Source organism: Bubalus kerabau, chromosome X, assembly GCF_029407905.1.
Source record: "Bubalus kerabau isolate K-KA32 ecotype Philippines breed swamp buffalo chromosome X, PCC_UOA_SB_1v2, whole genome shotgun sequence".
Classification (NCBI taxonomy): domain Eukaryota; kingdom Metazoa; phylum Chordata; class Mammalia; order Artiodactyla; family Bovidae; genus Bubalus; species Bubalus kerabau.
Window position 1 is genome coordinate 138,820,382 of NC_073647.1, and position 72,089 is coordinate 138,892,470.

Genomic DNA, 72,089 nt, shown 5'->3' on the forward strand with positions numbered 1-72,089 from the left:
TGATGTATCTTGATGAGATTTCTGAATTCCAAAGATATTTTAAAAATCATATGAATTTTAGAAAATAAAGGAAACATATAAAAAAGAGAACCAGTGAAATAACATCTATCAACAGTGAAAGATTTATAACCTCCCAACTAAGGGACTGTGACCAAAAGTTTATACCTCCCAACTAACACATTAGTTGGGAAGGCAAAAGTAGATATATTGGGGTAGTCAAGGCCTCAGAAAGAATATAAGACACCCACACATCAGGCATGAGGGAATAAACATTTGGTATGCATCAATCAAACAACAATTTATTCAGCACAGAGATGTCAAATGGGGAGAGATAAAATGAATAAGAAACAACAGTAGAAATAAATCTTGCAATATATGCTTACATATAAATAGAGTATGATAACGTGACTGAGGATTTATAATACAAGCAATAAGAAAGGATTGTTGAAATAGAAAACACGTATCAGACAAAGCAGAATTCAAGATCACACACTAAAAAGGATAAAAACAGATGCTCTATACAATCATAAAGAAGATATGTCATACATCTATGTAACAGAAATGTACAAATGCCAAATACATAATGCAAAACTTGAAATACAAGGAAATTGAATAAAACACCAATATGATGGGAGATTTTAATATTTTTTCAAAAATTTAAAAATCAGATAGTTAAAACAGTATAATATATATTTGAAATTATAATGAAGTCCAACTTTATCTATAAATTTATATCAGAAATGGAAAAATATACATTGTACTAATTTTCCTGTACTGTATGTTCCCCCTAAAAAAACTTATTATGCCTTGCCCAAAAAGAAAACTATAAAATTCCAAAAAATATAGAGGATATTTGGGACACAGTATGAGCCCAAACCAATAAAACTAGTGATCAACACTAGAAAGGAGATATTACCAGAAATGCAAGAGAATAAAATAATTATAAGAGACTATTACATACATCTTTATGGTAATAAATAGAAAAATCTAGAAAAGTGGTCCTTAACCATGGCTACACATTGTCATCAATTGAGGAACTTGAAAATTACTGATGCCTAAGTCCCTCCGCCTACTCAAGGCTATGGTTTTTCCAGTGGTCATGTATGGATGTGAGAGTTGGACTGTGAAGAAAGCTGAGCGCCGAATTGATGCTTTTGAACCATGGTGTTGTAGAAGACTCTTGAGAGTCCCTTGGACTGCAAGGAGATCCAACCAGTCCATTCTAAAGATCAGTCCTGGGTGTTCTTTGGAAGGAAGATGCTAAAGCTGAAACTCCAGTACTTTAGCCACCTCATGCGAAGAGTTGACTCATTGGAAAAGACTCTGATGCTGGGAGGGATTGGGGGCAGGAGGAGAAGGGGACGACAGAGGATGAGATGGCTGGATGGTGTCACTGACTCGATGGACGTGAGTCTGAGTGAACTCTGGGAGTTGGTGATGGACAGGGAGGCCTGGCGTGCTGCAATTCATGGGGTTGCAAAGAGTCGGACACGACTGAGCAACTGAACTGAACTGAAGTCCCTCCCAGAGATTCCAATTTAATCGGTCTAGAGTGTTGCCTGGGCACTGGGTGGGACAAAGGCTGCCTCATGTGATTCTGATGTTTGACCAAAATTGAGAACCACTGAATTCATAGTGGGCTTGGACCATATGGTCCATGAACCAGCATCACTATCTCCACGGAGCATGCAAGAAATGCAGAATCTTGGACCCCACATCAGGCCCACAGAATTAGAATAAGCATTTTCACAACCTCCCTCAGGTGATATGAATGCACATTAATGTTTGCAGAGTACTGATTTAGAAGAAATGGATGATTTCCCATGGAAATACAGATATCAAAATTCATTTAAGAAGAAAAGTTGGTGGGCCAGTTAAAGTAGAAGAGATCATTAAAGTAAAAACCTACCATTTTACAAACAGGCAGCAGACCCAAATGCTTTCACAACTGACTTCTATCGAGATTATAGAAAAGTTTCCAAGTTTATCTTATGGACTTAGTTTTACATTAACATTTAAACCTGATGACAACAGTACAAAACAAGGAAACACCAAAATTATGAACACAGATACAAAAATTATTTTAAAAAATACTAGCCAATTTTAAGTAACAATATATTTAAAGAACAATAGAAATTTCATAAGTAGGGTACTTTTATCCTAGAAATGCAAATTTGGTTTAACTTTAGGAAACCTATCAATGTAATTCAGTATACTTCATAACATCAACAAATAAACAGAAAATCAAGTAACTATCAATATGTGGCTAAAAGACATTTGATAACATTAGTTATTCCTAATAAAGTCTCTAAGTAAAATAATAGTGGAAGGAAACTAACTTTGATAAACATGTTTTCCAAAACCAACATTATACTAAGTGGTTAAATGCTGGACTGTTGCCATTAAAAGCAGGAGTAACACAGAAATGTCTGCTGTAATATATATAGTATTCAGCATTGTTTTAGAGGTTCTAGCTCACATAAAATAGAAAATGGAAATAATTGACATCTTTTTGCAATATGACTGCAAACATAGAAATTCAAGACTACTAAAACAAATTAGAATTGAGACTGTCATGTGGTAAAGTAGCTAGGTCTATGAAAAATATATAAAGATCAATAGATGCTTTAATAGTATCTAAGTTGACTAAACTATGGTGGGTACAATCTCTGGCAAGTTTTTCAGCTGTTAAAGAAAATGAGATAGAGCTCAGTCTATTTTCCCAAAGGGACAGATATATTATGTGACTTATAGAGATGCACAGTCTTATTTTGGTCAAAAAAAAATTTACATTCCTCCAAACGTCCTCTTGCTCTGTTTACATATTTACCTTTGTACAGTTTTGTATGAGCATGAAGGGAAGGCATATAGTCTATTAACTATGATTACCTCAAGAAAATTGGCTTGAAGGAAGTGTAGAGATGACATCATTAAGCTGCCTTTATACTTATTTTGTACTGTATGGCATGTTACAGTAACATGCGTTTTATAACTTAAAAATGTAACAAAACTAAAACTCAATACAGATTTTCTTTTCTCTGTGCTCTGTCTTTCTCGTGGCGCACAGGCTCTAGAGTGCGCTGGCTCAGCAGTTGCGCTGCACCGGCCCTAGCGCACTTCCATGGTGGCTCAGAGTAAAGAATCTGCCTGCAATGCAGGAAACCTGGGTTCGATCCCTGGGTCAGGAAGATCCCCTGGAGGAGAGCATGGCAACCCACTCCATTATTCTTGCCTGGAGAACCCCCATGGACAGAGGAACCTGGTGGGCTACAGTCCATGGGGTCGCAAAGAGTCAGATACGACTGACGACATGGCCCTAGAGCACGCAGGCTCAGTTGCCCCCAGGACATGTGGATGTTAGTTCCCTGACCAGGGACTGAACCTTCACCTGCACTGAACATAGATTCTTAAACACTGGATCACCAGGGAAATCACACAGTAAAGATTCCTTTAAAGGATGTTCTGGGTGGGACTTCCCAGGTGGCTCAGTGTAAAGAATCTGCCTGCCAATGCAGGAGACTGCAGGTTCAATCCCTGTGTGGAGAAGATCCCCTGGAGAAGGAAATGGCAACCCACTCCAGCATTCTTGCCTGGGAAATCCCAAGGACAGAGCAGCCTGGCAGGCTACAGTCCACGGGGTCGCAAGAGTTGGACACAATTGAAGCAACTAAACCACCACCACCAATGTTCTGGGTAATAGGATAAGAGGGAAAGGCATTTTACTTTCTTCTCTGTACCATTCTGAATTTTCCATAGTCTCTCCAAAAAGAATGTGCATTAAAAAAAATCTTTTAAGTCAAACAAGTTACAGAAATACTTGATGTTTGAAAAGAAAATCGCTAAACATGCAACAGAATCAATGCTGTGGTTACAAAACCCAAGATTTATGCGTTATCAACTGAGACTGGAAGAAAACAAACAGCCCTTTAATAAAGCAAGTGTATTGTGCGTCACATACAATAAAAATAACTTGCAAGATATCCATCTTTGTATAGTTTAATACATGTTCCCTTTAAAAGCTATTGTTTTTTTCTGAAGAAAAATTGAAGCATACCGGCCTGGGAGAAATAGGAACTAAATGTTTGAAAGTCTGTCACAACTACCTCAAGAGAGGAAAAACCAACAGGAATATGCGAGGCCAAAAGCAAAGATCTCTGCTAGTGGGCTAATGCCAGAGGGCAACCCAGAATTGGAATAACCCTTACTTTATGAGAATGGCTTAAGGGAACTTTTCTTTGCTTCCCCTGAGGGTGGGGAAGATGGTTGTTCCATTTCTTTGGTAGAGGACTAAGCCGTCTCTCTATAGCTCAGAGGGTAAGGTGAATCCCACACTTTCAAGTGACTGGCTGCATTATTCAAGGCCTAGACTGGATGGAGGAAAAGATTCGGCCTCTGGGTCTCTCAATCCAGCTTTACGATATGAAGCCACATACCCAGTGTGGGTGGTTTCTTATGTCTATTTTCAATGTGATTAGAACCTCCCAAACTCCATCAGATAGCTTTGGAATACCTCCCCTCATTTCAGAGCTCAGGCAAAGGGAAATGGGTTCTGCATTTAAAGTCAAACACAAGCATGAAAGAAAAACAGAAATTGGCCTCTCTTGAAAAGTAAATTATAGGTCTAGCTAACTATTCCACTTGTGTCAATGGGTTTAGCTATTTCTGAGTAATTCACATCATCAGTGAACAAAGACCATCCCGAAGTACTATGTAGGTTTTCTGTGGTGAACTTCCCTTGTGGCTCTGTGGTATCAGCACATCACTACAACGCCAAATCCTTTGTGTTCACCAGTATCAGCAACACAAGTAACCTGAGACCAAGAGAATAGGAAAAATCAAGGAAAATAATTCTTGATTTTTTTCACTTTGACCTCAAACTTGGTTGACTGAGAATTTCCGTCAGAGGCCATGAAAAAGATTCTGAAGTCTGAGCAGGTGCAGATGCTATATCTAGGTATAACAGTGATACTTTCATCGGGCCTAGAAGTGATGAACTATTGAAGGAGTCACATTACTTCCATCTGGTACTGTGTTGGGAATTTATTAACTGTGTGATTTAAGCCTCGTGTCCAGGTATGTGTGTGTGTAGACCTTGTCTACAGGCAACACTCCACTAGAGTAACTTAAAAATAGGAATTTATTTACAATAGCAAAGGTGTCAAAAATAACAGGAACAATATATAACAAATCCAAGAGTTATTTTATGAAAAAGGCAAACAGTACATACACAAAAGATAAAACAAAATCCAAAAGGGCAAACTTAATGTGACCTTAACAGCTGCATATGTGGCAAAATGGTTTTTCAGATATGAATTACTTAAGTACTGCTGGGCCAATTCAACACACACTTTTTTCAGCCTTTTTTACTTGCTGAACCTTCCTCTGAATTCTATTTACTTTTGAGGAATGTAACTTTGGGGAGACCATACAAGATTTATGAAGTACATACAGGATATTTACATGTATACTAAAAGATAGACTTACTGACAGGCTCACATTTCAAAAGGGGTATAAAGTGGTATGAAAGTGAATGTATAAACTGAGTCCCATTTCACCATCACTGCTTCCTTCTAGGGCATGTGTGTGTGTTGTCTGCTACATAAAATTAATGCACCAGTAATCTTTATAAAGTTCCTCAAGTGCTCTAAAGCAGTGCTTCCCAAACTTGAGCATGCATCAAAGTCATATGTTAAGACATGTTAAAACACAGGTCACTGACTGGGTCCCACACCCAGTTTCTGATTCAATCTAAGGTGGGGCTGAGAATTTGCATCTTTTTAACAAAGTCCAGGTAATAATGCCACCACCGCTACCAGGCCACACTTTCAAAACCACTGCCCTGTACTATCACCCTTGTAAGATTTCAACTACTCATAAAGCTTTTCCTTACATGAATCCTAGAATTTGTGAGAAATAAAGGAAATTGTTAATACTGAGGTTCCCAGAGAAGAGAGCAATACATTGTCTGTGGTTGGGATCAGACAAGTAAGATGTTATCCATCAGGGGTTCTATTGTGATTGTTTTTCAGCATGGCGTGGTTTTGTCTTTTTTATGGCTCTAGACAGTGACATTCACCTATCTTCTTAATCATTTACCTCAAATTTTGATTAGTGTTTCAACTATTAGAGAAACACTTGTTCCAACAGTTACATAACTGTAAGATCTCATCTTTAAAAATCAAAGATGACTCAAATCTGTTTTATTTTCTTCTGACTCCTGATAACTTTTACCTGACTTCTGATTTTTATTATAACAATGACCGTTCTCTAGGATGTTAATGTCTACTAAAGCCTTCCAACTGTGTACAAAGGGGTAACTCTAGGGCAGGGATTCTGCTGTGGAGGTGCGGACAACCCCACTGACTAAATGTGCTATTGGACTGATGCTGAAGTAAACTGTAAGTGCTCTCAAAAACCATTTTGTGCATGGGGAAATTTATCTTGGGGGAATTAGAGATGCTAATAAAACAAATCCTTTATGAAGATAAAAGTAAATAAGAATTTCAAGGACATGCTCATCAAAGGACTTCCCAATCACCTCTTAACTTCTCTGAAATGTTACTTGCAAATTTGCAGAACTGAAATATTAGTAGTATTTAAATCCAAGTCACAAAATTCAAAGCGATCAAGCATTGTGCATTCTGCTGCGGCATGTAAGGAATTAAGAAATGGGGAAAGGAAAATAATCCACTGCTTTTGATGTTTATTGGGTTTACAAAAACTGTACATTTTTTTTTTTCCTTAAGAAAAAGCATTAACTTAGTACTGGTATCAAATAGACTAAACATTAACAGGAAAATATTCTGATTTTTATTTTTGCACGTTATTCTCAAGTACACAATTACAATAATGTCACACATCCCTATATGATTTTCTTTTTATGTATTTTACTTTTTTTACAAAGTGTACAGAGGGAGGGACATACAATATTTAATAGGATATTTCTACAGAACAATAACTTATATTATGTCCTTGTAAAAATCTGTACCTCTTTAAAACATTTAACTGAAACATCCTTTTAGCTTTGCTAATCAAAATCGTTTTAAGAATTAAAACTAGGTTGTAACTAATGTCAGTACATAACAGTGACTACGATTTCAGTTTCTCTTTATACAGACAAATACACTTTATCATATTCACTTGACCAAACCCTTAAATACCTTTTAAAGGTTTCAATATTGTGCTTTAAAAAGAAAAGAACGGTGTATGATTCCAGACCGTGTAAGAGAAATATAAAGTGTGTAAATTGTTGTGTTCTTTATCTTTCAGTTAGTTTAAAAAAATATAAATGACCAATTATATTTTCTGTATTAATTTTTACAGGATGTTTTAAAATTAACAAATTTCTACTTTAAGTGTTTTCTTTTACATTATTTGTGGGAAAAATAGAAATTAAGGGAGATTTTAAAGGTTCTCACAAAAAAACAGACAGAGCTTTCAACTGTACTGCAGGGCAATGAATCACGAAATTGTTAGTTACTTAAAAAAAAAAAGCACGTTACGGGGGGCAAAAGGGCACAGGCATTTCTATGCCTTGGCTTTCACTGGCATTCAAAGATGGTGTTTGTACCAGCCTAAAGCACTTGATTTAGAAATGGACCAATCAGTCTAGCACTTCAGAGGCTTGCCAAAACACTATTAGATTTCTAACCCTAAAAATATAACTCTTGCAAAGACGTATCAATGGCAAAGACAAAGATGAAAGCTAAAAACCTAATAGCACAAAGGGGATAGAGCACCATAATGAAGTGGCAAGGCAGCTAACAAGTGGGGAAAGAATTCCAAAATCTCCCACAATGTGCCAGATACTCATGTGTCAACAGCCAATGTACTAAGGATTCGCTCAGTCGTGTCCGACTCCTTGCGACCCTGTGGACTGTAGCCCACCAGGCTCCTCCGTCCATGGGATTCTCCAGGCAAGAGTACTGGAGTGGGTTGCCATTTCCTTCTCCAGGGGATCTTCCCGACCCAGGGATCTAACCCAGGTCTCCTGCATTGCAGGAAGACGCTTTAACCTCTGAGCCACCAGGGAAGTGAGACCCCAAAACCTATTTTCTGTTCTCCAAAATTCACCTTAACCAAATTCTAAGTAACCAAGTACATTCTATGTATTTATGACCTGAATCATATCTATTTGTTAAAAAAAAGTTAACTGCTAAAGAAAAACACAACTGTGAAAGACTTGGTGATATTCCAAATAAGGCCTCAAAATTTTCTCATGCACTGAGAATACACCTTTACCTTCTAATCAAAGCCAACGTGAGTGTTACGTTTTTGAAAGGCTGCTAGCTGTAACGGAGAAGTAATGAGCAGTCTCAACTTGCCAAGTGGAAGTCGTAATTAGCACCCATTCTGTGGTACATGGAACCGCTGCTTCCTTAGTCCCCTCACTTGGTGACACAGAGTCCCCTCACGGGCTTCTCAGAGAGAACTGAGGGAGTATATATCTGGATACTCATTAGCTTTTCAGAAAAATATAAAGGCATGAAGCTGAAGTTATATGAAAACATTCTATGTAGAAACATCTTAAGTTCTATTTTTCAGTTACCAAAGATATTTAAAAGAAAATACCTTTACTCTTTAAAAATACTAGTGTCCTTATTTTCCTTCTAATTCTTCACCTGAGTAGTCTCTCCAAAGAGCATGATTTACAAAATGCTCTCTCATGCATCCCTGCATCTTTCATGTTATTGTAAATTTAATACTTTTCATTATTATAGATTTTAAACAACTACTAATTGGGATTGTGTGTATAAATATGTAAAATAAGCAATACACACGATACACATGATACATGTCATATATATGTGCATATACATAAGTCAGGGTACATTTACATATATAAAGTTGCAAAAGATCCTATGAGCCACGAATTACCTCTAGGAGATTCCAAATGCAGTCCTCAGTAAGTCTCATTTGTAGCACACAATCATTCCAACACAAAGCAGCACAGACAAAATACAACAGGATCAGGCAAAAATTTTCAGTAAAGTTTTCTAAAAGTTTGCTATGCTGACAAAAGGTGTAAATACTCCAAAGAAAGCACCCCCCTGAAAGGATATTTTGTCTGCTGAACAAAACGAAAGGTAAACCCGAACCCAGCCACTGCTCTTCACTCAGCAATGCCAGGGACGCAAAAGCTCGAATGAAAACTTTCATTGTCACGTGGTCTGAAAATATTAAACAAGAAGAGTAAATGACTTCCATGTTAGGATAATTAGACCTGACCGTAAAATCTCCCGTTTATGTTAGTAGATGTCTCTGACAATTTTATTGTGAGAAATTTATGGGAAAAAATAAGTCAACATGAGTACTTTCAGAGTTACCAATCTAAAATTACGTCAACTTTAAGTTAAATGGTCTTAGAAGAGTACCATCAAGGTAAGCAAGGTAAATATTTAAATAAATATAAAACTTCTAAGATAGAAAAATTCAGTATAGAATCAGGGATTACTTTATTAAAAGCAACTTGCTTGTTGCTGCTTTTCCCCATTTATTAAACAAACTGAATAGAATTCAGAACACACTATTGAACAAAATGTAAAAAAAAAAAGTCAACTAAAAGCAATAAATCTGTTTGTACACAGCATAAATCAATATACAGTATTGTATGTGAACGAGACTGACTGGCTTTTAAAATGATTTTTCTGCTTCAAAGCCAACATCTCTACAAAAGTCTGCCGAAGTATTATTAGGGCAGGCCAACTTCTTTATGATGTCGCATTATGTGCTGGTTCTTTTCGGAAGGTCTTCGGAACCCTTTCTTGCAGTACTCACAACGGTGAGGGTAGTCTTTTGTATGAATGGAAATAACGTGCCGTTTAAAGCCTGAGGCATCTGTAGTGCTATACTCACAGTACTCACACTGATACACTTTCCTGCCACTGTGTGTCTTCATATGCTTTTTAAGCTCATTCTGTTGCCTAAATCCCTTTCTACATCTCTTACACCTAAACGGAAGATCTTTTGTGTGAACTGAGAGAATATGGCGACTTAGAACAAACGGATCTGCAATCTTAAAGTCACAATGTCTACACTGGTGCATTTTTTTACCCTTGTGGGCAGCCACATGTTTCTTGAGTTCTGAAGGCCTATGAAAGCCTTTATCACACATGTCACACTTATGGGGATAGTCCTTTGTGTGAACTGAAATTATGTGTCGTTTCAAATCGCTTGAGTTCGAACTCTTGTGGTCACAATGCAAACACTGGTGTGTTTTGCTTTCTTGGTGGATAAGAGCATGTTGCTGGACCTCTTTGGTATCTGAGAAAGTCAGAAGACAAATGTCACACTTGAATGGCATCTCTTTACTATGCTTAGTTTTTACATGCGTTTTCAAGTTAGAAGAGTCTGCAGACCTATATTCGCAGTACTGGCATTGGTACGGCTTCTCGCCAGTATGGATTCGCATGTGCTTTTTGAGCTCTGATGGATGACGAAAACCTTTACCACACTCCACGCATATATGAGGAAAGTTCTTGCTATGGACCGCCAAAAGGTGGCGATTCAGTAACCCTTGTTCAGCTGTCTCGTATTCACAGAATTTACATTTATGCATTTTGTTAGCTCCTTTTTCCTTATGCACCATTTTATGAGTAAACAAAGCCCCAGCATGAGAGAAATGCTTTCCGCACTCATCGCATTCAATGGCCTTCTCCGCCTTGCTGGTAAGCTTGTGGCTCTCCAGGTGGTTGTGTAAACTTATCTTCTTGTTGGTAGTGTAATCACAGTCAGTACAGCGGTACTTCTTCTTGGTAAGGTGTTCAGGATGGTTTTTCATGTGCCTTTTCAAAAAACCTCTCGACTTAAACTTTTTCCCACAAATCATGCAAGGATAGACAGTCAAGGGATGTCCATCAGGGCCAATAATTATTGCTAAGAAAGGAAAAGAAAGCAGCATGAGTGATCAAACCAAGTTCTGTTTTGGTTTCTTCAAGAATTTAAAGTGTGTGTTCTGAACATTATTGGGCAAGTACTCCTATGTTAGGCTACTTGCTGCTTAACATTCCTTTTACAATTTTTCAACGTAAGAGATTAGCAGCCTCATCATGAAGGGAACCTGGTCTGGAAACTTCACTCAGTATGACTGTACCAATCTCCCTCCCTTCAGCTTGGAAAAAATACATGAAATAAATATGTAACTTTTACCAACTAGCAACTGAAGCTATACCAATTAAGAAACCGGTGGAAAATTATTGACAAAAAATTTTCATCATCACAATTGCTGTTGTGGTTATTCTTAACAACATAACTTATGTCAATTTACAGTACAGCTTAAAGATGTCTAAAAAATTTTAGTATGCAAATCAGCATGTAAGAATAGACAGGAATATGCCCTATGAACTGAAGTACTTGTCCTGCTGCTCTGTAAATTATTCCTGCTTTATGCTGACATAATCAGATTCTTTAAATACGTTCATTTTTTTTAAAAAGTTAATGCTTATAACATATCTCAGGGATTTCTTTGCATAGCCACATAAAAATCACCCAAGTTTTGAATTTTTTAAATCTACATTTGATCCACTCACTGTTGCTTTTAATCCAAGGAAATCATTCATGAATATCACTGAATTCTTAAAATTATATTTTTAAATTCAATACACAAAAACTCTATGTGGTCTAGCAGCTAAAATGCCATCACAACACCTTTAAGGATACATACTAGAGTTTCATCTGAGAGCTCGCAAAGCACGCTGCGCTGTGGAACTCGTATGCCCTCACCTGTTTGGTACTGCCTGGAATCAGGTCTTCTCCTTTTCTTTGGTTTTTGTTTAGCCAGTCTGCCAAGCCCAGCAGACTCATCTATGTGCAAGAGGGCACTTGCAGTGCCATTCCGGTTTTCAATTCCATCAGAATTATTACCTAACAATGTGCATTAAAAAACAAAATTATAAAGTATTATAAATTATAAAGAATTAGGGACTCTATTAACTATAACAACGAAAATAAGCCATGATACTCATGAATGACGGAAATTCCCCATTCTAGGTAATGGGTTTTATGACCACATCTATTATAGCAAGACTGTAAGAAATGCCTAGCTTCCATATCTAAAAAATATATGTCAGCATTTTGCCCCATGGACTCCCTTGTTGTCTCCCCAAACTGTAAAGTCATGGGCCACATATAATCAAGATGAAAAGTTTCAGCTTGAAAGCTTGTGTACTTCTTGCACTACTTCCTTCTACGTGATATACACATGAAGGAAATTCCTCTTAAAAATAAGGACAAAAAGTAGACTTTATAATCTTCCTCTATACTTATTCAAATCAAATAACCCTTACAGGATGCTGGTATTTCAGATTTGTGAAACCTAAGACCACAGAAACTGTTTTCAATCAAGAATTCACGTTAAAGAACCAACTCAATCCCAAGAGCTGCAACAGGACTTACCGTAAGCTGCTGCCCATGCTATTGGCATGAAGGTTTTGATTTCGTTGTCATCCATCTGCTGCTCATGGGCGGCAGCGGCTGCTGCAGCGGCAGCAGCATCCTCCTCTCCTACAATCACTTCCATATAAACTTCATCTGCAATTTCAGCAACATCTAAGTAGAAAATTTTAGAAACTTCTGTGACCACATTTACAGAGATCACAGGAAAGATATTTTCACGTGAATTTGGTTAACAGACAAGTAGAAAGAAGGTTCACATGTTATATACCTAGAACACAGCTTTCACATAGTAAGCACTCAATATTTGTTGAATGAATCATATATTTCTTGGCTTTTAACATAATTTGCTTTCTTTAAATTTTTTCTTTCCATATTCTTTTCCATTATGGTTTATTATACGATTTTGAATACAGTTCCATAATTTGTTTTTAAAGCCATATTCTAAGCACACATAGCAAGTCACTGATGTTTCTCTTGGAATACAGCTGAATCATAGTCTCTATAATACTGCTACTTGTTTCCTCCAGTTACTGGCCATATTTAAAAAAAAAAAAAAAGCTACAAGAACATAAAATTCTCTCCCACAAAAAGGCCACCTACTTACTTAAATCTTCATCTTCTTGCTGAGAGTCGTTGACAGTCATATAAACCATCTTTTCTCTTGGCACACGAATACTGTTATTCTGATCAAGTAGTTCAACTCCATGATCATTCTCAGGCTCACTCTCCACAATGTCTACAGTCCCACCTATCAGGGAAGATGACAGCTCAAGAATCTATGTGAAAACTTCATTTCCACTTGTTTTACTTATTACATTTGCATACTTTTCTACTGCTATATTGGTTATTTTCAGAAAAGATGACAAATATTCACTGCCTAAACCACCAAACAGTAATTAGGGTGAAGTGTTTGATCAGGATGGATACTATGCTGAAGGTCTTCTCTTACCTAAGTCATCCTCTCCAGGGTCAGCTTTAAAAATGTACACCTTGATAACTTCAGGGCAAGTGCCATCTACTTTACAAGGATCGATCTCTGACTCTGCATCCATGGTCATTCCAGAGGAACCATCGTGTTCTATTTTGCCAGCATCATCCACTAAAAAGGGCAGGAAATATATAATAACAGCAGATATTTAAATAAAATGTTACCATTTTCAAACACCCTTTTTACAAATATAATCTCTTAACTTGATTCACATAAAACTGGATGATTTTTACCTCAACAAGTAGACATGCAAAACTGATTGTAACAGGTACTGGAAATGTGGCTAACTGCTAAGATAGAGCAGGGTCACAGAAGGCTTTGTACAACCAGGCAGAGGGGTTCAGACTTGACTCTGATAGACAGGTGGTTTCACAGTCTGGTCAGGTATGACAATCTCTCAGGAAACTTAAAAACACGGGCACCGCCAAGCAGTTCTACAGAATCAGAAACTGCAGGGGTGGGGCCTGACAGATTTAGAGGTGCCCTGCCCCAGGGATTCTGATCAGCAGTTCAAGAACTTCTGCTGTAGATGGTGCATGAGTCTCACAGAGCTGGCCTTGAGAAAGGTAGCTTCAAAGGAATCAAGACACAAAGCAGAGATACCACTTTTGAGTCTACTGCAATAATGCAAGAAGGCCTCAAAAATCAGGACAGAGATAGGATACATGGGGAAGAGGGCTATCCTTGAGTTGTATCTAGGACTAAAATTGCAGAACCTGAAGCCCAAATAAAAACTGAACAAATGGATCTCTTCCATTGATAAAGCAGAATCTATTTTCATTATTCAGTCTTTTACAAAAGTAGAATTCACCTTCAGATTTTCACCTTGAAAATGTGTCTACTAACTACGAAATTATTCTGAATATGAAATATTACAGAAGTGATTTACTAAAGTAAATGTGGTCCTATTAAGTACTAAAAATTTCACTGTGATTTTAAAGATTCCATTAAAAATGAATTTCTAAAAACAGACAAAGAAGGCTTTCATAACATTGAGTCATCACACATATGATTTCTGCATAAGTGCCTCCTTCTAATGTTGTAATGAAGAACTAAAGTTTCAGAATAAGGCCTCTCCAAAACAGAAGAGCATAATTTCTGGAAATTAAGACCACTTCTAATAATAACTATCATTTGCATAGCATTTTGCAATTTCCTTAGCATTTCTATATAGTTTTATTCCATTTGATTCTTACCTTTTCCAGAAAAAGAAAGGAAAGCTCTGAAATGATATGATTAGCCCCATCAGTTAATAAGGGGTGGGAGAGAAAGTGGGGAGGTGCCTGTCTTTAGAACTTAGACTTCTGTCCTCATCCTCAGATTTTTAAAGAAATGTATGTTCACTATATAAAATTTGGTATTAAAAAAAATTACCAATAGTCTCACTAACCAGAGATCGCATCATTAGTAAATTTTCTTCCTAGTTTTTTCTTTTTAAAATTAATTTATTTTAATTGGAGGCTAATTACTTTACAATATTGTCAAGTCTTATGTAATAATCATCATTACATCCCATTTAGTATCTTAAAAGCTAAAGAAAAATTTGACTTATCAACAATCTCATTTGCAAAAGCAAAACTACAGCAAAATACAGGCGCACTTTATCCTTAGGTTACATTTTCTCAGAACTTTGTAGATACTGTTCCACTGTCTTCTAGCACTGAGTATTTCTGTGTGGATGTCCCTATAATACTTTATCCTCAAAGTTCCCTAAACATCACTGTGATTATGACTTAGTAGTTTTATCATTTGGTCAACTTGAAAGAAAGATTTAATCTTTATTTCAAGAAAGTTCCTTGAAGATTCTAATCTTTATTTCAGAAAAATTTTTTCCATTATTAAGTATTTTTCTAGTTCAGTTAGTCCCTTCTGGAATTTCACTTATGTGCACTTGTCTCCTTTATCTGTCTCCCATATCTATCCATCTTTCCCATAATCATTTATATCTTTTTATTTTTAACCATTTCATTTTTGTGATTTTCTTAAGCCAGGTATCCCTCTGCCCCTCCCTGGTTATATACTGAGGCATATTTATTCTTGTAGTTACTTCTATGGTGGCTTTTATCTTGATCATATTCTTACTTTTCAACTTCTGTCAGTTTACTATTTACCTCTATTGTCTTATAATACATTTTTGAACCTCTGTATCTCTTCTCTGAGTTTTAAGAGATCACATTGTTTGCGGTTTCATTGAGCCTGCAGGTCAGTGCTAACCAATAGAATTTTGTCATGACAAAAATGTTCTATATATCTGCACTAGCCACATTTGACTACTAAGCACTTGAAATGTGGTTGGTGCAATTTAGAAACTATGTACTTAAGTTCATCTTGCAAAATATTAAATAAAATATTTCAGAGAGCTGAAGAACATGAATCTTCAAAAGGCTCACCATGCATGATAACACAACACATGAAAAAAGATTCACACCTAACTAAATACAACCTATGATCATATTTCAGACCAATGGGGATGAAAAGATGATCTGTAAAACTTTCAGATGAAAAAGAAATATCTACAAAGAAACGAGAATCAAAATGGCATTAGGCTCTTAAACCAAACGTTAGATGACAATGAAACTTGCCATTACAAATTCTCAGGGAAAATTCATTTCAACCTAACTTCCATACCTAACCAAGTTTATCAGTTAACTTAGAAGTTCACTTTTAGACTTCCCTCTCTTATCTTCCTCAAGAATCCTGAGGTTAAAATTTCAACTTAATTCTATTATATAGCCTATAAAATATTTCAAAGAATTGGTTATAATCTGATCTCCTTTAATTCTTGAAACTTTCCTAAAGAGGTTCAAAGGCTTACTTAGTCTCTGTAGACAGAGACTTAAAGGATCAGAGCCATTCCAATGCCTACCCTAAGTTACAGTGATCTCCAACTTGGCATCAGAGATATAATTAGTGAAAAATATAAGCCAAATTACACTGAATTGGTCTAAAACACACAGTTAATTAAACCTTGTTAACCAAGAACTGCTTTCTTCACAAATTCAGAGGGAAGAGGAATGATTGCTACAATTCCACCCTGCTGCTGCTGCTACTAAGTGGCTTCAGTCGTATCTGACTCTTTGCAACCCCAGAGACGGCAGCCCACCAGGCTGCCCCATCCCTGGGATTCTCCAGGCAAGAACACTGGAGTGGGTTGCCATTTCCTTCTCCAATGCATGAAAGTGAAAAGTGAAAGTGAAGTCGCTCAGTTATGTCCGACTCTAGGTAGCGACTGCAGCCTACCAGGCTCCTCCGTCCATGGGATTTTCCAGGCAAAAGTACTGCAGTGGGGTGCCATTGCCTTCTCCGAATTCTACCCTATGCCTGCCTTTACCCAAAAATGCCCTGATGGGACAACAGGAAGGTTTTAAATGAAGCCAGTCCAGGGTTAGTTAGTCTTGCTAGCCCAATGGATGTCACCAACAGAGAGACTCTGTGTGGATGATTACTATGGCCAGTAGTTCTTGACAGGCATGCTTTGTGCTGGAAGCCTGGTGTGCATGACCTCTAATTCTCACAACCACACTGCTGGTCAGGTAGTATTACTGCCTTTTCACAAATAAGACTTCAAAAAAGTGAAATTAGTAATTTGCTCAAATTCATACAGCTTATAGGTAGCACGCATGGCATCCAAGTTGAAGGCTGGCTGACTCTAAGCTACATGTGCTATTTCCATACACCATGCTGCTTCTCTATCATCCCTATGAAAGGACAGGTATGTTCTCTCTCCCTCTCTCCTGTCTCTCCACTAACCAACTCCTATTATCCCATCAAGTAAGCAGAGATCTGTCCCAAGAGCAAGCTATCAGACAATTTTTGTCTAGGGCTCAAGCAGATAAACAGTAAATATGAATCACAAGCCCAATCTGAAGCTCCAATTGTATCTAAGACTTTCAAGATGTACAACTTTTAACCCAATCTTTTTTGTGGTGGGGAGAAGGAACTACAACATCTTTATCTTATTTGAGCACTTTATCCCCTGGTGGCTCAGATGGTAAAGAATCCACCTGCAATGGAGAAGACCCAGATTCGATCCCTGGATCAGGGAGATCTCCTGGAGAAAGGAATGGTAACCCACTCCAGTATTCTTGCCTGGGAAATCCCATGGACAGAGGAGCTTGGCAGACTACAGTCCATGGGGTCGCAAAGAGTCAGATATGACTGAGTGACTAACACTTTTCATAGATAGTACAAATCTATCTGATATCCAGACTGGACATTAAACTGAAAGCTCTTAATTCACTGTAATTTTAGTGTTGTGATTTCTAAGTAAATTTCAGAATGCCTACAGTAAAGACAATAATTTTCTATGGATTAACACAAACCTTTCTGAATTTTATCAAAACAAGCATCTTTTCTATAATAGTTCAATAATAAGACTTTTCTCACATTTCAGAAATACTCCCATGTGGATATGTATTTTTTAAATTCTGAAATTTTGCTGTGGTTTATCAAATGGTTTAAGGAAGAAAACTGATAGAGCACATATATTTTAAAAAATGGTAAGATACATACACATTCAAGAATCAGCCCGTAGAACAAAGAAATAAATATTTTATCATGTCTCCTGTGCTAGTAACTCCTAGAATCAATAAACAAGTTCTTTGACTGTATTGATCCTCAGAGTTTATGCATCAAACATAAAGGGGTTTGGATTTGTTTATTTAACCATTCCCCAAACAACTTTTAGTTGGATGTCTTCACTATGAAGTTGTTCTTAATTAGGAGCTAACCCGAGACCAACTGGTCAAAACACCTAAACCAGAAGGCCAAGGCCACCACACTCCGCATCCTCAGGGGTGCGGTTGACACTGTGGCTGGACAGTGAACAGTGGCAGGCAGCAACCCTGTAGACAGACCCTCAGCTTGTCTACATGCTCCACCTCCAGCAATGGCTTTGCCATTTGCCCAGTTGCACAGAAAGCTCCCTGAGAGGGAGCTTCAAACCCTCCCTCTTCCTCAACCCTAAATTTAATCCAAATCCTACTTTCTACATACGTCACAAAGCTGCTTCTGCCAAACTCAGTTACTGAGAGAACCTTATTTCAAACCATCATCAGCTGTTCCTCACCTGGACTTCTACAACCTCCTCCTATAGTGTATTTTTTTTTGTTTCTGATTTTACTCTGACCTTGTCTGCTCTCAACATTACCATTAAGGTTACTTTTCTACACTGTAAATCTAGGTATGTTATTATTAATCTACTTACAACCTTCTAACAACTCCCGTCTTAGTACAAGATATTTAAGAGCCTGTATGATTTGTGCCCTTCCCTATTTTACCACTCATTTCTCACCATTTCCTTCATTTGCCCCAGCAAACGCATTATTTGTACCCCAAGCAAAAGTCTCTGAACTAATCTTTTCCAGCTCCTTCCATTTAAGCATGCTCCATTCCTCCCCTCTCGGCTGCCCACTGAACATTTCATTCCCCTTTCAAATTAAGTTCACTGTACACTGTTTTTTAAAGATGTGATAATGGTATTACTGTTTCGTTTTTTTAAAAATCCTTGTCTTTGAGAACTATATACTCAAAAACTTACGAATGAAATGATAGGTAGAATTTGCTTCAAAACAACTTAAGGAAGGAAGGAAATGCATAGGAGTAGAGATGAAATAAATTAAGATATGTCTTCAAGCAAGCTTCCACAGAACTTGGGCTTATAACACTTCTGTGGCATTTAGCTCAATCAAGTGTACCCCAAATTTCCTAACACCTTTTCACTTAGTGCTTCCAAAATACTTGGTATGTCCAGTTATATACACACTCAACTGTAGTTACCTGTTTCTGTTTGTCTTCTCTCCATGACTGTGAACTTTAAAAAGTCAGAGACCTTCATTGTTTATTTCTAACAGCTAGCATGGTTCTTGGCTTATCATGGTTTATCAATAATGTTTGTGAATAAATATATACAAAAAAAGTAAACATGGGCAAGAGTAAAACAATAATAGTTCACATACAATTCACTTATCTCATGTAAACATATTTTGAAAAAATAACATTTTTGTAGTAGAAAAACAATGGAATAGGGCATCAGCGCTGTCTGGGTAGATTCTGCTATAATGGGTTAATAATTAAGAAAGCATTTGGGCCCCCTCTAAATTATTTCCTAATGTAGATATTGGCAGCAATATGGTAAGTTTTAGTAAATCACTGCAACTCTTATTTGCCTCCACTATCCACCAATAAACACTACTTATCCCAAACTCTACTGCTTTGTAGTATTAACTGTACACACACACACACACACACACACACACACACACACGAAGAAACGCAATATTAGAGTAGGGACTAGAAACTGTGGAATAAAACACACTTGATTTCAAATGTTCACCCTAATGCTAGCTGTATATGTAACTTTGGACAATTTACTTCCACTGAGTCTCAGTTACCCAATCTGTAAAACGGTGATAACACCAACATTATAAGGTTGCCGAAACTAACAAAGTATAAGCTCAGGCACAAAGATATTATTTAGTGAAGATTTACTATTACCTATTTTTGTTATTACCAACCTGTTACAAATCTCCAACTAAATAATCTCTCTTAGGACAAGAGGATAAATCTCTCTTAGAATCATCTCTCTTAGAATAAGTTTTAAAAATTGTTCATATTGACCCGATAACAATCAAACCACATTTAGATAAAAACCAGAGAGATAAATGTTGAAAACATTATGCTAGGTAAAAGAAGCCAGACACAAAAGACCACATATTATAGGATACCATCTATATGAAATGTCCAGAATGAGCAAATAAAGAAAGTAGAATGGTTGCTTAGAGTTGGAGAGGATGGAGAGGGATGATGAGTGATACTTGAAAGAACACGGGGTTTCTCCTTGGGGAAATGAAAAAAATTTCTAAAACTAATTTTGAGGATAGCTGCACAAGCTTATGAATATACTAAAAACTGTTGAATCGCACACTTTAAATAGGTGAATGGTACAGTATGTGTACAAAGCTGTTACTATAAAAAAAAAAAGTTTATTTCAAAACTTAAACTGAATCTAGGATTAGAAAGGAGTATCTAACTTCTATTCATCTCCGATCTAACTGTTCTAATTAAAAGACATGAAAGATGTCAACAAGACCTAAAGTGACATCTCACTGATCAATCAGAGGCACCCAGAGAATATTTTGTTTCCTGCAGCTGTTGCAAGGTAGTGCCTAACTCATCATCACCAGATCTTCTCTAACTTTCCCTATTGTACAAACTGATGTTTCACCAAGTAGCATCTTGACCATGCAGCTGCAAAGTGAAACTATAGGAGGGTGAAGATCACTGCAAAGAAATTAAGGATGTCTGGAAGCTGTCTCAAATTAATGGAGAACTTAAGGAACAATTTGAGTAACAAGTGGATGACTCAAACACTCCACTTTCAGAGAGACAAAAAACTCCTAAGTGCCATAAAGCAAAGCTACCAAATCCAGCCTGACCAGAACCAAGAGCCACAGCTCCTGGAAGGGAAGAAATGCGTCATTAATACCTTAGATGAGGCATAATGTCCACAGATTTTCAGCTATAGCATTCATATATTCAACAAATATTTCACATCTAATATGCCAAAGGGTTATGATGGGGAAGATATGTAAGTAGCTAAGATGCAACAGATAGTTCTTGTCCTCAAGAAACACTTTAGAAGCAATCACAACATCTAGACAGCAAAGATAGAGATCATTCTGACTTCAAAGGCAGCTTATACTGTGAAAAAGAGTGTGCCAATGTACACTACCCACAACACTACCACTTGCTATGTCATCATCTTTTTAAATGAGACCTTCAGAGGGAAGATATCTGCCAAGATGGACACTAAAGACTCTAAAAGCTATTTAGCAGTCTCTTCGATTCAATTCCTTTGGAGAAGGAAATGGCAATCCACTCCAGTATTCTTGCCTGGAGAATCCCATGGACATAGGAAACTGACAGCCTACAGTTGATGGGATCGCAATAGTCAGACACGACTTAGCGCTATCTTTCTTTCTTTCGATTCAATGATTTCCTGAAATTTTTAATGAGAAGAATATTTGAACATCTGTTCATATTCTTCTTTAACCTATCAAGTAATGAATAAACATCACGGGAATTCAGAGATACCATATCTCTCATGTTATTGAAGAGCATTAAAGCTGACTGCTAATAATAGCATCTCGGCATTCTCTATCACAGATAAAATCAGGCCATTCCTGTATATGTTTGGCACAAAGCCCTCTCAATCCTAAACTTCTGAAATCAATATAGGTTTTAAGTTAAAATGCAGCATAAAAGAAGTGTCTTTACTGGGAGGCAGAAACAAGAGAAAAGCTAATTAATTACAAGGCATTCAACTGGTTTGATTCCAAAGCCAACAGTTTAACATGATTAATTACTTTGAAGGAAAAAGGGATGACAGTGTGGAGTAGAGGAAAACAGTGAAGAAGTGTCTGTGTAATAGAGAAGACAAAAGAAACTACCAAAAGCCACCATCCCTAAACCCAATTTAAAAACAATCCAACCATTTCATTAGAGTAAAATAGAGGGATAAGAACTTGTACTAATATATATGTGTTTTTATATTCTTTGAGCTTGGGTGTGATATTCTATTTTAAAAGTAAAGAAAGAAACAAAAAAAAAAAAGTAAAACTGCATGTTATTATTAAAATACGTATTTTTATGTACATATATAAAATATACCAAAATACAGTATAATAGCAGTTTGTGTCCATTTGTATTTACTTTTTCAGGAAACATTAAATCTATATAAATTAGCAGAAACCCCAAGCCTACAAAAAAGATGATTATAAAGATTTTTTAATAAAAATTTTGCAAGTCTGAGCTCTAATATAAGAATCTAGTACACTGTGTCAACCATTACTAAAGAAACTTCTGGCTTTTTGGATAACCTTGAAGAGTTGACTTCTTAAAAGGGTAATAAAGTGAGATGCTATGCAACTAAAGGTCGAACCAATGCCATGCATTTTACTCTCAGAAACCAGGTTTAAGACAGGGCAGAAAATGGAAAGACAAGTCAAGAATGTACAGTGCTTTCTCTCCATTGATGGAGACAAAGATCCTTGTTCCCTCGAAAAGCACAATGAACCCAACTCCCTCCTTTCTCCAGCCTTGCCCTTGGGTTGCCTAGTAGTGGGATACAAAATCTGGCAGTTATATTTAAAAATAGCATTTTCATACTAAATAATGCATCTTACAAATAAACTTAAGTCTCCCAAGCTCACCTGGCCCCTGCAGTTCAGCAATCTATATTATAGGCTCTTAGCTTCCTATCCTGGCCCATCCCCATAAGATAAAGGTCTTTGCTACTACCCTTCAGCTCCCACCCAACCTCTGCAGGTCCTTCTATATTAGCAGGTGAATTTGCTACATAGAGAAAATAGCTCCCAACATTCAAACATTCCTTTTAAACTCACTGTCTCAGGCTCTCCAAATTTCCTGAACCTTAACCTCTCTCTCACTCTTCCTTTCTAGGACTCACCTATCAGCTTTCCACCACTGCCCTGGACCCTACTCCATTCCTCTTCTCTGGAACCTGCTCCACCTGTTAGTTCTTCCTTTATCTTCAGTCCCTGTTCAACAGTTTGTGTTCTGCACCTATAAACCTATAAACGCTCAACACACTTCCACCATCCAGCCAACCATCAAAACCTGTACTCATGCTTTTTCTGTCCCTTCAGTGACCAAAATGGCAATTTATACAAACTGCTTCACCTACCCCACCACATCCACCAACTTCTCAACCCATTATAGCTTATCTCCTCTACGTCCTCTCCACTGGCCCATGCTTTATTGAAACTATTCTAATTAAGATACCAATAACTTTTTATTATAACTTTTAAGTTCCTTTCCACTTACAGTTATTACAAAACATTGGCTATATTCCTCATGTTGTACTATACATCCTTGAGCCTGTATTACACCCAATAGTTAAAATAAAAATTTTTTTACATATGGTAATATACATGAGGGATGGGATGGGGAGGGAGGTGGGGGGTCCAGGATATGGGGACACATGTATATCTGTGGCTGATTCATGTTGATGTATGGAGAAAACCATCACAACATTGTAAAGTAATTATCCTCCAATTAAAATAAATTAATTAATTTAAAAAAATTAAAAAAAAAAGAAAAAACATTTTAATTAAAAAATAAAGTTGCCTTTCCACAAAAATAAAAACAAAGGCTCACTGAAAAAGATACCAATGACCTCCTAACTGCCTAAAGAAAAAGGCCACTCCCTCCTCAGTGACTGACACTCTTAGAAATTCTTATCTTTGACAGTGTTAAAGATTTTTCTCTTCCTCTTTTTCCTAAACCTTTCTGATTTTCATGGGCTCTTCTCTGCCTACTTCTTAAATTCCCAAAGGATCAATACTTGACATTCTTATTTGATAAGCACTTTCTGGGGCCCACCATCCATTTCCAGATAGGGTAGGATACCAGCTATATAACCTCTTGTCCCAAATTTCTTCCTCTCTAGTCACAAACTCTCTCAAAAGCACCAAATTCATATTTTTAACTTCCAAAGAAACATCCACCAGATTGTTCCCAGCAAACAACCCAAATTTTAAACAGGTCCTAAATCACTTTCTTTCCACTGAATTTATTTCTCCTCCCAGGTAACAGCATAACCAGGCAGTCATCTCCCAAGGTAGAATACCTTAGGGTCCTCCTCAAATTCTTTCTTCCTTAAATCCCTACCCCTAAATCTATCACCAAATCACATTCATTTTACTTCCTAAACTCTCTTAAATTGAACTCCCCTTCTATACTCCCACTATTATGTAGGTACTCAGATCTTCTTTGTCTCATCCAGGAACCATTTCGACTACTCTCTACCACTAACTCTCCTCACCTATTCTTACTCCATATTACTACTAGGATTATCTTCCTAAAATAAATTCAAGTTTCAAACAGGGTATTAATATTTTTCCTTGTCAGAGTAGCAAAAATTAAAAGGGGAAACAATGTCCTACGCTGGTCAGAATGTAGGGAAATGAACATTCTCATAAACTTGGTGGGTGGAGTTAATATTAGGATTAGGCAAACTATCAAGGCAAATATAACCAGACTTGTAAATATGTGTACCCTTTGATCCATCAATACTAGTTCTAGAAATGCATTCTAAGTAATTAAACAGAAAGTGCACAAAGATACAAGTACATCCTAAAGTTCCCATTATTCTCAGAAGAGGCCAAGACTTTTTTTGACATACTATACCATTTTCCTGGAATGGCTCCTTCTCATCTATGACCTTCTTCATCTTGTTAAACTAGGAACTCATCGTTGAGTTCAAAGGTCAGCAACTCCATTCTGTCTCCAGATTAATTTAGTCATACCTCTACATCATAGTGTGACCTATCTTTCTCTCCCATTGTAGACTGCAAGCTCTCCAAGAACAACGGTTTTGTGTGTTTTTTATTTAGCATATATCCATATTCTTGGGTTTCCCAGGTGGTGCAGTGGTAAAGAATCCAATGCAGGAGACACAAGAGATGCGGGTTTGATCCCTGGGTTGGGAAGATCCCCTAGAGAAAAAACGGCAACCCACTCCAGTAATTTGGCCTGGGAAATCCCATGCACAGAGGAGCCTGGCAGGCTATAGTCTGTATTTGCACTATCTACACAAATTTCTGAAACACAGTAGGGGCACAATAAACATGTTGGAGTGAAGGCATTTTTCTTCTTTTCACACAAACAATTCTCTGATTTCCAAAATCTTAAGAACTTTTAAAAGGTATTTCCTAAAATGTTGGTGGACTCCAACATGTTCTATTAAATTAACTGTAACAGGTATTCAAGCAAAGCAAACAGTCTTGTAAATTTGTATGAGCAAATAGTCTGAGAGTCTTGTTTGAATTTAGTTCCTAAAGGCATGGGAATTTCCACACTGGGTCAGAACTGTGGTCTATTCAACTGTGGATTTTATTTCTGACAGAGGCACGAAGAAACAGATTGTAAGACGACACAGCTGTCCTCACAGATGTTAGAGGTGTGTTCCAAAACAGTTACTTTTCTTCGATAATCTAGTATGAGTCTGTCACATTTGAAATCATGTTTTGGAATCATTTGTTTAAATACTATGCCAGAGCTCTCTTCCATGCTGTTATAATAAACAGCACTTTACATACTATATAAGTACATAAGTCGGAGAAGGCAATGGCACCCCACTCCAGTACTCTTGCCTGGAAAATCCCATGGACGGAGGAGCCTGGTGGGCTGCACTCCATGGGGTCGCTAAGAGCTGGACACGACTGAGCGACTTCACTTTCACTTTTCACTTTCATGCATTGGAGAAGGAAATGGCAACCCACTCCAGTGTTCTTGCCTAGAGAATCCCAGGGATGGGGGAGCCTGGTGGGCTGCCGTCTATGGGGTCGCACAGTCGGACACGACTGAAGTGACTTAGCAGCAGCAGCAAGTAAATAAGTATTATGTAAGTAGTACTGTACATCCATATACATATAAGTAGTTTGATTACACATTTTTCTCCTTTTAAGTTTCAAGAGGGTTCCTAATTCTAATAAAGGCTCGTAACAACCTAATCACATCCTTCATGATTTCACCAAGTTCAGTTCTATTCCTTTCCACCTTTGTCTTTCTAGACAAAAGAAATTTCATCCTTCTATTGTGTCCTTAAAAAGAAATGACTCTATCCTGTATCATTTCAGTTTTCTTAATTTTGAGTTATCTTACAGGGTCCAGACTAAAACAACAATGAAGAAAGGTTAATGAGATTTAATTTAATTTTATAGAAGTCAAGAAAATATCCTCCCAACCTAAGTTAGGAAAGACAACCTTTGAAAACACCTTTGACAATCACTGTACCACAAGACTTACGGGAAATCATAAGGTAGTCCTCACAGTTGCCTTTGTCATCCTCCTGCTGGTCCACAGGGATCCCGTTGGCATCTATGACTGCTTCTGAGGCACAATCTGCTACCAATACTTCTTCTGACACTACATCGGCTGTCAGAGGATCAGTGACGATTTCTGCCTCTACTACGCTATCATGAACAACGTGTTCAACGTGTCCAATGTCAGACACGTGTATGGACTCACTCGTCAAGACGTGTTCTGGCATAGACATTGAGGCTGAAGTAATATCAGAAGCTAAGACGTCATCTGGGACTGTGCAATGTGCTAAAGACACTTCTTCTGTTACATCTGAGTCCAGCACTTGCTCAGGAATGATGACTGTTTCAGATACATCTGCTTCTTCCATGATATCTGGACACTGAACATCTTCTATAACAACGTCCTCGATAACATCTTGGATTACAACTGAGTCTGGGTCATCGGGAACAAAGTTATGCACAGTTATGTCTGAATCCACAACATCTGAAACAAAAACAGTTTCTTGTACTTCCACAACAATTTGATCACCATCCATGTGTGTGGCATCAGCTCCTTAAAAAAACAAAAATTAAAATCACAAATTTCAGGTAGACCTGCATGACTACCTCAATTAATACAAATGTTACTTAAGTTCTACCAGGAAAACAGTCTAGAGCTCCTCAGTTGTCTCAAACATTAAGACAGATTAAAGAAATAAAGAGGAACTGTATTTTTGAATCATATCAGAAATTAGAAATTCTTAACACAAGAATTTTTATACTCATCCCAAATCAACTGATAAGGAAATAACAGAAAAATTGACACAGTCACACACAAAAATATATTCATGAAAGTAATTTCCTAGGCTAAGATTAAACCCACATGTATAGATACTTGAGGGATGATTATAAAAATTAGTAAGTAAAGCAACTTCAGGAGGTAAATATACCATTTCCCTCATTATATGTTTCTCACTTCTTTCCCTTCTTGCTCCATGTCTCTCTCAACTCATGTTTTTTCTTCTTTTCATCTCTTCCATGTTTTCTTTTACTTCCCTTCCATTTTTTCCCCTTTCTCCTTTTTTGTTTGAGGACAATATCACACCAATATCCTCCATTTATGACTATGGAAATTCAGAAACTATCTTCTGAATCTAGAATATAAAAAGGATTGGGCCATAAATAAAACCAGGGCTAGAAGGCCACAGTTATAGAGGAAAGACAACTGGTTAAGCAGCCTCTGTGGAAAGGTAAGATGAATAGAAGTGTAGCTGCTCTACAGCAGTTGAGGGTAAGGTTAGTTGGAGCAGGGCCTGATCCAACCTCACCAGGGTAGTCTGCCTCCATCCAGCTTCCTCCCATCTTCCCATATCCCAATCCCCCAGGCAGTTCCTCAGAATATAAGAAACCCTATTCTAGTCCACTCTGCAGTTAACGAATGAAGGTAAAGGGTTGAATCATTTGAAGCCCAGTGAGATTAAATGACTTCACCAAGATCACACAGTTTGCACAGATTATGGTGCTCAGTAAATATTACTCTGAATGAATGCCACAAATGAGAATCAAAATCAGATATCCTTGCCAAAAACATAATGTAAGACAAAACAAATCCAGTATCTTGGCTCCTGATCCAGAAAAAAGCAAACATATTTTATAAAAGTCTTACCTAAAAAGCTATTCAGTCGATTAGCACTTCTGGATGTGACTCAGACCAAGCTGAGTCCAAGCAGCTGCCTAACTCAATGACTGTATCAATGGCCAGGCCCACAGACACACACAGGGCTTTTTAAAAAAACTTTTTAACGAACACAAATAATCAACAAGGGCCAAAGAACCTTTAAAAATGCGAGACATCTTAAAGCCAGTTAATATTCATTTAAATTTTAATTATTCCTAGAAATAACAAAGTGCTTTAATTCCCATAGAACTCACACAAAATGTTTTATACTGTTTTCAATATTCTCAATGTAACATCAAGTAATAGAGCACTGTAATCTCCATTTTGCAGGCATGAAGATGAAAGCATTTAGTGGCAAGAGTACCGGTTAAAAAATCTAAACCACAGGGCAGGATTTGGACACTTATTAGTTTTGTGACCTTGGGCAAGTCATTTAACCTCTGAGTTTAGGTTTCCTCATCAGTAAAATGAGGACAGTAGTATCTGCCATGCATACCTCACAGGACTGTTGTGATGATCAAATGGGAATATATGGGAAGTGTTCTGAAAAACTGTAATGAAAGGTTTCATTATTATTAGGACATATGGAAATGGAGGCCCTGGCAGATTAAGTGACTTGCTCAAAGATAAACAAACACCATAAGTGTTAACAATCAGGGCTAAAATGCAACAGCCCTTCAATCTACCCCTCAGCCCATGATCTAGGCTTGCATGCAGCAAGATTAAGCTAGTAAATAGCGTGCGTTTTTCTCCGAAGAGCTTAGTCTCTCCTTCAAGCACATTAATTATACTTCATGTTCTAAAGAAGAAAGAATCATAACTTTGCATTTATCATTATCAAGCTGAAATTACCAAAGGTGAATCAAAAGACTATCCCATATTGTTAAGAAAAATACACAAACCCCCATTAGATTTAGAGATTAAAGAAAAGTTAAAATTAAATATCATTAATATTTAATTTCCTGATAGTTAATTACTATTTCCTTAATATACTGTAATAGTCATTTCAAGTCCAATGGAAAACTCATTAACATTTTATTTATAAGGATTCCTAGTTAATGTTATATAAAACCATTTTACATTACAAAACCTAGCATAATCACTTCACTATGTTATATAATGGGAACCATGAGTAATTAAAAATTGTGAATACTTTTTTTTCTTCTATTTTTAGAACTTCATAAATTTAATTTTCCTTGAACAGTCTGGGGAGTGAGGTACGACTCCATCTTCCTGAAGCAAATGGCTCCTTTTGTTACCTTGTGAGAGAGAGGATTTTAAAAGTAGGATGGTGTCAGAAAACAGAGTGCCTTAGGTTTATACTTTACCTGCTGCATAATGGGAAACAGAGAAATGAGAAGATCCACATGTTATTTTATGATGAGTACTTTGATTGCTGGGCTAGGCAAAAAAGACTAATGGGAAGGAAAAGAATTTAAAAGTTACTGAAGACTGATAGAGTTCGTCTATGTGGAAGAAAGTAGAATGAAGAGATGTAAACAAGGAATATCTTCAAAGGAAGAACTTTAATAGAACTTAATGCTATAATTGAACTATACACTAAGGTTTTGATCCTGTTGCTGTTGCTGCTCCTACTGCTACTGCTGCTGCTGCTAAGTCGCTTCAGTCGTGTCCGACTCTGTGCGACCCCATAGATGGCAGCCCACCAGGCTCCCCCGTCCCTGGGATTCTCCAGGCAAGAACACTGGAGTGGGGTGCCATTGCCTTCTCCAATGCACGAAAGTGAAAAGTGAAAGTGAAGTTGCTCAGTCGTGTCCGATTCTTAGCGACCCCATGGACTGCAGCCTACCAGGCCCTCCGTCCATGGGATTTTCCAGGCAAGAGTACTGGAGTGGGGTGCCATTGCCTTCTCCATGCTGTTACTGACAAGAGTATGAGTGATGGTTAAGAGGGAGCCATATTTTTAGGCAGGGAAATAATAATGTACTCACTTCAACATCTGTAGGTATGACAGGATAATAAGATACCTAAATGTGAATATCAACAAGAGCATCTAGCAATTTGTCCATTTGACAACCAACTCCAAATCTGGTAGTTGGGAAGCGGAACAACCCAAATAGTTATACCTGTTGTATCAAAAAATGAGTTTGGTTCTTGTGGTTGTAATTCAAGTCCATCTTCATCCATGGCCTTTAATTTTCATCAGTCACAGCTCCTAAATTAGGGGAGAAAGTAAACCAAGCATTAGGTGTTTTATATCATGTTATAAAAATATCATATAATATTTACACTTCTGAAACACTCAAAGACAAATGAATATCTATCAAAAATGTATCTAGGTGAAATAAAAGAGAAAAGTTAAAATTAAATTGCCAAAACCATAATGATATATAGGCATCTATATGACAAGCAAAGGTAGATAAATCAAAAAATCAACTTTGCCTAGACTTTCTGAGATACTACTTACATACATCATACATACAGCAAACATCCTGATGAATTCTGACACATGCATAAATCTGGGTAATCACTATTCTATCCAGATCAAGATAGAGAACATTTCCAGCATCCCAGCACTCTTGTCTCCTCTCAGTCTGTAATACTCCTCACTCATACAAGGTCAACTGGCTTTATTAAGACTCAATCTGTAGCTTACTGGGAGGAAATTCCTGCACAATTTTCTTATTGCTTCTCTAAATTTAACGCAGTCTATCTTCCAACCAATACATCAAACAACAGTTAAAAATTCAAAGTGTGTAACTGTAGCAAACACCCTTTAGGATCTCTGCCTAACTTAAAATGACCTCTTAACTAACCCTCCAGTCTAGAGAAGTAAATTCCCACAGTGAATTTATACTCTCCTGGCCATAGCTGATTGGCACTAACTATAAAACAGTACAAATAAGTTCATCTTTGAGCACAATAAAATCAAAGTCCTATCCCTAGAATTGAACCATGAGCAAAGGTCACTCAAGTCTATCATTCTCTCTCTCCTCTCCTCATGGCTGGAACATAGGAGGTGAGGAAGACTATTTACCAACTTCAGCTTAGACTAGTGAGATAAAAGTTTACAAATAAAAAACAAAAAGAATCCAGTGAATACCTTGAGAAATAGAGAAAAGGGAGCAGGGAAGGGAAGCTTACCAATAATAGCTTTTTAGCTCCTGGTTCTAGATCTTTCTGAGGTCCAGCTACAGTCTGCCTTGAGTTTTGCAAGCCACCCCAATGACCTTAATGCTCCCTTTTCTACTTAAGCCAAAAATTTACAACAAAAAAATTAACCAATCAAATAATATACTACTTAATACTAATCACTGCTTCAAAAGAGCAGACATCAGGGATTAGGGCTTACTCATGTTACAAGTATTACATAAACTTCCTCTCTCACTGGTTTCCTTATCTCTACTTTCTCACTTTCTAATCCAACCTAAATGGTAGTATTAAACACATCTTTCTTTTACTTTTATCATCTTTTGCTGATGATAAAAGTGCCACAGGAGCTTGCTAAAATTTCAAACAACAGAAACAAGAGTCATTTTTTTAAAGGCATCAGCTAGGTGATATCAGGCCTCTGTTCAAAAAATGTTTAATGGCTCCCTGTTTCCTTTAAATCAAGTTGAAACTCCTGCCATCTTCTAAGTTCCAGTTGCAAATTATCTTTTTCTCATTATCTTCCTAAGTCTCTCTCCTTCAAGCAACATCCCCGAACACCACAGTCACACACTTCAACCAAACAAAAATGCTCAATATCCACATAAGATCCAAATTCTATACTTGGCTCAGAATTTCTTCTACCAGGAACACCTTTCCCCTATCATCTGTTTGGACCTTCCCCCACACCCCCTTCCCCACACCCAAAAAAGAAAAAGATGAAAATAATATCCCCCCTCCTCTGAATTTCTACAGCATTTTATCCTTTTTCCCTTTTTCTGACTGTACTTGTTTACTGTAAATTATTTATGATTATTTTCAGATGCTAAACTTGCATTTACATACACATATATAATCCTTAATGAAATATCCATGAGAAACTCAATTAACATTAATAAACAGATTTTCAGTTTGTCAATTCTGAGATGTATTCTATCCATTTTCAGGAAAGTGAATGTTTCATGCTATTTATTTGAAGTTGTTCAAATTAAACGGACCAAAACCAAAAATATTTCAGCTATAAAAAATGTAAAAAAGGAAAAAAAAAGTAAAACATAAATGCTCTGAATAAATTGTCACTGCTCTCTCCCCAACAAAATCACCTCTGGCCATAGTCCATTCTCCCGTTTTAAAAATGTAACTACAAAATTATAAATGTAAGCTAATTTTCTAAGCATAATGACATAGTCTTAAAACATGAAATTAAGCCAATATAGAAGGTAATAAATGGGGTTCCTTAAGGTATTAAGGTTCCTCTCCCCAATTTCCCTACATAAACCCAAACCCATCAGCTCTAAGAATTCTCCACCTGCACAGTAACTCCTTTTCTCAGCTTTTCTATTAAAGAATTTGACAGCTAATCCCCTTGACTCTGACATTCTCTCCTTCCTCAGTTCAAGTGACACTCTCGTCTCTATCTTCCCAGCTTCTGTCTACTCTGCTGGCCCTCTCCCCTTACTTCAGTCCTGCCCAGGATAGGACACTTAGCCCTATTCTCTTCTTTCTCTTTATTCCAGAGTTTCAATTACGATTTACACAAAGATAATTCCCCAAATCCAATACTCAGGGTAGTTCCTAACACTTCCACCAGGCTGTCTGCTGAAGATTTTCATCAGGAGAAAATCCTGCTTTCTCCCGATATGACCACTAAGGCCTTTTCCTTCTTCCCTGCTTATATTCCACCAGGTTGTCATACTGTGTCCCTTCCTTCTCCACAGGTTCCCTGGAATCTGTCCCTTTTTATTTCTAGTGTCACCATTCACTCTCGGTTTCACATTTCCTGATCCCCAAGGGACAAAAATAGCCTCTCAACTGGCCTTTCACTTTCTGCCACTCCCACAACAAATGACCAGGAACCTCCAAGTAAGGGCTGGTGCCAACTGCCAGGGCATTCCTGCGATCTGTGGGCAGACTAATTTTCAGAAGTACTGTTTTGTTCAAGGCACTCCCTGCTCAGAAAGCTCCAGCAGTTCCCCAAAACTCAGGGTGCTCTAAAATATTAACCCAAGTTACCATATTAGACTTATTTGCTATTATTCTCTACATTTCACATCATATCCATTTCCTCAGATACTCTGGTCCAAATGGAGGGTGGCTGTCCACTCACCTTATTTTGACTCAGGTAAGCAGTAACTGTTCAACAGTTTTGACTGGTTATTTTTCCTTCTATTTTGTCATTATAAAAACTCAAATCAGGAAAAAAAACATGTTTTGAACTTCCAGGCAGAGGTTACTGTACTTTGTAACCCCTCGGGGTTAGAAACCTCTCTGATCATCAGACTGGGTTAGAAACCTCTCTGATCATCAGACTGAAACCAATGTTCTTAGAATGGGACGAGGACACCTCTATGGATTGTGACAAAGTCGGGGTGGTAGGGGGCGCACACTGATAATGTAACTGAAAGTGCCCCTACTTTTGCTGCAAGAACCATGTCCAGGGACCAGCTGAATCTGAAAACAAATCAGCAGAATGGTTCAGAGAACCAAGAACCCAACGATTTGGGTGAACACATAGTTTTAGTCTATCAAATGCCCTCAAAATAATTCCAGGACCCCACTGTCACCTTAAGCTCAGTAAAATATTCCCTTCCTGGATGCATGATCTTAAAAATGCTATGCAAGAATTCACAGCAGAAAAACATACCATTTTAAGAGAAATAATGAAAAAAAAAAAAAAGAGAGAAATAATGGATAGAGCTAAACTCAGGAAATTCAAATAACTTTCTTCCATCCTTTAAAATAAAGGGAAAAAAAATACCATGCCAAGTTAATAAGTATAGCAGTGGCATTTTATGTCTTAAATTAGGGATAAAAAATATAATTTATTTTATATCTTGTGATACCTAGACACTTTCACAGTCTTCCTCTCAGGCAGATTAACAGGGTACTTATGTATTCCCTCTGCTTTTTGTCATAAGCATACAAGAATCACTTGTCTGCTTCTGGTCTTTCAAAAACTCAGTGTCTTTTAATTTCATGATATAACTCTAGTTCCTCTCCCTAAGACATGCTCAGAGACTCAAACTGTATTATACCTGTTAGATGCAACTGCTCAAGTCATAGGAAACACAAACAAAAGCAGACCCGTCTGTAATAGAATTTTTCTTAAAAAGAAAATGAAACTGCTTAAAATTTACATTTAAAGCCTAATATGTTCTCTCTTAAGCTACATTTCTTTACCAATTTTTTCCCACATTCTTCAATGTGGGATATGTAGCTATCATTTCTTCAGATATCTAACTTTCAAATCTGGAATGCTATTTCACTTCTCTCACCAATTCAGCCCTTAAATTTGTCTCACAGCCAGCCAGTCTTAAATTCATCATGTCCCCTTTATTTTCATTGCTACCACTCTAACAAGCTCTGGGGGGCTTCATCCAGAACCCAGTGGCAATCTTCCAATCAAAAGTTTGAGCCCTTTTTGAATTGAAGAAATTTTCTTCTGTTTCTACACTTCTTCCATTTTCTCTGTTCATTCTTATTAGAATTTCTATTACAGAATGCTAGAACTCCTAAATCTAGCCTCCACATTGCTTTAACCTTTTCTCCTGTATTTTCTATCCTTTTCTATTACATTCTCAGAATCCTTAAACCCTTTCTTCTCAACTAGCTATTTGATCTTCACCCCATCCACTGATTTTTACTTAAAATATGTTTTGGGACTTCCCTGGCGGTCCAGAGGCTAGGACTCTGTGCTTTCAATGCAGGGGGCATGAGTTCGATCCCTGGTCAAAGAACTAATATTCAGCACACCAAGTAGCATGGCCAAAAAGCTTTTTTAAAAAGTTTTAATTTCAAAATAAACTTTTCTTTTTCACAGTAACCTTTTTTCAGTGGATACTGCATCTTCTCAAATATCTCTGAGGATTTATTCTGTACTCTATATTAAAACTGTTCCCTCTGCTGTTTCATTATTCAGTACATTGAATTTGGTGCCTTTCAGACAGATGGTATTACTCAAAAGCATTGTTCTTACAGGTTCTCCACGTATATTTGTGGATGAGGGTCTAGACTACATTCTGATAGCTGGGCTATATTCTGTATTTTCTCAGCCCAAGTGAGAATCCCTGGTTGCCTAGCAATGAACCCAAGTTCTGACCAAAGGATTCCTCTCCAGAATAAGGCCAAGGGAGAGAAAGGAACCATGTAATTGGCCAGGCTTTCCTTTATGGTGGATGAGTATCCCATAGCGCAGGTACTGGAGGTCCAATATCCTCAGGATAGCTATAAGCTACCTAAAGCACTGCCCTTTTAGCTTTCTCCCCACAATACTCACATTGGAATTTCCTATGGATGAATTTGCAATTCAGAAAGCCAAATTTCTGGCATTAGCTCAGGAGGACAACCACTAGAGACATCTATACTGATAAGTAAATGGCTTGGCTTTCCATAACTTTAATTATCTGGTTGTGCCCATGGCTTGCTCTTTTCCTAGGATGTCCCCACTTCTGACACTGGGGATAACACAAAATGACAATTTGGGGATGGTCCTTCCAGTTTTTCAAATAGGGATACATTTCATTAAGCTAAGCTCTCTAGGGCCTTGTCATTGATTCCCAATTGCTTTATGCAACCAGAAATTCATCATATTCTGGACTACAAGTGGCATATCCCTCAGGTTTTCTTTTTTCTTTGCATTTGTATACTTCTTCCTCAATGTGATTTCAAAAGAAAGTAAAAATAAATGTGTGTTCTCTAGTCTATCTTCAAGTCATTATTAATTTGTATGTGTTAAATAAAACAGCATGGAAACATGTAAAAGGAAAAAGAAAGAAAACTATGAGATAGAAATGGAACCAAAAAAATAAATAGTAGTAAAAAGTTACAACTCTTACCAACACCTGACAGATCAAACACTCAAAAAATAAGTAAAGATATATATAAGTAATATTAAGCTAAAAGGTTTAATTCAAATTCCACTAACAGAATATTCTAAACAACCTTGCCACCCTCTGTGTTAAGAGGAAAAAAAAATGCTTCCTGTTGTAAATGTCAGAACCTGTCCTTCCTTGTCCTGTCCTACTCGGAATTCTGTACATTTTGCTCAAAAATTTAATGCCAAGTTGTTACAGATAAGTTTTTTCCATAAAACCATTTGTGCCAATCAGTCATTTCAAGGTTTTTTGGTTAAAGTCTAAGAGTTCAAACTTTCAAAATCTATTAAAATTTTGTCCTAAAACTAACACAACACTGCCTATTAACTATACTTCAATAAAAAAAATTTTCTTTAAAAAAAGCTTTTAAACAGGAAAAAAAAATTAGATGTAAAAATGACAAGTCTTCCTAAAATCATATTTTTCAAAAGCCCCTATTCATGTTCAGATTAAGAGTTGCCAAAATATTAATACCTAAACGTCCACTGACAGATGAATGGATAAAGAAAATGCAATATATAAATACAGTGGGATAGTATTCAGTCTCAAAATCCCATCAGTCAGACTCAGAGAAGCAAAGAGTAGAATGGTGGTTCCCCGGGGTTAAATGGAGATGTTGGAGAGATAATGGTAAAGGACAGAGAGTTCTGCAAATCCTCTATATGGCATAGTATCTATAGCTAACAATACTGTAGTGTACACTTAAAATTTCCTAAAAGGGTAGATCATATGTTAAGTGTTCTTACTATGAAGAAGGAGGTGGTGAAGAGAAAAAGGAAGAACAGGAAGACAACAACAGGATTCCACTAACATGAAATGGGAAAAAAAGGCAAATCCATACAGACAGAAAGTAGACGGGCAGGGGCAGGGGGTGGAAACTGATTGCTAACTGGGTACAGGCTTTCTGAGGTGATAAAAATGTTCTAAAATTACTGGTGATAGGAGGACAACTCAATCTACAAAAAATTCACTGAAGTGTACAGTTTTGAAGGGTGTATTTTGTAACAGCTTTCTCTCAATAAAGTTGTTTAAAAACACAAGTACACCAAATCAAAAACTAGTTCATGTTACAATATGTATTTTTAGATAGGAGACTGATATCAGCATCACTTTATAACAAAAAGAAATGTATTAAAACTTAGGTGAAACACTAGAAGTATTTCTTCTCAAGTCAAACTTAAGACAAGGATGCCCACTATATTACTTAAGATTGTATGGGAACTGATAGCCAAAGCAGTAAGATAATGAAATGCAAGATATAATTATTATTTGAAAAAAATTATATTTATTTACATATGACTTACCGAGGAAATTCAAGAGAATCAACTAAAATCAGAATGAATTCATGAAGTGTGCTGATACAAAATTAATATACTTGAAGGCAAAGGTTTTTCTTTATTAAGACAAAAGTTTTTTTATGCCATAGTTAAAAATGTAAAATACCACTGATAAGAATAACTGAAAACTCTACTAAAGGATTTTTTAAAAAAATACAAAGAAAAATCAATCTTGCTCTTCAATATATTGGATAAGTAATATTAATTCTCTTTGATTACTACATTCAGTTAAAATTCCAACACACTTTTGTTGTAAATCAATTGACCTTATATATGTAGGTCTACTTTCAGACTATTCTGTTCCACTGACCAATTCGGCCTTGCACCCACTATATTAATCATTATAACTTTATAATAAGCTTTGATATATGGTAGTGTAAGTTTTCCAATTTTTTTTTTCAAGACTGGCTTTGCTATTCCAGGCCCTTTTCATTTCCATATAAATCTGATATGGTCTATCAAAAAAAAAAAAAAAACCTGTTGGGGTTTTGATTGGGACTTCATTGAATCTGTATGTCAAAATTGACATATTTATAATATGGACACTTATGATCCATGAACATTGTGTCTCTCTACATTTATTAGCTTGTCTTTCATTTCCTCTCAGTAATGCTTTTTAACTAAAGGTCTTAGTAAGTTGTGCTGGGTTTATTTCAAGGTATTGAATGCTTTGTGATCTTATTATAAATTGTACTACTGCCTTTTAAAACAAAAATATGAAACAATCAATCAACTGTACTGGCTTTTAAATCTGATTTTCAAATTGTTTGTTGTTAGTATAGAGAAATACAATTAATTTTTGTGTATTAATCAACGTCCCCCAACTATAAAGTAGTAAAAGCAGAAATAAATGTCACAGAGATAGTAACACCCCCCAAAAAAATTCCCATAAATTTGAAAGTCTCAGTAATTCAATGGGCAATAGGAAAATTATAAAAATCACAAAACATTTAGAAATAACAAAAAATCAATTCATATCAAATTCGCAGTATCCAGTTACAGTTCAGAATAAATTTTATAGTTTTAAAGGCATTTAACAGTAGAGATTAAAAACTAATGAGCTAAACTTCAAATTAAACTTTTAAAATGTCAGAATAGATGCAAATAAGATAGAAATATTAACCATATGAGCAGAAACAAAAAGGGTCAACAAAAAGAACTATTTTAAAAGCCTTAATATAGGCAAGTTATTGGCAGTACTTAATATAGGCAAGCTATTGGCAATACAAAAAAGGAACAAATTAACGAAATTAGACATTTTAAAGTCATTAGAGAAGACTATATATTTTATACCAATATATTTGAAATGTTATATCTTTCTAGAATACTTTAGAAGACTATATATTTTATACCAATATATTTGAAATGTTATATCTTTCTAGAATACTTTATTTTGTATAAAGAAAACTCAAGAAAAGCCAAAAGACTTATCATCATGAAAAAAACTATTAATCAAAAAACAATTCAGAAAAAAAAGACACCAGGCAAAGACAATTTCACAGATGAATTCTAACTTTCTAGAAACAGATCATCTCTATTAAACACAACTTGTTTCAAAAAGAAATACCCCTCCAAAAAAAAAAAAACCCCACCAAAATATCATTTTTAATAATAAAATATTAGCAGCACTCCATTAAACATTAAAGTACCTAGACAATAATGCCTGTTATCAATGTTTTCATACAAGTCTGTGCTAGAGGCATTAGTCAATGAAATAGAAGAAAAAGAAAACAAAAAACAAAGAGGCAAAAAGTAATCAAAAGAAGAAATGAAACATCTTGATTCACATACACTTATGTATTTAGAAAATACAAACGAATTATAAACTCCCACATTTCACTGAATCCAAAAATACCACCTGTTTTAAGATGCATCCTTGTTCTACCTACAACTAAGGAAAATACACTGTCAATTAAACTGATACTATACTTTAACATCTAGAAATTTCATTTTAGACTTATCAAGACTATTCTTTTAGACTGATTTAGATGTATTTCCATCATAGCCTGTGCATATACAGAAGAAAAAAATAGAAGCAAAAGAAATTGATAGAGGAGTACTCCTAAAACTTCACATTCAGGGTCCTACTCTGGAATGCTCTTCTACTTAAAGCTCTTCAATTTTTCCTAATACTGTCCTCTACCAACAAGAGTATTGGTGATACAGCATTTCACAAAATGTTCCATTATTATCTATGGGATTTTCTTTCCAGTAAAGACACTCACTTCACAATTCCTTCTGCCTTCAGTTGTATTGCTGAGCAAGAAATTACAAAACAACAATCCACATACTCATTTAAGTGATGCATATAAAGACGATAACATCAAGACATGGACAACCATGATTACAGAACACTATCAACTGAAGATCTATGTGACTCTCTGAGGGGGAGAGATGTAAGATGTAATGGAGGGGGGGGAATGTACTTCAGAATCTGTGAAATATAGTAATATGCAAGTTCAACAAGGTTACACTATCAATACATTAAGTCCATAGTACTCCCTATATATCAGCAATAAATAGAAACAATATCTAAAAAATATTCACAATAACAAAAATTATACAAATTTTTTCTAGCAAAAAATCTAATAAAAGCTGTGCAAGACCTTCATGAAAAGCAGTAGAATACAACCAAGACTCAAATCCCAGCTCCACTATTTAGCATATATCTGTATTTATCTATGTATTATTCTGTAAATTTGATGAAAATACAATAAAAATCCAATAGTTTTTCATACAAACCAACAAACTGACCCGAAAATAAAGGAAGGAAAACAGCTTTAAAACTCTGAAAAAGAACACTTATTAAGATTTAATTAGGGAGGAGGGAGCGGGGTTCGGGATGGGGAACATGTGTATACCTGTGGCAGATTTATGTTGATGTATGGCAAAACCAATACAATATTGTAATTAACCTCCAATTAAAATAAATTTATATTAAAAAAAATTTAATTATAAAGCTATCATTGTTAAATCAGTGGTAGAGGTATTATAGTCAAACAGACCAATGAAATCAGAAAAAAGTAGAAACAGATATATATATATATTTGAGTACACGATCAACTTCAAGAGTAGTGTTGCAAATTAGTGAGGAGGAAGGCCAAACTACTCAGCAAATTCATATTAAAAAGATAAAATTAGATCCCTACATCACACAATAGGGAAAAAATTCCAGATGAATTAATGACCTAAATATGAAAAAAGTACAATATCATTTATGACCTTGGGGCAAGGGAAGAATTTCTTGCTGATATGAGAAAACATAAGACATGTATTTAAAAAAAAAAACAAAACTGAGAAAACTGACTACTTTCACATTAAGAAGTCCCACACAAAAAACATTCCACAAACAAAACTAAAAGATTAGCCACAGGTTAGAAAATGGTATTTTCAGTGTGTAAAACTACACATCATTAATATTCAGAATATAAAAAGAATAACCATAAACCAATGAGGAAAAGGCAACAATCTAATAAAATATGGACCAGGGTTAGGCACAAGTAAGTCACAGAAAATTCATACAGCCAATAAATACATGGGAAAAAAAAGTTCAACAACATGAGTAATCTAAGAAATGGAAAATGAAAACAGCAATGAGATACCATTTTTACCCAAAGACTGGAGAAAACTGCAAAGTCTAATCTTTTGGCAGTGGTCTGGAGAAATAGAGGCTCATATACAGTTGGTGGGGATGTCAAATGGAGCACAATTCGACAATTCCCAATAAAAGTGACAAATGCACTGACTCTTGAATGTAGCCACTTAACTTCTACAATCTCAAGAGAGAATAACCCCCTATTACGATGCTCAGGGCCACGTTGTTTGAAATTGCAGAAAACTGCTAACAATCTAAGGGCCCCTCCCTAAGAACAGATAAATAAACCACAGTATATTTACACATTAAAATATAAGTAAAATGAATGAAGTAGATCAGTGGTTTTCAAATTTCTTGGACTCGGGACCTCTTTACACTCTTAAAAATTGAAGACCTCAAAGAGTTTTTGTTTATGTGGGTTCTATCTAGACATGTTTATGTTAGAAATTAAATCCGAGACATCTTAAAAAGATTTATTAGTTCATAGAAAATCAACCCACTGTATGTAAACATGAACAGTGATTTTTAAATAACTATTTTTCAAAACAAAAAAATTGTGAAAAGAGTAGCACTGTTTTACATTTCTGCAAATCTCTTCAAAGACAGGCTTAATAGAGGACAGCTGGATTCCCATAACTGCGTCTGTGTTCCATCTATCATGACATCATGTTTCGTGGCGCCTTTGTACAGTACTTGTGCAGTGCACAAAAGAATGAGGCTGGAAGAATCTCAAGGATCCCTGGGAATTCCTGGAGCACTCTGAGAATCGCTAAACTGGATTCACATACAAGCATGAAAAAAATCTCAAAAAACACTTTACTAAGTGAAAAAACATATATAAAATGATACACACAGTACAATACCATATATGTAAAGTTAAAACACACAAAGCAGTACTTGATATTGTTTCTGGTACATACGGATTAAGACAGTGGTTATTTCTGGCAAAGAAAAGACAGGAACGTGATAGGGAGGCACTCTTTATAATCTGTGACATTTTCTTTAAACACAGAGCAAGTTATGAAACAAATATGTGTAAGATATTTAAGATCTGTTAAATCTGAGCGACACTTGTTTTTTAGCAATTCAGAAATATTTCATAATTTTAAAATTTTAAATATTTTTTCAATCCTAATGGTTCTATTTTCAAGATCATGTAGCTTCCTCAAAATGTACGTCCCTTTGAGTAAATTATAGTTACAAGATTCCTGGATTTTATAAAAAAAAAAAAAAGTTCTTTGGAAAATAATTTGACAGGAATAAGAGGAGACTGGCTATATTAACCCCAGGTTTAAGCAGTGGGGGTTACTCAGCTTATGTGGTATGTCTTACTACATACACCCCTTGGTCAAAGAACACGGTGACTAGACAGATACTTTAATAGTTGAAAACTATCCAACTACATACAATTCTCTGCACCCAATAATTGAGATAATTGTTTTTAGGTAACTGTCTTTACTATGTGCCAGGTAATGCTCTGGGACAAGGATAAATGAGAACCTGTCTCTACAGGTTTAGAAAAGATAACAAAAATATAAATACACAGCTAAAACAGAATAGGTTAAATGCTAAATTAAAACATACCAACACTGCTATATGAGACAGAAGAATAAGCCTGGAAAAATGATGGTGCCATAAAAGAAAGAAAACAAGCTAGAAGCAGGAGTTATTTTAGGGGCTCTGGGTTTAAAGAACAATTTCCCCCCGAATAAACAGTACTGGGCATCTACTATGTTCCAGATAAATTTGGTTTCGGCCATGTTAGACACCTGAATAGAGGTGGTTAATAGGCAACTGGAAATGCTAGATGAGAAACTAGAAAAGAGGGTGGGCATCGTAAAGAGCACCAAAACCACGGGAGAAGATTCAAGAAAACAGCATAGATGACTGACCTGGAGGAAAATCCCATGCCAAAAGACAGAGAAGCACAGAGTTTCTGAAACACAGAACACTTTTACGAGATACACCTGCTGACATGCTGTGGAAAAGTTTCCCAATTTGGGAAGTATCGGATCTAGAAGAGTGGGATGAACAGAAATAAAAGTGCTGGTGAAAGGAAAAACAGCTGAAGTTTTTTTAAGATGAGCAAACCTAGGAATGTTTTTAAGGACAGGGAAAGGCACCAGCAGTTAGAGGGCAATGATGCAAGTGGCAGAACCACACTGACAGAGAGCTCCATCCTTTGGGACCGGTGGATCCCACAGGCAGAGCGTCTGGGCCTGAAGGAGGCCAATTCTTCCTGCAAGCGAAGAACAGGACAGCCTAGGGAGAGACAAAGGAAAAGCTTGAAGTGGCAGGAAGGAAATTCAATTGCTTATATCTGATAGTTGTCTATCTTTCTGGCCTAAGTAAACGATTAGGTAATCTCTTCTGAGGCTGAGTGGTTTAAAGGACAGGTTGAGGAGTTAAAGAGTAAAAAAGAAAAGTCTGGAATTGCCAGTGTACACAAACACAAATGATATAAACAAGGACATCAGTGGCAATAAAAGTCTAGATGGGTTTAGAAAAGAAGTATTTACAAACAGCAATGCGAAAGAAAAGTTTTTCTTCAATACATTATGCGCATGCTTTTTAAAAAAGGCAAACTTGCATCTATCTGAAAGATACACAAATTGAAAATCAACACCTCGTTTATCCAAGATGGCCAGTGTTCCACCAGTTTTAAACCATAGATGTCTGTCCTCTTAACTATACAACTTGAGTCTAACTCTGAATCTTATTCATCCACTCTTGCTATACTGGAACATCCACTGCTGCTGTACTGCATGTGCAGCAATAACAATTCTTTTAGAGTTCTATGTATTTCCCAGTTGTCAAGATACAAAGCAACTGGTTCTTTCAAGTTTACATTTACCTTTACCATCTCAACAACCACAGCCCACCTTAGTATCTTGCTTAAGAGTCAGCCTCCTACAAACGCACTGTCTCACACGTTTCTAACCCATGGCCCTTTACAATCAACATGAGACTCTTTTAAAAAAAAAAATGGGAAAAGTGAAACAACTTTCTAATAAATATTTATGCTACCTATAAATTTACGTTATCATAAAATTCTAGGAAACACATTCCCAAAATGTACATCTAGACCAGTTCAAATATTAATCAAAACATGAGAAGGCTTAGTTTAGCGAACAGCCTTAGTTACCCTCTTAATCAAAAAGGTGGTTCCTCTTACCAAGCAGAAAAATAGGGATTCCAAAAAAGCCATCTGAAGGCTGCTGCCTTTTTAATCATCATTAAAACTGACTTCTTTAAAAATTACCATGGGGATACTTACAGGTTCATTCCTCCTTTTGGTAAAGTAACTCACAGCACTGATCCTGTAATGTTCAACCACGGTAAATGAAAAGCTAGAAGTCCCTCCCCATTGGTTTATTACAGAAATTATAGCAACTCTTGAACAAAAGGTTACTTGAAGTGAGAAATTAGGACAAGAAAAAGGAGCAGTTATCTTTTACAGATTATTTTTTAAAAGTAGCAAAATTGGCTTTACTTTCGAACATTCTTGATAATCATTCCTGTAGTGAAACACTGCTTTTCAAGGTTAACTTGCTACTCTCATATCTCAACTTTGAAACTCTTCTGAGGCCACCGGAAGGTCCAAGAGACTATAACGCCGGGTTCAGGTACGTCATCACTCTTGATACTTGAGGGCTCCCTGGGCCTTTCCCATCAAGTATAAAGCCTCTCTACCTGCAAAGCAAGCTCCATCTACCTTAGCCACCACTCCCCTACCTACACCAGCCAAATTATACACACTCGGTTTTCTGTAAGAAGCGTTCACCCTTGAAACGCCCTTTCCCCACCCCCATCAAACAAAGTCCTACCCATCCTTCAGTAACCTCAAAATGTGACCCAACTTTGCTTTCCTCTGAAACCCCAATAACTGGTTGTACCTTCCCCGCACCACCTCAGTCCATCTCACCTCATCTGCCTCTGAACAACGAACTTCTTGGAGTCGCCGTCTGCACTACAAGAATCTTTTTACTCTTTCGGAGCACCACCTGGCACTGGGCTCCGAGTTCACGGGAGAGTAGAGTATGCAATCAAAACTACTTACAAGGTGGAACTGCACCGTAGAGTTTTTCACATCAAATAGAGAAACTGAATACCATACCAGGCACAGGAACAGCACTGCATCACTTTATGCTGTCCTTTAGTAAGAATATAAAACTTCTGCCCTTTTCTTACTACTGGCGGAAAAAAAAAATGCTACCAACAGATCGCTAAGAGCTTAAATGTATCTTTTCTAGAAAGCTGTTGCCGAATTAATGAAATTCAAACGACTCCGTAAGATTTTTCATTCCTCCGTTTCCGTGCTGTGCAATTTGCATTTTTCCCTTATAGCATAAAAGTGGTTAAGAACTTCTTACCTATCAACTTTTTTTTTTTTTACTCCTTAATTTTTTTACTCGAGAAGACAGTGATTGTTGGAAAACAACTGCATCTAGGGCACCCTAACAGTCACGTGTGACTTCGATGTGATAAAAATTAAAAAATGTCTTGGGGTCTCTTTTGCGTGATGAGTCCACATGCCTGGGCGGCCATCCGTCCGGACGACCCTCAAATGACTACCAGTGCGGGGGAAGGGACCTGAGGGACGAGATGGCACCGGCACCCGGGCGCCAGCTATGGCCGCCTGCGGCAGCTCAGTTAAAATACAGCGGAAGCAGGAGCCAGTCACGGGGCTGCGGGAGGCAGGGCAGGAAGGTGGCGCTGCCGCCGAGCGCCTGGAGCCCGAGCGCCCATCATGGCGGCGAGGGCAATGGCCGCTGTGGGGAGCGAGCACGCCCCCTCCGCACGCACACGCTGCCGTGCCGGGCCTCCGGGACCCGTCACCGGAGCCGCCGCCGCCGCCGCCCGCTCTCCGACCCCCCCTCACGGGCTGTAGCGGAATTTACTCTTCAGACGCCGCCTTCAAGATGGCGGCTCCCCCTCCCAGCAACCCCCTCAACCGTCCCCTGTAGCAGGCGCCGAGGTGCCGCCATCTTGTCCCCCGTCCCCCCCCCGCCCCCCGTCGATATTTACATAGCGAAAATCGGCCCGGCCGGCCTGCGGCCTTCACCTCACGCCTGCAGCCTTCGCCTCCATGCCAGGCCTCACCCCCGCGCGATGCCCCAGGCCGGCCGCGACACCGACCCGGGGCCCCTCGGCCATCTGCAGGGCCACCGGGCAACCCTCCCCCAACGCCCGCCCGTTTGCGGAGCGCGCCTCCGCCGCCGCTCAAGGCAGCCGGGCTCCTCCCCGGGCCTAACTGCGGCCTCCTTGGGGCCTGCTCGGCGCCGCGCGCCACACCGCCCGGCCTAGCGCGGAAGGGCGCCACGCGGGCCGCCGACCAGGCCGGGACCAGGCCCCTGCGCGCAGGCTAGGCCCTACGGCCGCGGCGGCGCCCGGAACTCACCGGACGGGCGTGCGGGCGGGCGGCGACGGTGGCGGGTGCTGCAGGCCGGCCTTTCTCTGGAGCACTGGGCCGGGCTCCGGCTGGTGGGGCGGGCGGAGGGAGGGAGGAGGGGCCGAGTTCGGAGCTGACAAAAAGCGGCCCAGCTCCCCGGCACGGGCCCGCCGTCAGCACGTCACGTCACCGCCCGGGAGAGAGACCCAGGAAAATGCGGAAGGATAGATAGGCCCCCTCCTTTGCCCGGTGTGTCCCCCTGGCGCCCCGGTCGGCGCGCTCACGCTCCGCGACCGGGGAGCCCAGTGGCCTCGCTGCGGCGGGGTCTCCGGCGGCCGCAGTCTCCGTGACAGCGCCCCCCTTCTTTCCACCTCCTCCGCGCTCCCGCCCGCCGCCGCCGCTACACACGCGCCGCTGCCGCCGTCTCGGCCGTAAAAGCCCGCGCGGGGCCGTGGTCTGCCGACCCCGTGGCGAGGCAAGCGGCCCGCAACCGGCCCGGCCGCCCCCCACCATCTCCCGAGGGCCGCGGCCGGCCCCCGGGCCCTCCCCGGAGACCTACCGCCTCTCCACGCCAGTCCTGGCCCAGGCGCCTGCTTGAGTTGTTTGCAGGCCCTCAGACCCCCGCCCGCAGTAAATGTGTTTTCTTCATCCCTGTGGCTGGAGAAAAAGATAAATTTAGCAACCCCCACTATCCCCTGCCTTCGCTTAAAAAAAAAAAAAAAGGCAACTTTGAAATAAAATGAAAATAGACTTGCCAGTCTAAATGGGTGTGTGGGCAAAAGGAGGGGGAGAAGGGTTATCCTAGAGCACGTAACAACCGTTTAATTTTTTCTTTTTAATAAACGTTCAGAGAACCTAATTGATTAGTTTACGGCAGAAAAAATAAAAAGTGTTACGTGTTACATTTTGAAACTTGTTTCGCACATTGCAACGAACAGGAATTTGTAACGTATATTTTCTCTATATCTGTGTTTTACGGTTGGGGAGTCTGAAATATATGTCTTGTGTGATTGTTTCATAAATAAAGAATTTTTCACATTCTTTAATAAATACAGAGGGAGCAGCAGAATGGCGATATGGGTGTTTTTTACAAAGTACTTAAGCCTTTCAAAGTTTAAAGAGACTTAGAAAAATATGTATTTGAGTAAATAAAACATTTATCAACTCCAAAAATGTGTATTTTGCAATTTCGCTACTGAAATTGGTATGCTTTTTTCATAGTGAACCCAAACTATGTTTAAAACTTACTAGTTAAACGATAAATAATGTAGCCTTTACATTAATTCGAATCTGATATGCTTTATTTCTTTGTTCAGCTCACTAAATGTTAAAGATACTTCTAAACAGTAAAGAACACAAAAGTTATAAAGCAAACAGCATATTAGTGTGAAATCTCTTCAAATATAGAGGCCTTCTATTTCAGTATCCCGTGATGACTTTTTAAAACTCCCAGAATGCAATTTGTCCTTTCCTTCAGACTTCTTAAAACTATTAAGTTGCTTTCAAAAAGGAAAAGCAAAGGTACAGTAAGAAGTACTCTCTGAAAATGTACTTGATGGTAAATTTCCTCTCAAGGCTTTAAGCTTGATTTTTTTCAAGCAATTAAATGATAAATGACATGTCATCGTTTATAGAAAATTCCACTGGGCTGAGATACTGACTATTCACAGAAAGGTAAATAAAACTAATATTTTTTCAAGTTTAAAAAAAAGTGAAAAATAGCTTGTATACCCACACTAATATGATTTCAAAATATTGGTAACCAGCATTTAATAGGTACTTTCCAAGGGCCTCCTTTTAATGCTATGACATGTCAAGAATGGGTCTCATCAATCATGTAACTAAGCAACATAGGACAAAACCTAATGTCAATATTCTTGTTCTAGTTCTTCCATAATTACCCTCCAATACTTCTAAGTCCACTAGCACTTGAGGAAAAAGTGTCAAGGAACATAAAAAAGATGTTTGCGCAATTTAAAAAGCCAAAAGCAGTTTAGGTACAGACACTTTTAAAGAGCCTTTTGCCATTACCTTTCATCCATATAAAGACTGTTAGAGGACTTCCCTGGTGGTCCCAGTGGCTAAGACTCCCTGCTCCAGATGTGGAGAAATGGGTTCAATCCCTGGTCAGGGAACTAGATCCCACATGCCTGCAACTAAGACCTAGCACAACCAAAAATAAATATATTTTTTAAAAGACTGTTAACTTTGATGGGAAACAATTGGAAAGGATGGCCGAGTCCTATTAATTATATTTAACAAACCATTATTGAAATCCAACAAAGATTAGTCTGTGGATGATTGTACAGATGAGGTCAGCTATAATCTTTTTTTTTTTTTGCGTTTTTTAAAAAGGTATTTCAAATCCATTTATGGAAAGCTGTAAGAAACAGTTTATGATAAAAATTTCACTGAAACTACATGTAATACAAAATTCTCATGTTATAAAAGTGAAGTCGCAAAGGAAGTATGAACAGCAGAGATCAGAAATTGTTCAATGGTTCGATATTGGGACTTCGCTGGTGGCCCAGTGGCTAAGACTCCATGCTCCCAATGCAGGGGGCCCAGGATCGGGGAACTAGATCCCACATGCCACAACTAAGACCCAGCACAGCCGAAAAAAAGAAATAAATATATTTTTTAAAAAGGAGATTGTTCCATATTGTATAAAACACAAAATACAGGTTGTGAAAATATTCACAGTAGGACCCTGAAGACACCTAAAATCACTGAAAGCATTTGATAATCAAGCACTAAGTGATTAAGCACCTGAAACCTTGCATTTAAGGGACCTACTACAGCCTCTCTTGCACTGATACTTTTTTTAGTTGTTTTAGTATTAGGGACCTAGAGAATTCTGGACACAGGGAGTAAAAAGATGGTGCTTGCCCTTGGGGAACTAAGAATGAGGAGGCTGTGTATGGCTGAATACAAACATTCTTAAGTGCTTTCATTTTCTCACTTAAATAAACACACAATAAAGTGAAATTTTATTTAGGGAGATTGAGAGCAGAACATTTCAAAGGCATATGCTGTGAATACAAACTAGATGGTTTCAAAGCAGTCAAAGGGATTTTGGTTATGTGCTAAAATTTATTTGTTCCTTCAGAGCTGTTAATGTATATCAGATAGTTAAAAGCAACTACTCAAGGTTTTGACAGTGTTTTAATAACTTAACTAAAAATCCCTGACATGTTTATGGGTCCTTGAGCCAGGAATAATACAAGGCCTTTCAATCATCTCTTCAGAAAAAGATTATTCAGAAAAGAAGCTGTTAAAAAAAGAAAATAAGAAGCTGTTGCTTTTCATTTCTCATCACTGACTGACAGAAATCCAAATAAGAAACAATAAATTACTAGCTTATGAGAAATATAGACCTTCTTGAATAAAGCTGTGGTAATTCATTATATTATATCCCAAAGGTTAAAAAAGCATTTACTTTCCCGTAGCAAGAACCTAGTTTTATTGAACTAAGCATGCCCTATAAAAATTTATCATTTATCTGGTACTTGATACTTGTTATACTTAATATGAACACGTTGCGTCATGTTGGAATTCAGCTGACTATAATTAATGCCAAGTAAGAATTTTTACTCTGAATCTTTAAACCAACCTACACAAGGGAAATAATTTTAAAATAAACACTGACTGACAATTAGGTGGTTTTCGAACAGTATTTTTCACACAAATCATTAGTTGAATAAGACAGTTTAATTCCTGAAAATTACTAATAGCTAAATTCTACCTCATGGATTATAAATCACAGGACAAAGCAAACAGATTAGCTCCACTGAAGAGGTAAAAATCAATATATGAGGTCTAGAAACAATAACCAGTAATAATGAGCACCCCAGGCACCCAGACTGGGATCTCTATATATAATTTCCCACTACAGGACCAGGGTTTCTGGGAGAAATGACTGATTCCTGGGCTGGAGCAGAACAGTACAAGATGAACCAGCGATATCTTCTCATGAAAGAAAGCAAAAAAAGAAAGTGTCAGAAGGTCTCAGGAGCCAGTTTTAAAGAGGCTCCAGCTGGCTAAAGATGAAAAACAATTGAATGTTAAAAGAATAATTGCTTTGGATCAAAATACATCAAATATGTCCCTGAGTTTATACTGAGGCTTTTAAAAATGATCACCTAATGGTGATGGTTGCACAACTTTGTGAATATACTAGACACTAGTGAATTTTATAGCATGTGAACTATATCTTGACATCTAAAATATGATCACATTTGGAGAATACTAGAGAACCAACCAGACTTCCCAAGTGGCACTAGTGGTAAAGAACACACCTGCCAATGCAGAAGAAGCAAGAGACGTGGGTTTGATCCCTAAGTTGGGAAGATCCCCTGGAGGAGAGCTTGGCAGCCCACTCCAGTATTCTTGCCTGGAGAATCCCATGGATAGAGGAGCCTGGTGGGCTACAGTCCATAGGGTCGCAAAGAGTCGGACACGACTAAAACAACTTAGCACACAGCCATGCAGAGAACCAACCATTATTTTAAAAACTAGTAAAGGGAAAGATCAAGTATTTATCCTGTATGAACTATACTGAAATAGCCAGAATACTGGAGTGGGTAGCCTTTCCCTTCTCCAGGAGATTTTCCCCACCCAGGGATTGAACCCAGGTCTCCCGAATTGCAAGTGGACTCTTGACCAGCTGAGCCACAAGGGAAGCCCAAGAATACTGGAGTGGGTAGCCTATCCCTTCTCCAACAGATCTTCACAACCCAGGAATCAAACTGGGGTCTCCTGAATTGCAGGCAGATTCTTTACCAAATAAGCTATTAGGGAAGCCCTGTATGAACTATACTTCAAGTTAAAAAAAATAGTTGATGAAGGGAATATTCTTTTAATAGAAGTATCCCTTCTCCAGTGGACCATGTTAATGCAGAGTTCCAAAGAATAGCAAGGAGAGATAAGAAAGCCTTCCTCATTGATCAATGATCAATGTAAAGAAATAGAGGAAAACAATAGAATGGGAAAGACTGGAGATCTCTTCAAGAAAACTAGAGATAACAAGGGAACATTTCATGCAAAGATGAGCACAATAAAGGACAGAAATGGTATGGAACTAACAGAAGATATTAAGAAGAGGCAGCAAGAATACACAGAAGAACTATATAAAAAAGATCTTCTCAACCCAGATAATCACAATGGTGTGATCACTCACCTAGAGCCACACATCCTGGAATGCGAAGTCACGTGGGCCTTAGGAAGCATCACTACGAACAAAGCTAGTGGAGGTGATGGAATTCCAGTTGAGCTATTTCAAATCCTAAAAGATGATGCTGTGAAAGTGCTGCATGCAATATGCCAGCAAATTTGGAAAACTCAGCAGTGGCCACAGGACTGGAAAAGGTCAATTTTCATTTCAATCCCCAAGAAAGGCGGTGCCAAAGAATGTTCAAACTACTGCACAATTGCACTCATCTCACATGCTAGCAAAGCAATGCTCAAAATTCTCCAAGCCAGGCTTCAACAGTACATGAACTGTGAACTTCCAGATGTTCAAGGTGGATTTAGAAAAGGAAGAGGAACCAGAGATCAAATTGCCAACATCTGTTGGATCATCGAAAAAGCAAGAGAGTTCCAGAAAAACATCTACTTCTGCTTTATTGACTATGCCAAAGCCTTTGACTGTGTGGATCACAACAAACTGGGGAAAATTCTGAAAGAGATGGGAATACCAGACCACCTGACCTACCTCTTGAGAAATCTGTATGCAGGTCAGGAAGCAATAATTAGAACTGGACATGGAACAACCGACTGGTTCCAAATTGGGAAAGGAATACGTCAAGGCTGTATATTGTCACCCTGCTTATTTAACTTATATGCAGAGTACATCATGAGAAATGCTGGGCTGGATGAAGCACAAGCTGGAATCAAGATTGCTGGGAGAAATATCAATAACCTCAGATATGCAGATGACACCACCCTTATGGCAGAAAGTGAAGAAGAACTAAAGAGCCTCTTGATGAAAGTGAAAGAGGAGAGTGTAAAAGTTGGCTTAAAGCTCAACATTCAGAAAACTAAGATCATGGCATCTGGTCCTATCACTTCATGGGAAATAGATGGGGAAACAATGGAATCAGTGAGAGACTATTTTTTGGGCTCCAAAATCACCGCAGATGGTGACTGCAGCCATGAAATTAAAAGACGCTTACTCCTTGGAAGAAAAGTTATGACCAACCTGGACAGCATATTAAAAAGCAGAGACATTACTTTGCCAACAAAGGTCTGTCTAGTCAAAGCTATGGTTTTTCCAGTAGTCATGTATGGATGTGAGAGTTGGACTACAAAGAAAGCTGAGCGCTGAAGAATTGATGCTTTTGAACTGTGGTGTTGGAGAAGACTCTTGAGAGTCCCTAGGACTGCAAGGAGATCCAACCAGTCCATCCTAAAGGAAACCAGTCCTGAATATTCATTGGAAGGACTGATGCTGAAGCTGAAACTCCAATACTTTGGCCACCTGATGCGAACAACTGACTCATTTGAAAGACCCTGATGCTGGGAAAAATTGAAGGCGGGAGCAGAAGGGGACGACAGAGGATAAGATGGTTGGATGGCATCACCCACTCAATGGACATGAGCTTGAGTAAACTCCAGGAGTTGGTGATGGACAGGGAGGCCTGGCGTGCTGTAGTCCATGGGGTCACAAAGAGTTGGACATGACTGAGGGACTGAACTGAACTGAACTGAAGAAGTATCCCTACAATATATGAAGAAGACTTGATAGAATATCACCATTTTTCAACCACTAATAAATCAATGGATCTGAACAATGATCATCAATAGCTGCTAACCAGAGTAATATGTATGTTACGCACATGGGTGCTTGATGCATTATTCTCTTTGTGTTTATATTTGAAAATTTCCGTAGCAAGTTTAAAAAACAAACATATATAAACATAGAAGGAAAAAAATTACCTTCAAATTTCAAACCAGACATATGCCTCATGATGGAAATACATAGTGCATTGGTGGAAAAAAATGAAACCTGAACCTAATCAACCCACTAGCTCTCTCTGCCAATTTACAGGAAATAAAAGAACAGAGAAACATATCAATGAAACAACAGGGATGTAATCGATAAAATCTAGATGGTGGGAAACACTATGGGATCTTCTTTCTTCAATAAATAAATTATAAGGCGAAAAACATTGGAGGGGAAACCAACAGATGAGAAAAGAAACAAAAGATATCTCAGTCAATTGAACTGTATGAACTTCATCCGAATCTTAAGTCAAAAGTATTAAAAAAATCAGACAATTAGAGAAATGTGAACACTGACTGGATTGCTATCGACACTAACCAGATAAATGCTGACAGAAACTATTGTTAATCTGGTTTAGGTGTAAAGATGGTGTGATCATATCTTTGAGTCCTTATCTTTTAGAGATACATTGTCAAAATATTTACAGATAAAATGATATGCTGTCAGAGATGGCCTTCAAAGAGGGTGAGTGGAAAAGAGGTTGAGGTTGAGTGGTAGACAGAATTGAAAGAAGATTGCAGTTGAGCAGACAATCGTTGAAGCTGTATGATACACACATGGGTGCTTGATGCATTATTCTCTTTGTGTATATATTTGAAATTTTCCGTAGCAAGTTTAAAAAACAAACATATATAAACATAGAAGGAAAAATATTACCTTCAAATTTCAAAGAATCTTTGGAGAAGGGCAAGCATTACAGATACTAGTTGCTTCTTTTCTCACTTTTCTGTGGACCATATAATACCACTTCTTTTCAAAACAATAAGAACAAGCACTAAAAGAAATAAAATTAGACTACATATTAGGAAAACAGCAATGCCTTTCAAATTTGGAAGGGAACACATTGTTAAAGATGTGAATTCCTGGGCCTCAATTCCTAGAAATTCTTATTTTTAGTAGGTACAGTATACAGCTGAGGAATTTGCAGTTTAACCAGGAGCCCAGGTGATACATAAACAAGTGGCCCACACACCAATAGTACTTTAAGAAATTCTAGCACATTCTTTATTAGCTCTTTGCCCACATTTATAAAAACTTTCTCTTTGAGTATCAAAGAAGTAAAATTGCTGGATGTGGCACATTTTCAGTATTACTTTCCAAAATGACTGTACTAATATACATTCCCTCCAGCAGAAGAGAATTCCCAGTTCCCCATTCCTTGGCCAACTCTTGATGTGCTTGTGCTTTTAAATTTTTGCCAAGAACATAACTATCTTACAGAATGACCTTTCAGCTAGCAACATTTGTTAAAGCAGCTCTTGAAAAATTTTCCACATTTTGAACAAAGACTTCTTTTTAATGACATAACGGCTTTTCACCCCAAAACACATCCAATAAATATGCTAAAAAGAAATGATAATTCAACCTTAACCTTAGAGCAACTACAGGACATTAGAATTATTAGTCAGAGAATCTCATATGGAACAAATTTGAATTGTGCTCTGTGTTAACATAAACCACAAATGTTTTTTGATTGTTTTTGCATACAAACATCAAGCAAATAGAAACAAACAGCCCAAACTGAGAACAAAACAGGAAGAAGCATCTGGCAGAAATGTGGCAAGTTTCGTAATTCTCCAAAAGGTGAGGCGAGCCAAGGACACAGCAGAAATCTGACCTAGTAAAATTAAAGTTTCAATAAAGTGTGAATTGTGCATATAAGATTCCTAGTCCTTGGTAATAGAGCCCCCACTTTATGGTAGTGACATTAAGGGAAATTTCACATGAAGATGAAGTAAGCAGTAAAAAGAACATGACATGATGTGGTCTGGTAAGGAGTCTGGGAAGGATTTTGCTATGAACAATGACTTGTGAGTAGATCTCCCCACTCCAAAAAAAGGACTATGAATAAAAGGGTTACAGTGGCCTGTGCTCTGGAGCCAAGCTTCTCAAATGGGTACACAAATCGCCTGGGAATGTTGTCAGAAAGGCTCCCTGTGATGCAGTGAGTCCAGTTTGGGGCCTGAGATTCTGCATTTCTTACTAGCGCCCAGGCTAGGCCTGCACATCAGGGGTTTGTGGAACCTGCATAGTTGCCCTCGTCCCCATAACTTTGCCTGAAGTCTATCACTGAGAAGTAGTGTATGGCAGGTACCTGCTGGTACTGCTGCTAGAAAGACAGCAGCCCTGGCCCGGGAAACAGGTGAAGCCTTCTCCACAACCACCCAGCATAAAGGAGCTGGCCTTATGTAAGCAAGGAGTTCTGCCGCCTGGACCTTCTGTGGCCTGGGGAGTTGGGGGTAGAACAAGGAAGAAGTCAACCGCTATTGAGATTAACACTGCCGACCACGTCCACGCCTCCAGGAACTCATCAGGCAGAGGAGGACAAAGATAAAGATAGGAAGAACAGAGCGTCAGCCCCAGCACCCAGGGACTCGCTGTTCCCACCAAGGCGTAGGATGAAAGCTTTGAGAAGAAGGTCCTCCTAAGCTGGAGGAAGATCTGTATCTGTGGACTGAAAGAACTCACCAGGGTTTACAGGAAATTAAGTACCTGCCCACAGAGACATTTGGCAACAATGTTTAATAAGGGGCAGGCGGGGGTGGGGAGTGGGGTGGGGGAAGCCCTGCCATCATTCCCGGAGGAGAAAACAAGTCATCATTAATGGAGGGCTTGAGTTCCACACGCCACATGGTACTTTCCATGAATTCTCTCATTTAGCCTTCCAATAAAATGGTGGTGCTGGCTGTTAAGTGGACTGGATTCAGCGACTCGGACCATCTTGTCAGGATCCCTCTGCCCTCCAGCTGCCTCAGCTCTCTCATTGCGCTTGGGAGCAGGCAGGCTTCCCCCAGATGCACAGGCAGCTCTGGGCTCACAGTGTCCCAGCTCAGCTGCCCCAAAAGAAGACAGAGTCCCTCTTCTGGTTTCCCCACAGAAGGACACCGGTTGTTTATGTTCTGTGCTCGCCCTTGGATCCATGACGGTGGGCAAGAGGATGGAGTGAGGTATTCAAGCAGGGGCTGAGGGTACTATGACTAGAAGTCCCACCAGAACTAAAAGGTTAGAGCGAGAAGAAACAGACGAAGAAAAGAGAGGAAGGCTGGTCTGGCTAACAGATCCAAAGGGTCCACGACAGGGAGGTCTAGGAGCTGCCCCACTTTGCCGAGGACAACAGTAAGGATCAGAGAGGATCAGAGAGGTCAAGTCACTTTGCCCAAGGTCACACATCACGGGGCAAGTCAAAGAGCTCTGGTCCGACCGCCACAAAGTGAGGCGGTCGGACCAGAGCTCTTAACCACTGTGCTTGAAGGCAACAAAGCCAGTTTGGTTTCAGACTTCTCTACAATATTGGTTTTCAGAAGAAAATGAAGCAACGGCCCAACTTTTGGGGGAAAAAGACTGTAACTGAAAAGATCTGTGTACTCTGCCAAACTGTCTCCCTCTCTCTCTCTCTCTCTCTCTCACTCACACACACACACACACACACACACTCACACTGTGTGACAGGCACTGTTCTAAGTTCTAAGGGGACCTCTGTATTCCTCTGCTTGAGCTGAGGGAAGAGGCTGGTGGCCCACTTCTCCCAGAGTGACACGTCTGCTCTGGAGGAGGGTAAGTGGGCAGGGATTGTAGCCCCTCGTCTTATCATCTCGCTCTTCCTGATATGGAACCTTTGCCCTGTGAGCAAACAGGAGCAGGAATGATGGAACCCAGTACTACACAGCCTACCACACGTGTGCAGACCTTCCATCCTACCGTGAAACCTGGGCAGGGGAGAGATCGCCAATCCTCTGCCCTGCCCCTGCCTGGATATATACCTTCTGCAACACAGAGCTGGCTGTGATGAGAGGTGGTGTTGGCCTGCCTCCCTGGAGTGAAACCAAAGCTCTAGACCAGGAGATGTAAGGGAATGGGGCCTCATCTTTCTGGTTCTATTTTCTAAGAGTTCTAAGAGCAGAGCCTCCATCATACTGAGCCGGGGGATGGGAAGCAGTCCTTGGCTTAAATTCTATGGACTCCCATTGTTCTTCAGTTCAGTTCAGTTCAGTTGCTCAGTCGTGTCTGACTCTTTGCAACCCCATGAACTACAGTACACCAGGCTTCCTGGTCCATCACTAAGGTCTGTAGATTTTCTTGAATAAATGCTTCTCTATTTGCTGTATGTCCTTAAAACAAATTCCAGATACTTAAAATGATTGACTTTTTAAAATAATTTTTACCAGTTAAATGGTTATTTCACTGAGGAGAGTATCTCCTGACCTCTTTATCCCACTATTTTAAAAGTCAACTACCATAATCAGGTTTTTTTTTTAAGGCAAAAATAAGTTTTCTTGGTAGTCTTATACTCGTGATTCAAACATATTCAGTGTGTCTCAATTCACTGCAATTATTTTTTTTTTTTTAAGCTATGCTGCACCTAGGCTGCCGGAGAAGGCAATGGCACCCCACTCCAGTACTCTTGCCTGGAAAATCCCATGGACGGAGGAGCCTGGTAGGCTGCAGTCCATGGGGTCGCGAAGAGTCCGACAGGACTGAGCGACTTCACTTTCACTTTTCACTTTCATGCATTGGAGAAGGAAATGGCAACCCACTTCAGTATTCTTGCCTGGAGAATCCCAGGGACAGGGGAGCCTAGTGGGCTGCCGTCTATGGGGTTGCACAGAGTCGGACACGACTGAAGCGACTTAGCAGCAGCAGCACCTAGGCTGCAGGATCTTAGTTCCCTGACCAGGGATTGAACCTAGGCACACAACAGTGAGAGTTCAGAGTCCTAACCACTAGACTGTGAGGGAATTCCCTGATGCAATTATTTTTACTGATGTTCAAATTATCCCAAATTATCCTTGGCTACAAAGAACTGCTTTAAAAAGTTGCCTTCAGATTTCTTCTGAAGTGACACTAACAGTCACGGAGAACTTTCTTGCTATTACAATACAGGGTACATGACATTCCATAGACCCACAGAATGCTTCTGAAAAACTTAAAAGTCATAGTTACCAGGGAATTCCCTGGCGGTCCAGTGGTTAGGACTCCACGGTCTCACTGTTGAGGACCCAGGGTTCAATCTGTGGTCAGAGAACTAAGATCTCACAAGCCACATGGTGCCACCGAAAAAAAAAAAGTCAAGCTTACCAGTATCAAAAGGAACACATAGGCCTTCCAAAGAAACAAAGAAGATAAAAGCAAACACTCAAAAGAGAAAAATAAATGTAAAAATCACAAAGCAAATAAAAAATGATCACGCACATGCTCAATCGCTAAGTCATGTCCAGCTCTTTGTGACCTCGTGGACTGTAGCCTGCCAATCTCCCCTGTCCATGGGGTTTTCCAGGCAAGAACACTAGGGTAGGTTGCCATTTCCTTCTCTAGGGGATCTTTCCGACCCAGGGATTGAACTCACATCTCCTATGTCTCCTGCATTGACAGGTGGATTCTTTACCACTGTGCCACCAAAAAATGATGAGAAAACAAAGTAGCATAGAAAAATGAAATGAATAATAAAACAAATGTATTAGTGATCATGATAAATATAAATGGAATCTACTCCCTTATTAAAAATTAGTATTCACAAATTGAACTAAAGTTCAATTTTATATAATTTAAATGAAGCACAAGATGAAACAAAAAGATTAATGTAAAGGAAGAGGAAATATATAAACAAATACAAATTAAGAGAAATCTAATATGAAAAATATTAGTAGAATTTGACATTTAAAAAATGACACTGAAATTTAAAAAGAAATTTATACATAGAAGGATAGAGAAACACTAAACAATATGATTACTATCCTGCAAACAAAAGTCCAAGACAGACAGCTTCACTGAGGAATTCTACCAAACATACAGAGAACAACTTATACCTACCTTTATCAAATGATTGCAAAATAACTGAAGAGTGGGAAACAGTGCCAAATTCATATTATGAAGACAACATCACTCTGATACCAAAATCAGACAAACACACTACAAAAAAAAACAAAATTACAGGCCAGTATCTTTTACAAATACAGATGTAAAAATCCTCAAAAATATTAGCAAAATGAATTCAACAACGTGATATAGCACATTAACAAAAGGAAAGACAAAAACCACATAATCATCTCAACAGATGCAGAAAAAGCATTTGACAAAATTGAACATCCATTCCTGATAAAAATTCTCACCAAAATGGGTATAGAAGGAACATAAGGAAAGCCATTTACAACAAACCCACAGCCAACATAATACTCAGCAGTGAAAAGCTGAAAGCCTTCCTTCTAAGTTCAGGAACAACACAAGGATGCCCACTCTTGCCACTTCTATTCAGCATAGTATTGGAAGGTCCAGCTACAATAATCAGAAAAGAAACTAAAGGTATCCAAATTGGAAGGTTAGAGGTAAAACTTGTCACTATTTGCAGATGCCATGATATATGTAGAGAGAACCCTAAAGTCTCCACACAAAATCTATTAGAGCTAACAAATGAATTTAGCAAGAGAGCAGGATAAAAAATTAATACTCAGAAATCTGCTGCATTTCTTTATACAAATAATGAAGTGTTAAAAAGAAAGTAAAAAAAAAATCAAATTTAAAATCACATTAAAAAAAAATCAAATACCTACCAATAAACTTAACCAAGGAGGTGAAAGACTTCTACACTTAAAAAGATAAAACACTGATAAAGGAAACGGAAGATGATTCAAAGAAATGGAAAGCAACCCCATGCTCTTGGATTGGAAGAATTAATACTGTTAAAATGGTCACACTACCTTCAAGCAATCTACAGATTTAATGCAATCCATGTCAAAATACTCATGACATTTTCCAAAGAAATAGAAAAACTAATCCTTAAAGTTATATGGAACCACAAAATGCCCAGAATTGCCAAAGCAAGTCGGAGGAAAAAGAACAAAGTTGAGGACTTCCCTGGCAGTCCAGTGGTTAAGACTCCACCCTTCCACTGCAGGGGGCATGGGTTCGATCCCTGGTCAGGGAACTAAGATCCTGCATGCCACACTGTGCAGTGCCTGTTCCCCACCAAAACAGAACAAAGCTGGAGGCATAACCCTCCCAGACTTTAGACTATATTACAAAACTACAGTAACCAAATAGTGTGGTCTTAGAAAAAAGCAGACATATAGATCAATGGAACAGAATAGAGAGCCTAGAAATAAACCCACATCCCTACAATTAATTAATCTATGACAAAGAAGTCAAGACTATACAATGGAGAAAAGAGAACCTCTAAAACAAGTGGTGCTGAGAAAGCTGGACAGCTACATGAAAATAAAGAAATTAGAATACTCCCTTATACCATATACAAATATAAACTCAAAATGGTTTAAAAACCTACGTATAAGACATAACTACATCAACTCCTAGAAAAGAACATAGGCAAAACATTCTCTGACATAAATCATAGCAGTATTTTCTTAGATCTGTCTCTCAAGGCAAAAGAAACAAAAGCAAAAATAAATGGGATCTGCTACTGCTAAGTTGCTTCAGTCATGTCCGACTCTGTGCGACCCCATGAACTGCAGCCTACCAGGCTCCTCCGTCCATGGGATTTTCCAGGCAAGAGTACTGGAGTGGGTTGCCATTGTCTTCTCTGAAATGGGATCTAACCAAACTTAAAAGCTTTAGCACAGCAAAGGAAACGATCAACGAAATGAAAAGACAACTTGTGGAATGGGAGAAAGTATTTGCAAACAATGCTTTTGACAAGGAGTTACTATACAAAATAAACGAATAGTTCATACAGTTCAATGTCAAAAAATCAAACAACCCAGTCAAAAAATAAGCAGAAGATTTAAATAGACATTTCTCAAAAGACACAGAGATGGCCAACAGGCACATGAAAAGGTGTTCAACATTGCTAATCATTAGAGAGATGCAAATCAAAACTACAATGAGGTATCACCTCATACCAGTCAGAATAGCCACCATTAAAAAGTCTACAAATAAATAAATGCTGAAGAGGGTGTGGAGAAAAAGGAAACTTCCTACACTGTTAGTGGGAATATAAACTGGTGCAGTCAGTAAAAGAAAACAGAATGGAGGTTTCTTAATAAACTAAAAATTGAGCTAGCATATCATCTTGCAATCCTACTCTTGAATATATATCTGAAAAAAATGAAAACTCTAATTCAAAAAGATACATGTACCCCAATGTTCATAGCAGCACAATTTATAATATCCAGGACATGGAAACAACTCAAGTGCCAATCAACAAATGATTGGCTTAACATGTGGTATATACAGACAATGGAGTGTAACTCAGCCATAAAAAAGAATAAAATATTGCCATTTGCACCAATATTTTGAGGAGGAAATGGCAACCCACTCCAGTATTCCTACCTGGAAAATTCTGAGGACAGAGGAGCCTTGTAGGCTACAGTCCATGGGGCGGCAAAAGAGTTGGACATGACTTAGTAACTAAACAACAGGGAATCATATTCAAAACCTTGTAATAACTTGTAATGGAATACAACCTGAAAAAAAACTGCATCACTTCGTGTCCTGTAATCATAGGACCCTAAAACGAGAAAAACTTAAAAATGTACAGTTTATTACAGGGAAAGCACACACTATGTATAGCAAGGGTATGAAAGTCAAAATATACATCACAGGGACTTCTCTGGTGGTCCAGTGGCTAAGATTCCACACTCCCAATGCACGGGGTCCAGGTTCAATCCCTGGTCAGGGAACTAGATCCCACATGCTACAACTAAGAGTTTGAATGCTGCAACTAAAGATCCCAAATGCTGCAACTAAGACCTGGCACAGCCAGATAAATAAATAAAAATAAATATTAAAAAATACATCACAGTGTATGATTCATAGCAGGGGTCTAGAAAGAACAAGTGTAGGGTTCCATTGTTTTTCCCCCTCTGGTCCCACCGGATGTTTTGTACTCATTTTTTATCTTCCTGCCCCAGTGCCTAGAATCAGCCATTTCTTCAAGGAGCCCTGATTCCATTTATGGGAGAATGGTGTTTAGAAACAAAGATCTGGATGAGAGGTGTGCTTCCTACTTTTGGGGTGTAACTGTTTCTAAGCCATTTCAGCAGCCAGAGCCAGAACATATATCTAAGTATATTATCTGATATTTATAGACCTATCTATATTTCTGTATCTATTTACCAACTGGAGTACAATATTCATGTATAGCTCTTTTTGTGGACAGTCTTACATTAGTTAAAACATGGGCTTTTAAAAACAATATATTGACAAACATTATTATACTAGTTTCAGGTATGTAACATAATGACTCAATATAAGTATATATTGCAAAATGATTCCCACAATAAGTCTAGTTAACATCCATCACTATACATAATTACAGAATCTTTTTTCTTGTAATGAGAACTTTTAAGATCGACTCTCTTAGCAACTTTCAAATATGAAATATAGTACTGAACTATTGTTAAATGAAGCACAAAATGATTCGTGTAAATGAAGTGGAAATATATAAAACAAATGCAAATTAAGAGAAATCAAAGATGAAAATACATTAATAGATTGGGCTTCCTTGGCGGCTCAGTGGTAAAAAATCTGCCTGCCAGTGCAGGGGACATGGGTTTGATCCCTGGTCTGGGGAGGTTCCACATGCCACAAGGCAAGTAAGTCTGTGCGCCACAACTACTCTAGAGCCTGTGAGACACAGCTACTGAGACCAGGTCCCACAGCTACTGAAGCCTGAGCCCTAGAGCCCACGCTCCACAACAAGAGAAGCTACCTCAATAAGAAACCCGTGCAATGCAACAAAGAGTAGCCCCGCTTGCCACAACTAGAGAAAGCCTGTGTGCAGCAACGAAGACCCAGCGCAGCAATAAATAAATAAATAAAACAGTGATATGGAAAGACATCCGTGTCCTAATCCCCACAGGGATTTTGCAGATGTGACTAAATTAAAAATCTCGTGATTGAGAGACTACCCTGGATTATCCAGGTGGGTCCTAAATGTAATCACAAGGGTCCTCAAAGAGGGCAGCAAGAAAGTCAAAGGAGATAGTAGGAGACCTGAGAATGGAAGCAAAGGGTTGGAGTGATGTGAGGAAGGAGTCACAAGCTGAGGAAAACAGGCTGCCTCCGGAAGCCAGAAAAGTCATGGAAAATGAATTCTTCTCTAGAGGTTCAAGAAGAAACCAGCCCTACAACACCTTGACTTTATTTAGCCTAGTGAAACTGATTTCAAATTTCTGGCCTCCAGAATCGTAAGAGAATAAATTTGTGTTAAATTTTTGTAGCAGCAATAGGAAACTAATACACATATCTTTAGTTTTGCCTTTTTCAAAATGTCATATGAGGACTTCCCTGGTGGTACAGTGGATGGGCATCCGCCTGCCAATGCAGGGGACATGGGTTGGAGACCTGTCCGGGAAGATCCTACATGCCATGGGGCAACTAAGCCCGTGAACCATAACTGCTGAGCCCAAGTGCTGCAACTACGGAAGCCTGTATGCCCTGGAGCCCATGCTTTGCAACAGAAGAGGCCACTGCCATGAGAAGCCCATGCATCACAACTGGGGAGTAGCCTCCACTCTCCACAGTTATAGAAAAAAAACCCTTGTACAGCAACAAAGACCCAGCGCAACCAAAAAAAAAGCCATATCAATAGAATCATACAGTACTTTTGAGTCTTTGGAGTCTGGCTTCTTTTGCTTGGCAAAATGAATTTAAGATTCACCAATGCTTATATTATGCATACTTTACCACAAAAAGAAAGATTCATTCATTTTGTTGAGTGAATCAATAGATCTTTCCTTCTTATTACTGACTAGTATTCCATTGTATGCATGCACCAGTTTGTTTATGGGTTTCCCAGGTGGCAAAAGTGGTAAAGAATCTGTCAGCCAAGCAGGAGACATGGGTTCGATCCCTGGGTCAGAAAGATCCCCTGCAGAAGGAAATGGCAACCCACTCCAGTATTCTTGCCTGGGAAATCCCATGAACAGAAGAACCTGATGGGCTACAGTCCATGCGGTCACAAAGAGGCAGACATGACTTAGCAACTAAACAGCAGCAGCAATCAGTTTGTTTATCCATTCACCTGCTGAAGGACATCTGGTTGTTTCCAGTTTTTGATAATGATGCTATAAATATTTGCATACACGTTTGTGTGTGTACATAAATATTCATTTCACTTGACTATTAAAACCAACTCATAGGTATTCATAGCTTTTAGGACATGGAGATGTAGATTTAAATAGCATTACCAGAGAAACATATTACTAAATAATACAAACAAACAAAAAAACCAGGCTTTTAAGGCCAAGGTTACTTTCACAGAATAAGCCATAAGTTCTCAGTTCCAGATGTCTTACAAGACCCCTTTATTAGACATAACATTTTAAGGACATCTTAAGAAACCAGAATATTGTCTTCTTATTCTGTTGCTGGGATTTCTTACAACAGCAGTTAGGAGGGCCTGTGATTTTTTCAGACTAAATGCTGAAATTTCATTATTTAGAACTATGAGAAATAAGGACAATTCTAAGAAGATTAAACTTACTATGGAAAGGAAAGGGGCAAAACAGAATTACAAACAATTGGAATAGGAACATATAATGTTATCTATCTACGGTGTAAATAGAAAAAACCTAACAACAAATATTTGAATTTCTGATTTACAATATTGGCAATCCATTCACTCCTCGTCCTTAGTATTGTTTGCTATGAAACTTTGTCAAATGGTTTCATGAAGTCATTAAAATGTACCTGTTCTTTTTCCAACAGATATGCAGTGACACTTCTGCCAAGGGAGTTTTGCCTGAATAGAGAAAAAAATAAGACATTCAAACATAGAAGTGGCAACATTTTCCCCTAAGGCACCAAAGCCACAGAGGAAGAACTCTGAATTGCAACACTCAATGCAAAATCAGGTTCATGTCACATAATCTGCAAAAGGTTTATAAAACCAACTGCAAAGCATTTAACAAATATTTGTCAGGGTATGGGATTTTCTCCTATTTACAAGCTAACAAGTTAGCCTGTTAACATTTCCTGGATGCCAGCAGCACAGTAAGCAGTAGCAGCACCATCAGCATATTTGTGTGGGTTCCCACAGCTCTAAGCCCAAAAAGAGGCCATGCAGAGGGGCCAGGTGGACATACTATGTACACAACGCATGTCTGCATCACAGCCAAAGGACACCGGCCTTGGGGAATTGACATCTTATATAGCAAGCTTGCTCTTTACCCCAGAAGGAAATATCACCTCCCCCCTCAAGGTGGAGCACATACAGCCCAGAGAAATGAGTCAGGTAAAGTGGTCAGGGCCTTGCATTCTTGGCACATAAAGCAAGAATAAGCAGGGACACTCTGGGCTGTGTCAGATTGTATCTCCCAATTATACTATACCCAGAGAGAAAAGAGGCCATCTCTCCTCCCACTTGAAGTGAACAGTAAGATGTACTGCCCGCAGTTTTGCCCCTAGAAATACCTTCTGCCTTTGGCTGGGCAGCAAACTGCAAAAACCAGGCCTGTGCTTTTTCTCTGTTAACCAGTCATAGAGAACTCTCGGGAAGCCATAAATGTGGATTAAGTGAGAAATGAATTGATAGGATCAAGTACCATAGGAGTTTAAGACACCTCTCCAGGCAGTTTACTGGTGCCTTCTGACTAGCCTGGACTCAATCGTATATATAACATTATCATTTTCAAACAGAATACTGGTGTCATATCCAACTTTATGCTTCCATGGATTAGATAACATCTTGTTTCTAGTGGTCCTTTCAAGTGCCAAACCTCACTCTCCTTTTGCCTTCCAAATCTCCTGTCCATGCTCTCGAATGAGTGAACCTACGCAGAAGCCAGAGAGCAAGGAAATCTATTGATCCAATCCCTTCCCAGGGCACAGCAGAGGCAGAGAGGGCAGAGTGAATCTGGAAGGGCAATGGAAGATATCCAGCACAGCCCATAAATGGCATTGATGTCATTGGTGTGATTTTCTAAAACATTAAACCATTCTTGGTAAGGTTCCAAACAAAACAACACATACTCCTTTCAATTTACACAGTAGTTCCGTTCCTGGAAAATTCCAGGATATTAAAACTGCTCAAAAAATACTTTGAGTTATGCTCGCTTCAGCAGCAGTATACTAAGATTAGAATTATACAGAGAGGATAAGCATGGCCCCTGCACAGAATGACATGCACATTTGTGAAAGCATCCCATATTTTTAAAAGTAAATTTTAGAAAAAAAGTACTTTAACTTTACATGTAAATGAGGTTAGGCTTAGGCTTGGACAACCACAGATAGGTTTTTCATACACATGGATGGCTAGAGGGACATTTGGAAATTATGTAAAACGGAGGAACATTCATCCCTGTACAAATGTCACAGACACTGAAGGACACATGACATTCTTGGCTCCTGCCCTCTAACTGCCAGGAGATCCCTGCCAGGGGATTCCTGTCAATCACTGTAATGACCAAAATAGCCCCATGTGTTTTCAAAGTATACCCTTGATGGCACTGCCCCCAGGGAGACCCACTCTCCTAAGGCGAAACATTCATCCTTACAGAATTTGAGTTTGATACTTCACGACCCTTAGTGGCTGGGGGAGACAACAAATGAAAGAAATGACTTCTCAATTCATGGCTCCTTGTTCAGTCCGATATACAGAAGTCTCTGACCCAGCTACCAAACACTTGCTGCAATTTCTAGCAACATGGAATTGTGAACTTGAATTTTATGATTTGGTATAAATAAAAAGTAAGAAAATAAATGGATGCAAAGCTCAAACTTCACATGCAGCCAGGTAAAGTTTATAAATAACCACATTCGTGTCACTTGAAATTAAACTATAACATTTTTCTACTTTTAACTTACATATTTTTTTTTAGTTTTGTTTCTTTTTTCAGCTGCACTGTGGTGCATGGGGGGTCTTAGTTTCTCCACCAGGGATCTAACTTGCATCCTCTGCTTGGGAGCATGGAGTCTTAACCCCTGGACCGCCAGGTAAGTCCTTTAAGTTACACATTTTAAGTAACACACACATGTTATATAAAATTACAAAATCTAGACACAAAAATAAAAAGTAAAAACATCATACTCTGTGGCAGACAGAATAATGGCCCTCCTCAAAGATGTCCATGACCTTATCCCTGGAACCATTTACATGGCAAAAGGGATTCTGCAGATGTGACTAAGTGAAGGATTTTTTTTTTTAATCAGAGGATAATTGCTTTGCAATTTTGGTTGATTTCTGCTATACAACAACATGAATCAGCTATATGTGTACATAAATTCCCTCCCCCTTGAGCCTCCCTCCCACTCTACCCCCACCCATAAGTGAAAGATCTTGAAATGGAGAGATTACCCTGAATGATCCATGTGCGCTCAATGTAATCACAAGGATTCTTAGAAAAGGGAAGGAGGGGAATCAGAAGGCCTCATAAACCTATAAGAGAATAAGTTTGTATTGTTTTAAGCTACTAATTTGTTTCAGAAATAAGAAGAAATTCATAAACACCCCCTGCCACCCGTCACAGAGATCCACCACTGTTAACACCTCAGTACCTGTACTTCAAGAGATTTTCCTGCGCTATTATGTGTATGTGTGTGTGTGTACTTTTTGCAAGGATGTATCACAGTGTGCACGCTATTTTATAATCTCCTTTTTTAAGTCAACAAACTCCATCTTTCCATTTCATCAAATACCTAAACCATATTAAAAAATTTCCAAATAACATAAAAATGCCCTTATCAGTTGTTTCATCCAAATCATGATCTGTTCAAGGACCACCCACAGCATTTAATTTTTAGGTATCTTTTGTTATGATGTTGACTATTGAAGAGATGGTCCTACAGTTGTTCAGAGCAACCTGCCACCTTCTGGGTTTGTTTAGTTTCTCTATTTTGAACATCATTATCAAATCATGGGTTTTCACAGAACTCATTTGTTTCCATTAATTGCCACCATTAGTCTTCATAATGTTCTAAATGTTATGACTGTGGCCAGTGGGACATAACCCCACTGATTTTTGAGAACATTATGGATTGTGAGCATAAAAGATGTCCTTAGATCTCCTTGTACTTTCCCTGTCCCAGCCGTGCAATAAGCTCTTTCTCCAAAAGGACCCAGCTTCCCTTTAAGGGGAATGGTCTTCGAGGCTACAACCTGAGCACGAGGGAGTGTTCATTAGTACTGAGGTGACATTGCTTTTAGGTCATTTTAATGGACAGAGCTAAAAAAAAAAAATACATAATTGTGGCAGACAGACTTTATGGTGGCCACTATGATCCCTGTCTTCTGGTGTTCATACCTTTATGTAGCTACCTTCTCCGAAAAGTGGGAAGAACTATGACTTGCTTCTGGTCAGTAGTAGGTGCCAAAGGTGAAAGGATGCACATGATCATATATATATATACATATATGACTATAGTATGTATGACTAACAGCAGTCTTGCAAGGACACTATCTCCCTTGCTGGTTTTAAAGAAGCCAGCTGCCATGTTGTGAGCTGCTTATGGAGAAGGCCACTTGGGTAAGGAACTAAGAACAGCCTTTGGCTGAGAGCCGGCAAGAAACTGAGGCCCTCAGTCCAGCAGCCTACAAAGAATGAAAGGCTGCCAACAAACATGTGAGGTTGGAAGCAGATGTGATCGCAGCCCTGGCTGACACCTCGATTGCAGCTTTTTAGTCCCTGAAGCAGGGCATCTAACTAAGCTATGCCCAGACTCCTGACCCACAGAAAGTGTAATATAATAAATGTATCTTGCATTAAGCCTCTAAGTTGGTGGAAATATTGTTATGTATAATAGATAACTAGCATACTATTTAATCATGGATATACATGAATATTTTCAATTCCATTTTAATATCTCAATGTTTTCCTCAATTTCTTGGATTTTATCCTAATATTTTTACCAATAATGGAACCACTAGTCCTATCCTCTGGAGGACTGCACACTAAATTGTGAATGAAAAACTGAAAATGAGGGATCTCCTTTCCATTCTTCCTCTCTTCCAATGGAAAAATTTATTCACTCATATTTTTTTTCTTATGGCCTTACTCATTAAGTAAACTAATACTTTTAGCCCTGGGATTCCTTTAAATTATTACTACAAATTATAATATTTCCTGTAAATATAGTACTTTATGGTTTAAAACAAATTTGCTCATGTATAAGTTTCTATAATAAATTTTGGAATAGCATTCAATTAACAGCCATTTGATTTAGGTAAAATTATCATACAAATTATCTACTTCTCCCTAACGATGTTTATTTCCCCAAACAAGGTATATCTTCTCTTCAAAAAAAAAGAGTTTTAACAATTAATACACTGTTTGATTCTTCATATTTTTAACTCACATATTAAATAAAAATTCAAAGTCCAAACTCTCAACAAATACTTATGATAAATAAAGAGGTCCCTAATCTAAACCAATCACTTCTTTCTTGGAATATTTAGTAACAAATATTTAATTCATAAAATTATACAAGCACATTTGTATTTCTATTATTTTTGCTCAAAAGTTAAATGCTGTCAAATGTCTTCTTGAAATCATGTTATTTGTTGTTATTGTTCAGTCGCTCAATCGTGTCTGACTCTTTGCAACCCCATGGACTGCAGCACGCCAGCCTTCCCTGTCCTTCCCTATCTCCCAGAATTTGTTCAAACTCATGTCCATTGAGTGGGTGATGCCATCCAACCATCTCATCCTCTGTCATCCCCTTCTCCTCCTGCCTTCAATCTTTCCCAGCATCAGGGTCTTTTCTAATGAGTTGGCTCTTCGCATCAGGTGGCCAAAATATTGGAGTTTCAGCTTCAGCATCAGTCCTTCCAATGAATATTCAGGGATGATTTCCTTTATGATTGACTGGTTGGATCTCCTTGCTGTCCAAGGGACTCTCAAGAGTCTTCTCCAGCACTACAGTTCAAAGGCGTCAATTCTTTGGTGCTCAGCCTTTTTTATTGTTCAGCGCTCACATCTGTGCATGACTATTGGAAAAACCATAGCTTTGACTCTATGACCTTGTAGGCAAAGTAATGTCTCTGCTTTTTTTTTTTAAATCTAGGTTTGTCATTGCTTTTCTTCCAAGGAGCAAATGTCTTTTGGATTCATTTTGAATACTTGTTGATTACTTTCAGGTTCAACACAATATATTATAGAATAATTCATCCTGACAAAATAACATTTCCCAAAAGTACTATTTCCAGTAACAATTTCTCTGCTGAATAAAATTGACAGCAAATATTGTAAAATATCTCACAACCACTTGGCACACGGATCAATATTACTATAACATATTTTAAATAAAGTAGCAGTACTGGCTTTATAAAAGCTTGAGGAACAAGTTTCTTCCGACTAAAAATACCATACCCACCAAGAAAAAAATTGTTATTTAAATCAAAGACTTTTCTGGCACAGCTTCACATGTTCCTTAAAACACTCTTTTACATCAGGAAATTTTTATCTGGATTAATAATGCACTGAAGAGGCTAAAGCTGAAACTCCAATACTTTGGCTACCTGATGTGAAGAACTGACTCCTTAGAAAAGACCCTGATGCTGGGAATGATTGAAGGCAGGAGGAGAAGGAGATGACAGAAGATGAGATGGTTGGATGGTATCACCGACTCAATGGACACGAGTTTGAGCAAGTTCCAGGAGTTGGTGATGGACAGGGAAGCCTGGCATGCAGTAGTCCCTGGGGTTGCAAAGAGTCAGACGCGACTGAGCAACTGAACTGAACTAACTGAAGAGGCTAACCTTGAGAAAAGGGTATGGGTTTTATTTATCTCTGTTCCCTAGTCTAGTATAGAAACTGGCATATTAACTTAATTAACATTACATAAATGAATGGATAGTTGGGGGAAGGAAGGAAGGCAGGCAAATGATCCAATGAGATGGCCTTAAGTGACTTTAAGTTACTCTGAAATATATTTAAACACCTTAAAAGGAATAAAGAAATACAAAACAATTAAGGACTGAAGGAAGCTAGCCAAAACCTTAGTGAAAGCTGCAGATTTCCATGAGTCAGTTAAATAGGGATTAATAGGCTGTAAACCCAGAAATGAGGATTATGTGGTCTATAGATACAACTCTTACTCTGAAATTTTGGAATCCATGTTATTTTATCTATAAAAGGGGAATTAGTCTAGCCTTTGAGACCACGATCCACAGCCCAGATCTCACAACCTAGCCAGTGTCTGGCCAACAACAACCTCTGTCAAGTGACAATGATCGCAACAGAGCAGAGGTTTAACAGGGGCAATACTGCCCTCTAGGGAGAATTTTGGAAGTTTGTGGGTATTTTTTCTTGACACATTGAAGTGAAGCTGCAAAACATTAATGATAAAGGGGATCTTGAAAGTCACAAGAGAAAAAAAACCACTAAGAAACTAAGAAATGAAAATCAGAATACCAGAAGACTTTGTATCAGCCAACAACTGATACCAGAAGACAGTAGAATGATATTTTCAAACTGAAAAAGGGAAATTATTAGTAATGTAGGATTTTATACCTAGGTAAATTACCATTGTAAAGGCGAAATAGAGACATTTACAGACATACAAAGAAGTAATTTACCACTCACAGGCTTTCACTAAAAGAAACACTGTGGATGTACCAATTTCTGGTACCAGACAAGAAAAGAGTAAGCCCACAAAAATCTCTCTTTTCCACTTCAAACAATTAAAATTTCTGGGGGTAAAAACAGAACACAACAAACAACTACTTGAGAATCCTGAAAAGTAAGCAAAGGAGGTGAATTGAGAAAAGAACTAAAAACTTTAGGAAGTGACTCATACAGGGGTGAGTTACCAAATTTTTACCTACATTCTGTCCCAACACTGATCAGAAGGAAAGTCTCTAGCAGAGCTACCATAGACAGTACAAGGAGAAAAAAAATTCAAGGAACCCCATAGTTTGGGCCAGAGGTCTGAGAAAATGTGCCCCTCGAAGCTGGAGACTGTAGAAGGAATCACTGTAAAAAATTTTCACCCATCAGAGGA

General features: G+C 38.3%; 2 protein-coding genes and 1 non-coding gene across 3 annotated transcripts; 2 read left to right on the forward strand and 1 right to left on the reverse strand.

Moving 5' to 3' along the window:
* Positions 1 to 5,118: 5,118 nt before the first annotated feature.
* ZFX (zinc finger protein X-linked) lies at positions 5,119 to 46,705 on the reverse strand. The gene is given in 10 exon segments (XM_055565194.1): positions 5,119 to 10,875; positions 11,722 to 11,862; positions 12,394 to 12,456; positions 12,459 to 12,486; positions 12,488 to 12,546; positions 12,998 to 13,141; positions 13,343 to 13,492; positions 26,213 to 26,782; positions 29,974 to 30,062; positions 46,205 to 46,705. Coding segments are annotated over 9 exon segments (2,400 nt in total). The 5' UTR covers positions 30,035 to 30,062; positions 46,205 to 46,705; the 3' UTR covers positions 5,119 to 9,691.
* LOC129640214 (WW domain-binding protein 11-like) lies at positions 45,435 to 46,172 on the forward strand. Its single transcript, XM_055565429.1, has 2 exons — positions 45,435 to 45,766; positions 45,836 to 46,172. Exons 1-2 carry the CDS (start codon positions 45,435 to 45,437, stop codon positions 46,170 to 46,172), a joined length of 669 nt encoding a protein of 222 aa, XP_055421404.1.
* Positions 46,706 to 66,199: 19,494 nt separating the features above from the next.
* Positions 66,200 to 66,304, forward strand: LOC129640466 (U6 spliceosomal RNA). The gene has a single exon (XR_008708835.1). It is a non-coding gene; the product is annotated as a U6 spliceosomal RNA (small nuclear RNA).
* Positions 66,305 to 72,089: the final 5,785 nt, after the last annotated feature.

Bases quoted from the DNA above. Each gene is read 5' to 3' on its own strand.
- LOC129640214 (XM_055565429.1), top strand. From the start codon at position 45,435: ATGGCCGCCTGCGGCAGCTCAGTTAAAATACAGCGGAAGCAGGAGCCA. The intron at 45,767-45,835 runs GTAGCAGGCGCC...ATATTTACATAG, and splicing joins AACCCCCTCAACCGTCCCCT to CGAAAATCGGCCCGGCCGGC.